At 35.1% G+C, this 72089-nt stretch overlaps 3 protein-coding genes across 9 annotated transcripts; 2 read left to right on the forward strand and 1 right to left on the reverse strand.

Moving 5' to 3' along the window:
* Positions 1-19897: 19897 nt before the first annotated feature.
* Positions 19898-33626, forward strand: LOC103495866 (uncharacterized). The gene is made up of 10 exons (XM_008457542.3): positions 19898-20110; positions 20333-20505; positions 20692-20794; positions 22002-22111; positions 22790-22858; positions 31409-31524; positions 31613-31667; positions 32268-32388; positions 32899-33041; positions 33138-33626. The coding sequence occupies exons 2-10, from the start codon at positions 20365-20367 to the stop codon at positions 33237-33239; spliced, it is 960 nt and encodes a 319-aa protein (XP_008455764.1). The 5' UTR covers positions 19898-20110; positions 20333-20364; the 3' UTR covers positions 33240-33626.
* Positions 33627-35126: 1500 nt separating this feature from the next.
* LOC103495867 (uncharacterized) lies at positions 35127-38691 on the reverse strand. 3 transcript variants are annotated; one of them, XR_538983.3, is made up of 4 exons: positions 38315-38664; positions 36873-37406; positions 35961-36160; positions 35480-35627 (listed from the first exon to the last, which is right to left on the reverse strand). XR_538983.3 is itself a non-coding variant. In XM_008457545.3 (3 exons), the coding sequence occupies exons 1-3, from the start codon at positions 38567-38569 to the stop codon at positions 35409-35411; spliced, it is 1008 nt and encodes a 335-aa protein (XP_008455767.1). In that variant the 5' UTR covers positions 38570-38691; the 3' UTR covers positions 35127-35408. The 3 variants fall into 3 exon arrangements, 2 of the variants coding, with proteins under 2 accessions (XP_008455767.1, XP_050945352.1); XM_008457545.3 differs by lacking the exon at positions 35961-36160 and having other exon boundaries at positions 35127-35627; positions 38315-38691; XM_051089395.1 differs by lacking the exon at positions 35480-35627 and having other exon boundaries at positions 35845-36160.
* A 17143-nt stretch (positions 38692-55834) lies between these two features.
* On the forward strand, positions 55835-61430 carry LOC103495868 (presenilin-like protein At1g08700). 5 transcript variants are annotated; one of them, XR_538987.3, is made up of 4 exons: positions 55835-57296; positions 58984-59194; positions 59680-59752; positions 60634-61430. XR_538987.3 is itself a non-coding variant. In XM_008457547.3 (1 exon), exon 1 carries the CDS (start codon positions 55981-55983, stop codon positions 57349-57351), a length of 1371 nt encoding a protein of 456 aa, XP_008455769.1. In that variant the 5' UTR covers positions 55835-55980; the 3' UTR covers positions 57352-57619. The 5 variants fall into 5 exon arrangements, 1 of the variants encoding a protein (XP_008455769.1); XR_538988.3 differs by having other exon boundaries at positions 59719-59752; XR_538985.3 differs by having other exon boundaries at positions 59719-61430.
* Positions 61431-72089: the final 10659 nt, after the last annotated feature.

Genomic DNA, 72089 nt, shown 5'->3' on the forward strand with positions numbered 1-72089 from the left:
TCTATAGCAAGGGGAGGGCAACTACGAGACTTTAGTGGAATGACCCGTTAGTTAACGAATGTTGATTAGCTCTGTCTAAAAGAGTTTGGCCATTTAATCTCGGATCATTGGAGCCCACGATCTATAGGTCCATTAGGTTCCTCTACTAGCTCATACGGAATTAACTTAGAACAATATGTTGGAATAATTTGAATTGTTCGAATTAGGTAGAGAGAGAAACCAACGAATATATGTAATATAGCCGTCGGTTATAAGGCTTTATGTTTAAATATGATTTAAATGTTAAAAATATGAATATGGATTCATATTCGGATGCTCGAAATTGATGGAAATGGTCAAAGTTGTGAAAAGTCAAAATGTTGACTTTTGACTTAGAAAAGTCAAACTTTGACCGACTTTATATTCAAATGTGATTTGAATTTCAAGAAAATGAATGTGGATTCATGCTTGGGAGGTCGAAATTAGTCAAGATGGACAAAATGGTAAAAAGTCAAAATGTTGACTTTTGACTTGAAAAGTCAAAGTTTGACTTTGACTAAAATTGTCATCCTTGACCTAAGTTAATGGGAAAATTCAACATTTTCTTGGGTAATTCCACTAATTTTTAGCGGGCTATGTGAAAGTGATGACACCAAGCCCACTAAGAGAAAATGGAATGGTGAATCAATCCACTAATGGATAGTGGATTGTAAGGTGTTGGTCTTTGGTGGTCCAAATACATGTAAATTTTGCATGTAATTTGTCTATTTAAGAGGCAATTTGCAAATGGAAGAGAATTTTTGACAATTTTGTAATTTTGAATTACAATATTAATCCTTATTTTCTCCCAAATCTCACCTCCAATTTCCATCTCTTTCTCTAATTCTTTCACTTAACATGTCTCACAACCCGATTCTTAGTCTGAAGAATAGTGGGTTAACATTAATGGTGGTCCCGGTTCGTGATCGTAAAGAGTTTTAGAGAAGTCGGGAGAAGCTACAAAGGTATTTTTTTCTAAACCCTAATTAGTGTAATTAGAGCTTTTTGTCTTAAGCATGTTAACATCTAAATTAGTTATGCATCTAGGGTAAAATTCCGATCCTTAATTCTGCTAGTTCGTATGCTAACCATCATGTGGCATCAGAGCATGCTAAATTTTACTAATTTGCATATGGTGGGTATTTCAGTTTATTTGATAAATTGTTGTGTGATGAACTAAAATGGATAAATTATGGTTTTGGCACTAAATTAGGTTTAAATTTGTAATAATTATTGTAATTAGCCCGGTTTGTGGCTTAATTAATTGTTTATGGGTCGGTATTTTTTTTTTTTTTTTTGAGTCATTAGAGTTAAAATTAGGCTGTATTTTCTTCAACCGGGAGAGAGAAAAGCTGGAAAATTGAAGTTTTTTGGAAGACAGACCCGGTTTTGGCTCAGACCCGACCGAATGACCCGTTAACCCGGCTGAAAACCCATCGTTTGGGTTTTTAAGCTTCAGACCCGACCCGCAACCTGGTTTACGAGCCCCCTTCATCCGCGCCCGCCACGCGTCATCTATGACGCAGCTGATCCCGGTTCCGCCTGCCCCGGCCCGTGCTCGCACGCGGCCGTTTGGTCTCGGCCCAGTTCTCCAGCGTCCGGCCCAGCGCCCGTCTCAGCCCACAAGCCTCTTCACGGCCCGCGTTCGTGACCCACCACCTGACGACCTGCGCACCGACCCGGTTTCAACCCGAGCCTCGTTTGGGCCCGGCCCTGTTCGCGCAAGTCTGGCCCAAGCTTCTCGCGAGGCGCACTTCGTCTGAAGGCCCTGCTCGCGTCCTCCTGCACTGACCCGGTTCACCCGACCCGCGCGCACCTGTCTAGTTGTCTCATGCCGGTTCGAGTGGCTTGGGAGCCGTTTATACTCCACCAAATTATTATTGTAATAATTCAGTAGTTAGCTTAATTTAGAAGTCAAAACCAGTCCATTTTAAGGATTTTAATTAATTATGCATATGATATATGTAAATTAATGTTTAAATGTGTGTGCATAATGTATGTCATATAAATTTAAAGTCTCACCATAGGTTAACATGTTCATGCATTGAAAATATGTTATAATGATTATAATGTATAATAAAAAATATGTTATAATGGTTATAATGTATAATATGCATGTTGATTAATTTATATGGAAACTAATTAACTTGATTAATTAATTGGTTAATTAATTAAGTTAAATTTGATTAAATATGATTTAGTGAAATTAATTAATTAATTGTTTAATTTAATTAAATATGATTTGATTAAAAGTTAAATAAATCTAAAATCCATATTAATTAATTTGTTTATATAATGATTATATATATTGTTAGATGAATGGTATAGGTTTGTCTAAGTTTTATAAGTGTTATAAAATGAGTTAGACGTTTAAAATTTATAACAAAGATAAGTTGCATGCTCACCTAGGTTAAAATCATATCTTTCAAATTTCATAGAATTAGGTCAATATCTTGTAAAACTGGTTACAAGAGGCTCACCTGATTTGATCTTGTCAACAAGTCAGATAAGATGACTGAGGTTGGAGATTCTTAAGTTTATGGTATATGGAACACCTCCTACCTGGAGATCTTATTCAGTTCTTGAGTCTAAATAACCTAGTTTTATGAGCATGCGTGAGAGATGTGATGTAATAAAATTGGTTTATCACCTATAGACATCATAGGTTAAAATCTAGTATAATTATTATGTTAGATGTTTCATCTAGACATTAGAATATGTTTAAATTAGCCTAAATATGATCCTTTCTTTTTTAGTACCCTTTAAAACCGTCTTAGAACACTTCAGCTAGAGAAAAGTAGTGCTCTTTTAGCTCCAGCATCCCTAAGAGTTCACACCGTGAGGTCCATGTAGGGCTTTAGGCCGTGCATAGGAGCGAACTCCCTTCGGAGAGTGTCTACATGGATTAATATCAAGGTGAATAGGGGAAGTAGTTCATAGTAAGTGGGTGAGGGATATGTGACAACGCATCCCACAGTCTCTTCCATTGGCTCTCACCGTGAGATTCCTATAATGCGCCTATTTGTCTGCCTTGGAGCGACGACGTTTCCTTCAGAGGGCTATTATAGGATTCGGAACACCGCGAACTCCATACATGGATAAGCTCTCTTAGATCAGTTTTCATATTGTCTTTCCACTTTCAAGAGTATAATGATTCTTATCTCTGAGATCTGAAAATGGAGAGTTACACTTACAAGAATTACTAAGTTGTTAGTATATTCTCGAACGAACTAGCGGTAACTAAGTGCTAAGTGAATATGAGATATTTAGAAGTTAGCATTTGGTCAAGATTGTCTTGGTTCACAGGAGGAGTAATCGACTACCCTTCGGTAGAGGTTATTCTGAACCTTTGAAATATCGTTGCAAAACATAATAATGATGGGTACGTTATTAATATTTGCTAAATTAATTGGTTCTTAAAGGATTATAGTTTTTCACTAAATAGAGTATGTTTTAGTTTTCTAGAATGAACAATTCAATAGTACAACTCTTAACTTCCCAGAAACTTGACGGTGATAATTATGCGACTTGGAAAACAAACTTAAATACAATACTAGTCCTAGATAATTTAAGGTTTGTCTTAACTGAGGAACGTCCTCAATCCCCTACCCCAAATGCTAATCGAAATGTTCGAGAAGCATATGATCGATGAGTTAAGGCCAATGAAAAGGCTCGTGTCTATATTCTTGCCAGTATGTCTGATGTTTTGGCAAAGAAGCATGAATCCTTAGCCACGACTAAAGAGATTAAGGATTCATTGAAGGAAATGTTTGGTTAGCCTTCATGGTCCCTCAAACACAAAGCAACTAAATGCATTTACACCAAGCAAATGAAGGAAGGGACCTCTGTTAGAGAACATGTCCTGGACACGATGATGCAATTCAATATTGCTGAACTAAATGGCGGTCCCATCAATGAGGCAAATCAGGTAAGCTTTATTTTACAATCTCTTCCAAAGTGTTTTGTACCGTTTTAGACGAATGCATCTTTAAATAAAATAGAGTTCACCTTGACCACTCTTCTAAATGAGCTCCAGTGATTCCAGAACCTTACCATGGGTAAAGGGAAGGAAATGGAAGCAAATGTTGCTACCACAGAGAAAAAGTTAGTGGGAGGATCGTCCTCTAAGACTAGAGTTGGAACTTTAAATATGAAGAAAAAGAGAAAGAGGAAGACTCCTAAGAATAGTGAGGGAAAGAAAGTTGCTAAAGGTAAATGTTACCATTGCCATGAAGACGGACATTGGTTGAGAAATTGCCCGAAGTACCTTGCTGAGAAGAAAGCACAAGGAAACTAGTTATAGAAAAGCTTGTAGAAGCTGAGATCATCCTCAAAGTTTGGAACAAAGGAAGTTGTCCTGGCTGAAGCAGCGGGAGATCTGAAGTTATTTAGATAGATATTTTATACTTAACGTTGTTTTTTATGCTTCTCAAGAAGTTGAGAAATTTAATATCTCCCTCTTGTATTTCAGAACAAATGTATAGAATATTTTTTAAATCAAATGAAATGTTCATCTTTCTATAAAAAGTATTCAGTTTTGTTCTATTGTACTTATAAACAACTTATATAAGTTAAGACCAATAGAAGCAAAATTTGTCTTTAATACTGAAATGTTTAGCATAAAAGACAAAAAGGTTTCTTCTAACGCCTAGCCTTTATAGTACTTAAGATTCGATCATATAAATCTCAATGCGATTGAAAGATTGGTTAAAGAGTAGACTTCTAAATTAGTTAGAAAATAACTCTTTACTTTCATGTGAGTCTTATCTTAAAATGGAAAATGACCAAAAAGATCTTTTACTAGAAAACGGTCTCAAAACCAAAATACGATCAGAGCTCATACATTTGGACCTCTTTAGACCATTGAATGTCAAAGTTCAAAGAGGGTATGATTCTTTCATCAATTTTATTGATTTTGATCAAGTTTATCTATTGTATCACAAGTTTAATTCTCTTGAAAAGTTTAGAGAATTTAAGACTAAAGTTAATTAGGTAAAACTATAAAGACATTTCGATCAGATCAAGGTGGAGAGTATGTGGACTTAAGATTCCAAGACTATTTGATAAATTAACATGGAATCCAGTCACAACTCTCTGCATCTAATACACCTAAGTAGAATGGTGTATCAAAAAGAAGAAACTAATCCTTGTTGGACATGGTTCGCTATATAATGAATCATCTAACTACATAGTAAATTAGTATTGAATAGGATTTCCAAATATGTTATAGATAAACCTAGTTCATCCACTAAAGTAGTTGATAAAACTAGGAAATCTGGCTAGTCACATCCTTCTCAAAAGTTGAGAGTGCCTCGAAGTAGTGGGAGGGTTGTTCATCAACCTGACCGTTACCTGGTTTTATCAAAAACCAAATCGTCATAGTCGATGATGGTTTAAGAGGATCTATTGACTTTATGAAAAAGCAATGAATGATGTAGATTATCTATCGGATGTCGAGAAATGACTAGCTATGCACTTTCAAATAAGAGATTTGGAAATGCATAATGTGTTCTAAAGTTTCAAATTGTATGGAACTACAAGAACACAATACTAGCTAGTCTCAAGCATCTTATATAGACAAAATGTTGTTTAGATATAAAATGCAGAATTTCAAAAGAGTTGGATTATCGTTAAGTATATTCTAAAATAGTTTAGAAATTTAAAAGACCAAGTGCTCGTGTATAGAACTAAGGATCTGATCCTTATTGGATACACTGATTTTGATTTCTAAAGATGCTAGAAAATCTACATCAAAATCGTTATTCAATCTAAATGGATGAGCAGTAGTATGAATGTAACGACCCAACTCTTTATACTAAGCTGAGGTCGTTACCAAAAGGGAACAATGACAAGAGACACTTTTTTGAAACGAGGGAAGAATAAATTTTCATTAAAAACGGAATATTAAAACACTGAAACATAAACGCGGAAGCAAAACTGAGTCCCCATATGGCATGCCACGAATCCTTCTCTGTCGCTCGCCAGCTTTCCTCTACCTTTACCTTCGCCTGAAATGTTAAACATAGAAAGAGTGAGTATACATATACTCAGTAAGGGACCTACTACTAGTCTCGCTAGGTGTCTGTTAACTTCCCATTAGAGTCCTGAAAATGGTACCCAATCTCTGGCACGTTCCCGAACACGTGCAACATGCGCTCCCGTAGGAACGAAAATCTGGTCTTCGGTGTCCCGAGGGAGCACCTAGGACATGCTGGTCTGTAGTGAACCCGGGGGTAACACTAAGACAATCGGGATGCGAGGACCCCGTCGAATCACTCGAATCATATCTATATCCATGCTAGACTGGCGTCCCGTCGGACCACACAGTCCTAAATAGGTGGTGATCCCGAAGGACACCCATGCAGGTATGACTCTAATAGACAAAGTTAACAGAACACCCTATCCATAGCATGTAGCATAACATAACATCATAACATGGCATGAGTATTAATCTTAACGTCCTTAATCATGTGATTAATATATCATGCATTATCAACAGTCATCAACAACATACTACCGGTCATTAACATAACATCAGTCATCATCATCAATCATCAACATAATAATCTCAGTCATCATCATCAACATCAACTATCATCATAATCTCGGTATAATCATTATCATCAAATTATGCATTTTAGCTACCATCAATGCATAATCATAATTACATGCGGTCTCTTGAATTCAGTTCGAAGGTCTAGTAGGAGAATCTCTTACCTGGAGATTTTAGCCAAACAAAGGTACTCCCTAGTCGACAGTAAAATTCTCCAATTAACTTGATCCTAATCATAAAAGGAACACTTAGTATCTTAACTAATGAAATTAGCAATTGGCTAACATCCAAAAATTCTCCCAAATTAATTAACTTTCTAAAAAAAAGGGGTTGAAACCAATTCAACCTTGATTGGGAAAAATCCAAGATTTAAATCTTAAAAAGTTTAGCCAATTGAACCTTTAAAGAAACCTCAAATAGATCCAAAATTAAATTAATAAAATATTAATTTAATTTCATTAGCTTACCAAGGTTACTCAGATGGAGGTTGGAAAATCCTCTTATCTTTGATGAAAAATTCATCACTTTAAATCCTCAAGCTTCCAAAGAGACCAATCTTAACTTCAACTAATGAGGCGGCTGCGACAACGGAGGGTTATCTTAGAGAAGAAGATAAAGAACCTTTTTCTTTTTCCTTTATTTCCATCTTAAGCATTCCAATGCTATTTATAGACTCACATAATAACAATAATAATAATAATTATTATTTCCTTTTCCTTTTCCTTTTAGGATATATATAATAACAATAATATTTATTATTATTATTTTCTTTTCCTTTTCCTTTTAGGATATATATATAATACCAAAAAATATACTTATATCTTTATTCCCATTATCTTTCCTAAATCAATGCCTTAATCTTAGGCATTTATAACTATTAGTAATAATAATAATACTTCTTTATTATTATTATTTTTCTCTCACCAAAATCTACAATAAATATATATTTATTTAAACCATTATTCTCTCTTGCAAATAAATATATATCTTTTTTTGTCCAATCAAATCAACCATCTCTCTCCTTATGGATTATCTTCTTTTCCAAACAAATATAATTATATTCCATCATATAATTAACTTCACTTTTCCATATTATTAATTAAATATATATATCCATATATATATACTCAATTAATTACAATTCCACAAAAACTAACTTTTCCCTCCAAAATCTCAAATTAACTTAAGTCCTCAATTAATTTAATCAATCAAATCTTTTCCAATAAATCACTTATAACTTCCACAACATGAATTGTCTTAAACCAACCATAACAACTTCACTCCATAATCAAGATTTATCTTTCTGCAGAATAATTAATTATCATCCACAATAATTAATTATTATTTACCTTTCTTCCAAAATAATTAATTATCTTCTACAATAATTAATTATTATTTATCTTTCTCCAAAATAATTAATTATCTTCCACAAAAAAAAATTAATTATTATTTATCTTTCTCCAAAATAATTAATTATCTTCCACCATAATTAATTGTTATTTATCTTTCTCCAAAATAATTAATTATCTTCCACAATAATTAATTATTGTTTATCTTTCTCCAAAGTAATTATCCTTTTACAAATAATTAATTATTGTTTATCTTTCTCCAAAGTAATTAATTATCCTTTTACAAATAATTATATTTTCCCAAAATATAATTATTTTACTTTTTCTCCTTTAATAAATATCCTTTCTCCAAAACACAACTATTTTTTTCTTAAATAATTATATTTCAACAAATATAATTATCGTTTCCTTTAACATAATAATTATATATATATTTCCACATATACATATAATTATTCAATCTCCAACAAACTTTCCACCCCACAATTTAATTAAATAACATCCATAATTATTTAATTAAATTCAACTTCAACAACACTAAAAATCCACAACTTTACTTAATTCTCTTAACCTACCATTTAAACAAAAACTTAACAAACACCACGTGCCAAAACCTCTAATTAATTAAATATTCATCCAAGAAATATTTAATTAATTTCAATTCCCACCTAAAACAAATAATTCTCATTAAATGGATTCAAAATAACGCCCAATAAATTATCTTAATTTTTGGGGCGTTACAATCTTCCCTCCTTTAACAACTTTCGTCCTCAAAAGTTCTAATCTTTGAACAGCTTGGGATACTTGGCTCTCACGTCTTAATTAATAACAAATTCTACCAAATTCCAAAATCTTTAATTAAATATACACACCCATGTATATATATTTAATTAATCCAACACAAAACAACCGAATACATTCCTTAACTTCTAATTCCACTTAATGTAACACCCATAATAAGTTCCTTAAATTTATGGGGTGTTACAATCTTCCCTCGCTAAGAAACTTTCGTCCTCGAAAGTTTTAGTCCTTGAACAATTTCGAGTATCGAGCTCCCTTGTCATACTCTTGTTCCTAAGTAGCCTTCTCAACTTGGTAACTTTGCCATAAACTTTTTCCTAAGTGCAACTCTCATGTTGCGCAAAGCTTCGCTTCTCTTGACAAAATATTACTTTTCTCAAATACTTTTCTTCTCTTTACACTTATTCAGGTAAAACTTAATTCATAAACCTTCAAAAACTACGTTCTATTTTCCAACTTCGAACTTCCAACCTTAATAAGGTATTCTCCACCATTTAGCAATCTTTAGAACTCACTAATTTCTCTTTTCTTGTTTGATAAAGTTCAAACTCATGTCCAACTATTGCTTTCTTTAATGCCATCAACTTAGCTAGTTATTCTAAAGGAATTCGTTATTTCATCACTTGTACTTTAAACTAGCTGTAACTTATCCTTCATGGTAAACTCAGAAACAGTTTCTTGAAGTCTCACCAAAATAACTATGCAATAAAGTTTGCTTTGTTCCTTCCCCAGTAACTCAATTCTAAACACAATCAAATGTGCTTGATATACTTGAACTTAACCATGCCTTTAGTTTCCTTTAAAACCACCAACATAACTAATGTCTTAGATATCCAGTCACAAAGTAGTTCATCAGGCTGAACACGTTCTACTCTTTTGCCTACTCAACCACCCCGTTGAGCACCTCTACGTGGCAACGTTTTTCTTAAACTTCAACACCAAAACCATCACCATTTAAATCATAACATTCATGCAGTTCTAGTTTAATACAGGCAAGGTCACGTGCATATTCATAATCATGTATCATAAAATACATACCTGGCGAGTGACGAAGGACCGTAATAGCCATAGGGACAAAATCAAAGACTCACATCGTAAGTTAGTCTACAGAACCTAAAAGCTGACGCTCTGATACCAACTGTAACGACCCAACTCTTTATACTAAGCTGAGGTCGTTACCAAAAGGGAACAATGACAAGAGACACTTTTTTGAAACGAGGGAAGAATAAATTTTCATTAAAAACGGAATATTAAAACACTGAAACATAAACGCGGAAGCAAAACTGAGTCCCCATATGGCATGCCACGAATCCTTCTCTGTCGCTCGCCAGCTTTCCTCTACCTTTACCTTCGCCTGAAATGTTAAACATAGAAAGAGTGAGTATACATATACTCAGTAAGGGACCTACTACTAGTCCCGCTAGGTGTCTGTTAACTTCCCATTAGAGTCCTGAAAATGGTACCCAATCTCTGACACGTTCCCGAACACGTGCAACATGCGCTCCCGTAGGAACGAAAATCTGGTCTTCGGTGTCCCGAGGGAGCACCTAGGACATGCTGGTCTGTAGTGAACCCGGGGGTAACACTAAGACAATCGGGATGCGAGGACCCCGTCGAATCACTCGAATCATATCTATATCCATGCTAGACTGGCGTCCCGTCGGACCACACAGTCCTAAATAGGTGGTGATCCCGAAGGACACCCATGCAGGTACGACTCTAATAGACAAAGTTAACAGAACACCCTATCCATAGCATGTAGCATAACATAACATCATAACATGGCATGAGTATTAATCTTAACGTCCTTAATCATGTGATTAATATATCATGCATTATCAACAGTCATCAACAACATACTACCGGTCATTAACATAACATCAGTCATCATCATCAATCATCAACATAATAATCTCAGTCATCATCATCAACATCAACTATCATCATAATCTCGGTATAATCATTATCATCAAATTATGCATTTTAGCTACCATCAATGCATAATCATAATTACATGCGGTCTCTTGAATTCAGTTCGAAGGTCTAGTAGGAGAATCTCTTACCTGGAGATTTTAGCCAAACAAAGGTACTCCCTAGTCGACAGTAAAATTCTCCAATTAACTTGATCCTAATCATAAAAGGAACACTTAGTATCTTAACTAATGAAATTAGCAATTGGCTAACATCCAAAAATTCTCCCAAATTAATTAACTTTCTAAAAAAAAGGGGTTGAAACCAATTCAACCTTGATTGGGAAAAATCCAAGATTTAAATCTTAAAAAGTTTAGCCAATTGAACCTTTAAAGAAACCTCAAATAGATCCAAAATTAAATTAATAAAATATTAATTTAATTTCATTAGCTTACCAAGGTTACTCAGATGGAGGTTGGAAAATCCTCTTATCTTTGATGAAAAATTCATCACTTTAAATCCTCAAGCTTCCAAAGAGACCAATCTTAACTTCAACTAATGAGGCGGCTGCGACAACGGAGGGTTATCTTAGAGAAGAAGATAAAGAACCTTTTTCTTTTTCCTTTATTTCCATCTTAAGCATTCCAATGCTATTTATAGACTCACATAATAACAATAATAATAATAATTATTATTTCCTTTTCCTTTTCCTTTTAGGATATATATAATAACAATAATATTTATTATTATTATTTTCTTTTCCTTTTCCTTTTAGGATATATATATAATACCAAAAAATATACTTATATCTTTATTCCCATTATCTTTCCTAAATCAATGCCTTAATCTTAGGCATTTATAACTATTAGTAATAATAATAATACTTCTTTATTATTATTATTTTTCTCTCACCAAAATCTACAATAAATATATATTTATTTAAACCATTATTCTCTCTTGCAAATAAATATATATCTTTTTTTGTCCAATCAAATCAACCATCTCTCTCCTTATGGATTATCTTCTTTTCCAAACAAATATAATTATATTCCATCATATAATTAACTTCACTTTTCCATATTATTAATTAAATATATATATCCATATATATATACTCAATTAATTACAATTCCACAAAAACTAACTTTTCCCTCCAAAATCTCAAATTAACTTAAGTCCTCAATTAATTTAATCAATCAAATCTTTTCCAATAAATCACTTATAACTTCCACAACATGAATTGTCTTAAACCAACCATAACAACTTCACTCCATAATCAAGATTTATCTTTCTGCAGAATAATTAATTATCATCCACAATAATTAATTATTATTTACCTTTCTTCCAAAATAATTAATTATCTTCTACAATAATTAATTATTATTTATCTTTCTCCAAAATAATTAATTATCTTCCACAAAAAAAAATTAATTATTATTTATCTTTCTCCAAAATAATTAATTATCTTCCACCATAATTAATTGTTATTTATCTTTCTCCAAAATAATTAATTATCTTCCACAATAATTAATTATTGTTTATCTTTCTCCAAAGTAATTATCCTTTTACAAATAATTAATTATTGTTTATCTTTCTCCAAAGTAATTAATTATCCTTTTACAAATAATTATATTTTCCCAAAATATAATTATTTTACTTTTTCTCCTTTAATAAATATCCTTTCTCCAAAACACAACTATTTTTTTCTTAAATAATTATATTTCAACAAATATAATTATCGTTTCCTTTAACATAATAATTATATATATATTTCCACATATACATATAATTATTCAATCTCCAACAAACTTTCCACCCCACAATTTAATTAAATAACATCCATAATTATTTAATTAAATTCAACTTCAACAACACTAAAAATCCACAACTTTACTTAATTCTCTTAACCTACCATTTAAACAAAAACTTAACAAACACCACGTGCCAAAACCTCTAATTAATTAAATATTCATCCAAGAAATATTTAATTAATTTCAATTCCCACCTAAAACAAATAATTCTCATTAAATGGATTCAAAATAACGCCCAATAAATTATCTTAATTTTTGGGGCGTTACAATCTTCCCTCCTTTAACAACTTTCGTCCTCAAAAGTTCTAATCTTTGAACAGCTTGGGATACTTGGCTCTCACGTCTTAATTAATAACAAATTCTACCAAATTCCAAAATCTTTAATTAAATATACACACCCATGTATATATATTTAATTAATCCAACACAAAACAACCGAATACATTCCTTAACTTCTAATTCCACTTAATGTAACACCCATAATAAGTTCCTTAAATTTATGGGGTGTTACAATGAAGAAGCGTAAAGTTGGAGTGTACTACTTTATCTGGGTAATTGTGCATCGTAGTAACGTTGTAGAAACCTCGATAATTGTTGAGCAAATTTGTGGCTGCTTAATTTACAAAGTCCTTCGCTGCTAAATTGTTTGAAGGTCACCTAAATAGTTTAGGTCTATGAAGTTTGCACGCAAGGACTAGTGGGAGAGTGTTTGGGTATATGCCCTAGTTTGTTGTACTCATATGAATAATTCTCTCACGATTAAATTCAACATTTTTTTCTCTCATTAGGAGTTTTAGTCCAAGTGGGAGTTTGTTGGAATTTATGTCCTAAAACTCGAAGTTTGTAGTTTAAAACTATATTCTACTCAATAAAGTGGTTATTGGGGACTTATTAGTAAAAATAGAATATTATAATCTTGAAGCCAATAAACTAAGATCCAGAGGTTATCTAGTGTAGACTTGAACTTTATGTAGATACATAAACTTGGATCAAGTTCGAGTATATAGCCCAAACGGTCTATAGTGAATGAATAAGGTTGGACGCCTTATTTTGGAAACATTATGGATGCGGTCCACTTTGTAGTTAGTACAAACAAAGTGATCCTAAATTGTTCATGTAAAGACATGGAAGTGGGAGCATCCTCTATAAAGAGTTTACATAAGACTGAAACCATGAAATAGTCACTTTTAAGTTATTACACCGTTGACTATATAAACTGACTATTTCGATTATGACCGCTAATTATGAACTTCTGTTCAAACGATATTATCCTTAGATCTGCATAGGTGAGGGCAGCTCAACGACGTTGGCCTAATAAGCCTAGCTCCCATTTCAAGGGTAAGATCGAATAGATAGCTAGGGACATAGGGTGCAAGACATAATTCATTCCTACCCGCTTTAGAGTTAGTAGATTGGTTGTTCTCTTAAGGATTGAATCCAAGTCTTGAACAAGGGACCCCGTCCTGTCATTGGCCCAAGAGGGATTCAGTTTATAGGTTGAACCTTAAACCAAATGTTCAATAGTGGATTAGTGGGACTTAAGGAACAAGATGTAGTCTCGGGGGTAAAACAGTATTTTGACCCAGTCGAGGTTATGAACAACATGTGAAGGATATCTTATTGATCATGGTAATATCAAATGGACACAATTATATCTATAGCAAGGGGAGTGCAACTACGGGACTTTAGTGGAATGATCCGTTAGTTAACGAATGTTGATTTACTCTGTCTAAAAGAGTTTAACCAGTTAATCTTGGATCATTGGAGCCCACGATCTATAGGTCCATTAGGTTCCCCTGCTAGCTCATACGGAATTAACTTAGAACAATATGTTGGAATAATTTGAATTGTTCGAATTAGCTAGAGAGAGAGAAACCGACAAATGTATGTGATATAGTCGTTGATTTATAGGGCTTTATGTTTAAATGTGATTTAAATGTTAAAAATATGGATATGAATTCATATTCAGAAGCTTGAAATTGATAAAAATGGTCAAAGTTGTGAAAAGTCAAAATGTTGACTTTTGACTTAGAAAAGTCAAACTTTGACCGACTTTATATTCAAATGTGATTTGAATTTAAAGAAAATGAATGTGGATTCATGCTCGAGAGGTCGAAATTAGTCAAGATGGACAAAATGGTAAAAAGTCAAAATGTTGACTTTTGACTTGAAAAGTCAAAGTTTGACTTTGACTAAAATGGTCAAATGACCATTTTTCCCTTTGACTTAAGTTAGTGGAAAAATCCAACATTTTGTTGGATAATTCCACTAACTCTTAGTGGGCTATGTAGAAGCTTATGGTGATGAAACCAAGCCCACTAAGAGAAAATGGAATGGTGAATCAATCCACTAATGGATAGTGGACTATGAGGTATTGGCCTTTGGTGGTCTAAATACATGTAAATTTTGCATGAAAATTGTTTATTTAAGAGGCAATTTGCAAATGGAAGAGAATTTTTGACAATTTTGTAAATTTGAATTACAAAATTAATCCATATTCTCTCTCAAATTTCACACCAAATCTCACCTCCAATTTCTATCTCTTTCTCTAATTCTTTCACTTAACGGATCCCACAACCCGGTTCTTAGTCTAGAGAATAGTGGGTTAACACTAATGGTGGCCCGGTTCGTGATCGTGAAGAGTTTTATAGAAGTCGGGAGAAGCTACAAAGGTATTTTTTCTAAACCCTAATTAGTGTAATTAGAGCTTTTTGTCTTAAGCATTTTAACATCTAAATTAGTTTAGATGCATTTAGGGTAAAATTCTGATCGTTAATTCCGCTGTGTTCGTATGCTAACCATCATAGAGGTGGTCACAATTTCAATTGCAACAAAGGTCGTGGTTGTGGAAATAACAATGAAGAGAAAGAATAAAGGAGCCAATAAAATTGGCGTGGACGAGGCCGACGTCATGGAAGAGGCGGTTGCTCAAATCGTCCAAATGTTGAGTGTTACAATTATGTAAAATATGGATACTATGCAAAGGATTTCTATGTCGAGAAGAAGGTGAAAGAAAACGCAAATTTAGTCATAAAAGTAGAGACAAAAAATGGCGACATTCTCATGATAACCCATGAAGGCACCACTCTAGATAGTGACATGGTGTGGTATCTTGACATCAGTGCAAGCAATCATATGTGTGGGCATGAACATTTTTTTTATTGATATGTAGGAGATAGAAGATGGACATGTATATTTTAGAGATGCATTAAAAGTTTAATGTCAAAGGCCGAGGAAAATACGTTTTTTTCAAAAAGATGGAAAATAAGGTACTATGGAGGATGTCTACTTTTTGCCTGACTTGATGAATAATATTCTAAGCATGAGCAGTTATTGGAGAAAGGATGTTCGGTCATTATGAAAGATCGAATGCTATATTTAAAGGACATAAATGACCGGTAACTCACACACGTTGAGATGACAAAAAATTAGATGTTCAAACTCAATTTAAAGAATATACAAGAAAAGTGTTTACAAGTCAACAGAGAGGACAAAGCACTCTTATGGCACTTACGGTTTGGACATTTACACTATGGTGGGCTAAAAGAGTTAGCAAAGAAGGAATGGTCCATGGACTACCAAAAATGATCTACACCAACAAGTTTTCCGAAGGTTGTGTACTTGGAAAGCAAGCAAGGACGACGTTCCAAAAGAAGGTTGAATATTATGCAAAGAGACCTCTCGAGCTGATATACACAAACATATGTGGCGTTATCATCCCAATGTCTTTTAGTGAGAAAATATATGTTATTACTTTTATTAATGACTATACAAGAAAGACTTGGGTTTATTTTCTACAAGAAAAGTCAGAAGCATTTGAAGTATTCAAGAAATTCAAGGTGATGGTAGAAAAGACAATCGATCTTTACATTAAGGCCTTACGATCAGATAGAGGTGGAGAATAGATGTCAATTGCTTTCACCAATTATTGTGAGGAATAAGGTATCAAAAAGATTTTTTACTGCACCATATTCATCTCAGTAGAATGGCATTGTAGAAAGAAAAAATTGAACAATCCTTGGTATGGTTCAATCAATGTTGAAGAGTAAAGACATGCCAAAGGAATTCTGGGTGGAAGCAGTACAATGTGCTGTATATGTGCAAAATCGATGTCCACATACAAAATTGACAAATCAAATACCTCAAGAGGCTTGGAGTGGTCATAAACCAACTGTACCGTACCTTAAAGTATTTGGTAGTGTAGCCTATGCACATGTACCAAACCAAAGAAGAACCAAACTCGATGATAAGTGTCAGAAGTATGTGTTCATTGAGTATGACGAGAAGACAAAGGTTTACAAGTTATTCAATCCAATTGAAAAGAAAGTGATTGTAAGTCGCGATGTTTAGGTGAATGAAGAGAGCACATGGGACTGGAAGCAACAAAAGGAGACACTACAAGAAAAATCATTGAGAATTGCACCAATAATCACTCCAATGACTTCTTAAATATCTAACGAAGAAGAAAGGCCGAATCAACCTAGGATGAAGAATCTACAAGATCTATACGACTCAACTGCTGAAGTGCACCTAATTTGTTTATTAACAGACTCGGAGAACATTACTTTTAAGGAAGCCATAAGAGATAAGAAGTGGAAAGCAGCAATGGATGAAGAAATAGAAGTAATCGAAAGAAACAAAACATGGGATCTAGTGGAACTACTTGATAAATGTAGACCCATTGGTGCGAAATGAGTATACAAGAAGAAGATGAATGCCAAAGGGGAGATTGAAAGGTACAAAACGCGTGTAGTCGCAAAAGGTTACAAACAAAAGGCAGGAATTGATTATGACGAAATTTTTGCTCTAATAGCAAGAATGAAAACAATTAGATTTCTCTTATCTCTAGCGACATAATTCAAATGGGCTATTTATCAAATGGATGTAAAATCAACATTTTTAAATGAAGTTCTTGAAGAATAAGTCTACGTGGAGCAACCCCCTGGATACATGAAACCTAGAAAAGAAAGTAAGGTGTTGAGACTGAAGAAGACACTCTATGGGTTAAAGCAAGCACCTCGAGCATGGAACACTCTATTTAATATTTACTTCAAAATGAATAAATTTATTCAGTGCCCTTATGAGTATGCATTATACATAAAGAAAGAAGAAGGTAATCTGCTTATCGTTACCCTTTAGGTTAATGATTTTATTTTCATTGGGAGCAATAAGAACTTAGTTCTGGATTTTAAAGATGTTTCACGCGAGAGTTTGAAATGATAGACTTAGGATTGATAAAATGCTTTCTTGGTCTTGAGATTAGACAAGAAAATTTTTGAAATTTGTTTTAGAGGAAGCAAATGACATAAACATTTTGAAGAAAAATAAGATGGAAAAATGCAAACCTATAGCAACACCAATAGAGCTTGGCACAAAACTCTTTAGATTTGAGGGAGGAGATTAAGTAAATGCACATGGATACCAAAGTCTGGTAAGGAGTCTGCGATATCTCACATGCACAAGACCAGATATTACATATAGTGTCGGTGTAGTGAGTCGATACATGGAGGATCCAAGGCACTCGCACCTCAAAGCCATTAAAAGAATTATTAGATACATTCGAGGGACAGGATCACTCGGGCTTCTCTACACAAAATCAAGTGAATACAAGTTGATAGAATACTCTGACAGTGATTGATGCATCGATATAAATGATAGAAAAAGTATGGGAGGATATGTTTTCTACATGGAGAATACAACATTCACATGTCTCTAAAAATAACAACCAATCGTAATTTTGTCAACATGTGAGGTAGAATATGTGGCAGCATCTTGGTGTGTGTGTCACACAATTTGGCTAAGAAAGTTATTGCATGAGTTAAAATTAGAACAATATGAGGCAACCGAAATACGAGTCGCCAATAAATCAGCCACTGAGTTGGCAAAGAATCTTGTCCATCATGAAAGAAGTAAGCATATCAACGCTCGGTTTCATTTCATTAGAGAACATGTAAAGAATGGGGAAGTGAAAATGATTAATGTCTCAAGTCATGATCAAGTAGATGACATTTTTACAAAATCTCTACCAAAAACTCTATTTAAAAATCTAAAGAAGATTAACGGAACGAAGGACTCGAAAGGTTTGAGTTTAAGGGAGGAATTTGTTGAGCATTAAACTTAAAATGTCAGTTTTTTGGACAGTTTTTCAGTAGGTATTTGAGAGATCAAACGACATTCAAATTAAATGTATGACCTATGGATTTTGATGCCCATGCGTATTTTCTAATGGTTTAAGTTTCAAGATGTTTGAAGTTATCTAGAAAAAGTTATAGTAGCTTGAGTAGTGAAAGGTCAAGAATTATGGCAACCTTTGAAATTCTATCTTAATTATTGTAATCTATTTAATTTTGCTTGATTTATTAAAGGAATTTAGAGAGACACATTGTGAGAGAATATATTATAGTGATATTATAACCTTTAAAAAAAGCAAATTGAGAAAGAAAATAAAAAAGATTAAACAATTTTTGTTAATAATTTCTGTGTTGAAAGGTCTTCTCCTTTGTCACTTCAGACACGAGTGGAGAGGTATGCTACTTCAGATGTGCTTGTTGCTTAATAACAAAGCTTCAGACCTGATGGAATTATATAATTAATTTCGTTGAAGATGTCAAAGGTTTGGGTACTAAGTGGAATATTAGTAGTTTTTACCACGTTTTGGCAACACAAGCGAAGATAACTCCAATGGCATGTGGAGTCTCTCTTTTCCCACTTGGATGACTACTCAATTGAATGATTCTGATGTGGGTTTTTTAATTTCAACAGGTAGGAATTTATATCCTAACAATGTTATTGTTATAATTGGGCATATGGTGTCTTCTTTTTCTTTTTCTTTTTCTTTTTTTAATTTTAATTCCGGTAAAGCATTTGTCTTATAAAAATAAAAAAAAAAAAAGAGAAATTATGAAGGAAACCAATAAGTATTACAAATTTTCAGATATTGAAACGGAAAGACTAATTTGGTCCAAAATTACAGTTAAAAAGTTTTAATTGAAATAAATGGATGTCTAAATTCAAAAGTTTTGCTCAACCTTGACCAAATTTAAACTCGTCACCCATCTGTAAAAACAAACAAGAACTCAAATAATCCAAATAATTGCAACATTCAAAGTTAGAAAACTTCAATTAATTAATCTTCAACTAATGAAATTGAACCAAATTGACTTTTACATTTCATGATTTCTTTTTCTAAAAAAAGTTGAATTAACCTGTAGTATCAAAATCAAATGGATCATAAGACCAGCTAAGCTGCAATTAAAGCCTCTCTAGGAAAAACAAATTTAACTTAAATAAAAATAAATAAAGAAACAAGAAAACAAAAAACAAATGTAACTAATAATCAATAATAATAATAAGTTAATAAGTTAATAATTTCTGTAAAAAAAAAAAAAAAACAAAAAATCAATAATAATAGTAATGAGAATAAATAAATAAAGTTGGAAGCAAAAGAGGAGCCGTTTCCTTCGAGGACAAGTTCGAGCGCGAGTCCGATGCAATTATCTCCCTTTCTTCTTTATTTAATTCCAATTCAATTGACTTCGACTCCCATGTTAAGCAACGCAATTTGGTATAAATTTGGGCGTTTCGGAGGATTTCTTTTTATCCTACATTCTCCGCTTTCCAATTTTTGATTGATTCGTTCAGTTTCTCCTCCTATCCCAACTTTTCAGGCAATAATACTTTCTCTCTTTCCCTGATTTCTAACTTTAGCTCAACATTCTGCCCTTTTTCTTCTGTTCAATTGTTAATCAATTGTATGTTTTAGTCATGAAATTCGTTCCGTTCTTCTTTCTGTACTAGACTTTCAATGCTTCCTTGGTGCTTGATGATGGGTATTTGGGGGGTTTTTTATGATTGTTTGATGAGGTGTTGAAGGTATTGTGGATTTATAGGTAGCACAGAGGTTGTTATAAGAAGTTATTTAATGACTTCAAAAACTTTGAGGAGGAGGCTCCATCATGGTGATGTTGATGGGAAAAGGAACGAAAAGTATGATACTTCTGGCTTTGAAGGTTTGAGTGAGCCTCTGCTTGGCAGCCATGAGTATAGTGATAGAAGCTCGGAGGTTAGAGCTTAATTCCTTAAAATTTATAGCCTTTCTACTCTTTTTTTCCCCTTTCGAATTATTCTTATCCTGTTCTTTATAAAGTGTCCTGGGTGCTTATGGTTTTGTGTTCTTTGTCTGTATTTTTTGTTTTTTCCTTTAGTAGTCTTTGGCAGTTGATTCCTTGGTTTTTTATTCTTATAAAAGGTACGCACGCTTGAAGAGATTTGGGACGATGAGCGCAAGAAGCAACAGTTACACTGGACACTTCTGTTTTCTCAGTTGATTGCACAATGGGCTCAGTGGATAGGTACAATTATTTTCTTTTAATGGATTCTGTTAATACAAGATAGAGCATTCAGATTAGTAGAACTAATTTGTAGTCTCTCATGGAATCTGATAGTTTGGCTGAAAGCTTTGTAAGGGACTTAAAGTTATTTTTTTACTTTCAATTATTTTCGTTGAATAGGAGGTCTTTATGTTGAAACAATCTCTTACAAATGCTCTTATTTTTATAATTCTTCATTATCTCATTATTCATGATGCTTGCTTCTTAAAAAACACCAGATATAGCTATATATCATAATTTATATGGTTCGACAATAGGATATGGATACATCATCTTTTAGATTTCTCTCCCAGCTATTTACAAAACATCCTGGTGTAACCTTCAGTTTGTGTAACTTCTCTAGATCAAGTAACATCTATATTTTTAGGTATTTTAGATTTGAAGTTATAGTGGTTGTTCACGTACAAGTCTATGAGGGCCAACACTACAACGGTTTGTTCTTTGTTATTAGGCACTTTAGTTCAATCAACTACTAGAATAAGGCTATATGTATTGGCTTTCTTCCTTCCGCAGATAATTTTATGTTGCACAACTGTTTTGAGTGGGTTGTGAGCTAATTGTCCTTTTTAGTTATGGATAAGAAGCATTGAAAATAGTTTTCTGTTAGTTATGGAAAATGCTTGATCGTGAAGTAGAGTAGGAAGCTTAAAATTTTTTGGAAAATACTTCTGCTAAGTTCAGCTTTCCATTGAGTTCCTATATTAGTTGATTTTAGTACATGTTATTTCTTTCAGTGATGATTCATTGGTATGATGAAATGGGGTACAAAAATGATCCTACCATGAGATAATTACAAAAAACACCTTAATTGATAGTAAGAGTGTTTAAGCTATAATTACGAAAAGGGGGAGACAACTTGCTCCATGAGATAGCTAAAAGAGAAGTTCATAAGTAATTGGCTACATTAAGAATGACATAATTGATCTTAAAAGGTGGGTAGAGGTGTGATTGGAAGCAAGGGGGCAAAGGAGCTCAAAGGAAAGTCTTTAATGTGGTTGTAAAGTACTGACTCTGCTGAAGAAGTTATTTGTCCCAACTAGCAGGTTTGATAGATAGAAATGCTTGTGAATCGATGTAGTGAGCTCAAGAAATGATGAGTATCGTGTGAAGTCCGGTACATGGTAGGCATGTTGATAACTGTTTGCTAACGCTATCTTAAATTTTGTAGCAAACATTGTCTTCGGCTCTGGAGCACTCTTTGGTCGACTTTTGCCATTTTCTTTGAGCATGCACAATGGACAAAACCATAGGGTGGCTCCACCTCTTAGTCTTTTACAGGTAAATGAAGATTTGATGCCTTATTCTCCTGAGTTGTCATTGTAATTAAATCAGAGTAATTATTTATTCAGAAGTTTACAAGCTGAGGTCTTAGTATGATTTACTAAAATGGTTATATTTGTTTTCTATGATGTCCTGTTATTAATTTGAATCATGTTTCTTGTTGAAATTCAGTTTGTTCTGTTAATCAAGATCAATAAAAGGTTAAATTACAAATTTGATCCCTGTGATTTAGAGAAAGTTAGAGTTCTATAATTTTTTAAGTTAGAATTTAGTCGTTATAATTTGATAAAATTTCATAAATTGTGCCTATGATTTGATAAAATCCCCATCAATTTATGAAGGTTTTTTATTAAACCATAGGAACTAGATTCTAGATATAAACCATGGGACTACATTTTCAATTTAACCATGGGACTCTACAGATAAGTCTTATAAATCCATTTCTAAATAAAGTTTTGATTGTGCTCACATCTGGGAATTGGAAAGCTTAAAAAGAGAGAACCTCTTTAGTATTGCAAAAGTCTTATGGAATTTCTATTGAATCAACTCACTTACGTTGGCTGTGTCAGTTTGTCATGTTTATAGGTTTGGATTTACACCCTTCATTTTTTATGTTGCAAAATTTTATAGGTAGAGTATCTGTTATCAAATGTAAAAATCTCCCCTGTTTCCTAGGAAGAAAGACTCAGGAACTTAAAGCAAAGGCTGGAAGTTCCCTTTGATGGATCTCGCATTGAACACCAAGTGAGTCCTTCAACATTTTTATGGGTTTCAAATTCTATGGATTTTGTTATATACGTTTTACTACCCTTGTTCTCTTTCAATGTCTGAAATTTAAGTATTTCCTGCAAGCTATACGTATGGAGTTCTTCTCAGATTTCATAACAAAGTGAATCCTTTTGCTGATAATTGAATGAACCAGTTTAGACATTTCCACTTCTTGTGCAAGTTTACTTAGCTATGACTCTCATGAAAATGACTTTCATGTTTGTTCATCTTTATTATGTCCTGTTCATATCAATATTTTTATGTCTGCTTGTATGTTTATTGAAAGATGTTTGTGCTTGTATGTTTGTTCCTAGATACCTACCAAAATTTTCTGTCCGTCAATATCCAAGTTAGTCAGACTTGCCGACTTGAAGTTATGCACTGGTCCTAAAAAAAGTACCGTTCTAGTATCATACATAACTTCCGTTGGTCACTGGACCAACAAGCGACTGGTTCACTTTAGGTAATCCAAGAAGGAAAAATGGTTCCGAGGAGAATTAGACTGGGAGTTCGGGAGAGGTGGGGACAAGGGTGCTTCAGTAAATTTATGTTATTCTTAGCAAGCCTATTCCATGTGTACCGATATCGTATATTTTTTATCATGGATCGATAGTAGATATAAGGTAATGATGTTAGATGGAATTTCATTATATTACTAGGTAAAATGTTTTAAATAACAAAACTAGTGAAACATTTACAAATATAACAAAATTTCAATGTCTATGTGTGTTACACATTGACACCTGATAGACATTATCATCTGTGACAGACAATGACGTTTTGCTATATTTTTAAATATTTTGGTTTATTTTGTTATATTTTAAAATAACCCCATATTACGTCCATTTTAAGGAAAAGAATGAGGGTATTGTTAGACCCCTTATTAAGCAAGTGTACAGTAGAAGGAAGAAATAGATTTTTTTAAAATAAAAAACACGTGGGATATAAGTAGGTCGGTGGGGGAAAGGTCAGTATAAGTAGTGTTTGTCTTTTGGGCGGGAAAGTCATGTATTTTGTTGTAAGAACATGTTTTTTTTTTCTGAAATCTTCTTGAGAGAGAGAGGATCAGAAATTGATAGTACAGAGAATTGAGATTTCCTCAATTCTTATCATTCTACGGAAATTGAATCAATAAAGAAGAAAATTCATCTTTGAAATTGGAGTTTCAACATTTGGTATCAGAGCAAAGATCCGTAGGGCAGAAGAATTATGGTTCAAACACGGATTGAAGAACGGTTGGAATTCATCGACCAAGAAATTGCCGGAATGAAAAAGGAACTGAGCAAAGTGTCGGCGATAGAAGTAAGTTTGAACGAAATTGCGAAGAGCATCGACTTGATGTGACTTCAATCGGAAAAGCAACAACAGTTGCTATTCACGATAATGGAGACGAGTTCGAGAGAGCGGTCGTCGATGAGTGGACAAGTGATGGAATCCGTCGCGAAAGATACTGAGAAAGCTAAGGGAAAGGAAAACGAAGCGACTTCCAATAAAATGGCAGAATCAGACCGAAATTTCGGATTTGACCGAAACGAGCGAAAAACGGACTCCGACGATGGTTTCCATGACCGAAACAAGTTCAAAAAGATCGAGATGCTGGTCTTCACTGGGGAGGATCCCGATTCTTGGTTATTTCGAGCCGAAAGGTATTTTCAAATTCATAAACTAACCGAGTCTGAAAAAATGCTAGTGTCCACAGTCAGTTTCGATGGTCCGGCGTTAAACTGGTATAGATCTCAAGAGGAGAGAGATAAATTCACCGGTTGGTCTAATATGAAAGAGAGATTATTAGTACGATTTCGTTCTAACAAGGATGGAACAATTTGCAGACAGTTTTTGAGAATTAAATAAGAAAGTACAGTAGAAGAATATATAAATCTGTTTGATAAAATGGTAGCACCATTATATGATCTGCCTGAGAGAGTAGTTGAAGATACTTTTATGAATGACCTTTTACCATGGGTAAGGTCTGAGGTAGTTTTTTGTAGACCGAAAGGGTTAGCGGAGATGATGGAAGTAGCACAGATGGTAGAAAACAGAGAGATTGTAAGAATTGAAGCCAAATTGAGTGGGTACTCGGGAGGGAAGTTGATTGGGCAGGTTAATGGAAATGGAAAAGCTGTTTCCAGTAGTGTAGCAGGGGAGAATAAAGGAAATACTTCATTTCCGATCTGCACCATTACTTTCAGGAGTTCCAGCCCAAATGAAAATCGAAGAGAAGGATCATATAAAAGGTTGCCCGATGCTGAGTTTCAGGCCAGAAAAGAGAAAGGATTGTGTTTCCGGTGCAATGAGAAGTATTCTGCAGACCACAAGTGCAAAATGAAAGAGCAACGAGAATTGAGGATGTTTGTGGTGACAAAAGATAAAGAAGAATACGAAATTGTAGAAGAAGAAAAAGAAGAAAAAAAGGAGTTGAGCCGCATAGAAATCAATGAGGATATCACTACTGTGGTTGAATTATCAATCAACTCAGTAGTTGGATTAAATGATCCCGGGACTATGAAAGTGAGGGGTAAATTGTTGGGAGAAGATGTGATTATATTGATCGACTGTGGAGCGACACACAACTTTGTGTCGGAAAAGTTAGTGAAGAAGCTTATTTTACCCATCAAAGAAACCTCACATTATGGGGTGATTTTAGGATTTGGGGCTGCAGTACAAGGCAAGGGAATTTGTGAAAAATTGGAAGTGCAGTTGAACAATTGGAAGATAGTAGAGGATTTCCTGCTCCTAGATCTTGGTGGTGTTGATGTAATTTTGGGTCTGCAATGGCTTTATTCTCTAGGAGTGACTACAGTAGATCGGAAGAATTTGTCATTGACCTTTTCTGTTGATGGAAAATCAGTGAATATTAAAGGAGATCCTAGTTTAACGAAAGCAAGGATCAGCCTTAAAAATATGATAAAAAACTGGGGTGATAAGGATGCCGGGTTCTTGATTGAATGTCGATCAATAGAAGTGAAAGCTGTAGAGAGTAATGCATGCTGTTTGCAGAGTGCAGAAGTCTTGAGCAGTGGCCCGATCAGTTCTGTCATTAATCAGTTCCAGGATGTTTTTGAGTGGCCGGAAAAATTACCACCACGAAGAGAAATAGAACATCATATACATATGAAGAAGGGAACCAATCCCATTAATGTACGTCCATATCGTTATGGTTTCCATCAAAAAGAAGAGATGGAGAAGTTGGTGAAAGAAATGTTGAATTCCGGGCTAATAAGACCGAGCACCAGTCCTTATTTCAGTCCTGTTTTATTGGTCAAGAAGGATGGTAGTTGGCGTTTTTGTGTAGATTATAGAGCAGTCAATAACGCCACGATTCCGGATAAGTTTCCTATTCCGGTAGTAGAATAATTATTTGATGAGCATTGTGGTGCAACTCTGTTTTCGAAGATTGATTTGAAGTCTGGATATCATCAAATTAGAATGGCCGATGAGGATGTAGAGAAAACGGCTTTCCGAACACACGAAGGTCATTATGAATTCTTGGTAATGCCTTTCGGGTTGACCAATGCACCGGCTACTTTTCAAGCTTCGATGAATACCATCTTCAAGCCATTTCTAAGAAAATTTGTATTGGTAGTCTTTTATGATATACTAATATACAGTAAAAATGAGGCTGATCATGTACTGCACATGGGAAAAGTGTTGTCAATTCTACAGCATTATGAATTATATGCCAATCAGAAGAAGTGTCATTTTGCACATAAAAGAATAGAGTATTTGGGTCATGTGATTTCTGGAGAAGGTGTGGCAGTGGACTCCAAAAAGATTAGAGCTATATCGGATTGGCCGCAACCCACGAATATAAAAGAAATTAGAGGATTTTTGGGTTTAACGGGATATTACCGTCGTTTTGTGCGCAATTATGGAGCTATTGCTGCTCCTTTAACTCAGTTATTAAAGAAGGGAGGGTTTAGATGGACTGATGAAGCAACCATAGCTTTTGACAAGTTGAAATCAGCAATGTTAACTTTGTCGGTATTAGCTCTTCCAGATTTCAATCAGCCGTTTGAAATAGAAACTAATGTGTCCGGTTTTGGTATTGGCGCGGTCTTAATTCAAGACAAGAGACCGATAGCATATTATAGCTATACGTTAGCTTTGAGAGACAGGGCCCGGCCAGTGTATGAAAGGGAGCTTATGGCTGTTGTATTGGCGGTACAAAGATGGCGACCTTACTTGTTGATAGGCAAATTTAAAGTGAAAACTAATCAGAAGGCACTGAAATTTTTGTTAGATCAGAGGATAATACAACCTCAATATCAAAAATGGATAGCCAAACTTTTGGGTTATTCATTTGAAGTTGTTTACAAACCGGGAGCTGAAAATAGAGCAGCTGATGCACTATCCAGAAAACCAGTTGAAGTACATTTGTTTGGGTTATCTGTACCAATAACTATCGATCTGGAAGTGATTAAAAAAGAGGTATTCCAAGACCCAAGGTATGTGAAGATTGTAGAGGAAATTAAGCAACTTGATGAACTGGCTGAGAGCAAATATTCATTGCAGAATGGGTTGCTGATGTACAAGAATCGACTGGTAATTCTAAAGCATTCTTCTTTAATACCAGCAATTTTAGACACTTTCCATAATTCTGTGATTGGGGGACACTCTGGATTTTTAAGAACTTATAAAAGAGTAGCTGGTGAACTGTATTGGGATGGGATGAACGCTGATATTAAAAAACACTGTGAAGAGTGTTTAACATGCCAGAGAAGTAAATCATTGGCTTTATCCCTAGCTGGGTTGTTGGTTCTGTTGGAAATTCCTCAATCCATATGGAGCGATATTTCAATGGATTTTGTGGAAGGTCTTTCAAAATCTAGTGGATTTGAAGTGATTTTGGTTGTGGTAGACAAATTGAGTAAATATGGGCATTTCCTGCCACTTTACTGCTAAGCTGGTGGCAGAGTTATTTGTGAAAGAAGTAGTGAGGTTGCATGGTTTTCCCTTGTCCATTGTGTCGGATAGAGACAAGATATTTCTTAGTCATTTCTGGACTGAGTTATTTCGATTATCAGGCACTAAACTGAATAAAAGTACAGTCTATCATCCTCAATCGGACGGCCAAACTGAGGTTGTCAACAGAGGAGTGGAGACTTACTTACAGTGCTTTTGTAATGAGAAACCTAAGGAGTGGGTTAAGTGGCTGCCATGGGCGGAATATTGGTATAATACCACTTTCCAACGGTCTATCGGCATGACTCCATTTCAGATTGTTTATGGACGACAGCCTCCTACTATTTTGTCTTATGGAAGCTCACTTTCTAAGAACTCAACTGTCGAAGAGATGTTGCAGGAAAGGGATACTGTTTTGATTTCTTTGCGTGAATATTTGCGCTTAGCACAAGAGCAAATGAAAGTGTATGCGGATCGTAAAAGGAGAAATGTAGAATTTTGTGTGGGTGATTATGTGTTTCTGCGTATCCGTCCTTATCGACAGGTTACTTTGCGTAGAAGACGAAATGAAAAGCTTTCTCCTTGGTTTTTTGGTCCGTATAAAATTGTAGAGAAGGTTGGGCCTGTTGCTTACCGCCTTCAGTTACCAGAAAGTTCAAAAATTCATCCTATTTTTTATGTATCACAGCTGAGAAAGTTAGTCGGACAGCATGAGGATTCACAGCCAACTATTCAGTTTGTTGATGAGAACTATGTGTGGAAATCTATTCCGGAAGAGGCTGTTGAATATCGAAAGACTGTGGCTGGACAATGGGAAGTTTTGGTATGCTAGGAAGGTTTACCTAAGCATGAAGCTACTTGGGAATCTTACGATGAAATGCAGTTAAAGTACCCAACTTTTTACCTTGTGAGGACAAGGTAAATTTGAAAGGGGGAAGTAATGTTAGACCCCTTATTAAGCAAGTGTACAGTAGAAGGAAGAAATAGATTTTTTAAATAAAAAACACATGGGATATAAGTAGGTCGGTGGGGGGAAAAGTCAGTATAAGTAGTGTTTATCTTTTGAGCAGGAAAGTCATGTATTTTGTTGTAAGAACATGTTTTTTCTGAAATCTTCTTGAGAGAGAGGATCAGATATTGATTGTACAGAGAAGTGAGATTTCCTCAACTCTTATTTTCCTCAACTCTTATCATTCTACAGAAATTGAATCAATAAAGAAGCAAATTCATCTTTGAAATTGGAGTTTCAACAGATATATTGGTAAGGGTAGGAGAACTCGGGCTATTTTACTTCAAATTTGATGGGTAGAATACTTTTATAACAATTAAAAATAATTTTAGCCAAACAATTCAACAAGGCCAATGTTTCTCCCCATTCTACGTCACTCAAAGCAAGTTCAAGAGGAAAAAGTATACTCCCTTACTCTATTCTCTCTCGACCCAGACAACTAAATCACATGAGCGTATACTGATTAATATTGTAATTGACTTCTCACTTCTCACTTGTATAAGCACTTCGTATCAGTTCAGTAAAAGATGATTGCTTTTGAAACATTTTTGTTGCTTGGTTCCAATAATTTAGAAGTGTTTTATCGAGTTAGAATTTATTTTTGAAGGATCAATTTTTACATATTTCCAATACCGAAAAAAGATAAAGATGAAAAAAATTGAAATTCTATGAATATTTTATTGAATTATGGTTGGAAAGGAACTTCTTGATAAATGGTTTATCTCTGAGGAAGAAGTTAAGATTCTATTGAACTGGGTAGCATGGGCACTTTTGTTGTGGTTTTTTTCCCCTTTTCTTTTTGGTAAGAATCCACAGCGCTTTCATGGAGAAAAATAAAAGAATATACCAGGGTTGCACAAAAGAAAAAATGAAGTTCCAACCAAAAAAGGGTGCCTGACCCCTAATTACAGAAGAAGACTCCAATCCAAAAGAATACGATCAAATGTAATCATAATTACAAAAAGGTCCATTGACCATACCCACAACAAGCGTTAAACCACCATCTCCGAAACTTCCTCGCCCGATCTCCCCACCTCTTTTAAAATTATATTATCCATCTTAAATTCTCAGTCCAAATGCCTCACAAAATTGCATAAGAAGTTATCCTGCCACAAAAGTGTAACCCACTCTGAATGGAGAATGGGAAAGTACCTTCTCTATTTGAGCTATGCCATCTCTATTCCAAACCCATAGACTCCAAATTCTCTCAACAAACAGCTCCAAAGGTTTATCCTCCAGTGCCCTTTGGCTGCTTTATTTTTTTTTCTTTGTGTCCTTAATATCTTTTTCCTCTAAGATGCATGATCATAGACCTGGGACATGGACACGGATATGATACAAAACGGCAATACACCAATTTTAAAAAAAAATAATAAATAAATAAATAATAAAAAACTAGGACACAGACACATTACAAATACACTATTTTCTGTCATTATTTTAGGACATATAAGTTTAACATAGAATACTAAATGTACACTAGAAAAACATAAAATGTTGAGTTAATTAACAATTGTACGTATTTTCAATGTATGTATGCATGCATATATATTGTTGGGTTTAACATAATAGGTAAGGTGGGAGATTCAAAGATCTGAACTCATAGACAAAAATACCTATTTTATGCAAGTTAAGCTAATGTTCATGTTGGCAAAATCTTTTATATTTACATTATAGCAGTAATTTGTATTAATTTGTCAGATTATTTCCTTTTCTGTAATTCGGTGGATATTCTTCTGCTTAAGAAACTCATCCATCCTTGTGAACGAGAAAATAAATGGGTATTCTCTTGATATTTTAGATGTCATGAGGGCAGAAGGTCCTTTGTTCAAATTCCTATAATGTTATTATTATTTTCTTTCCAATTACTTTACGTCCGCTTGTTTGATCTTATAAATTTTCAAGCCCGCAAGTGAGAGGAGTGTGGAAGTGTGTATTTAATTAAATTTATCGTAACCTATGAACTTAAACTTTTGGGTTGATTGGTAATTTAAGAAAAAGCTATTGAGGGAGTGATAGAGAATAATTGGAGGGAGGATTTGTGTGATGGAAGCTTAACGAAAGAATCTGTGAGACTAGAACTTAGTAAAGAGTATTTAGTAAAGTAATCCATTTTTCTACAAGAGATCAAGGGTGAAGTGTTTATATCAAAAGTTTTGATATACAACATAACAATTTGTTTTTTTTTTTTTTTTGAAAAAAAAAAATCTATCGAAATATGCTTCAGAATTGTAGCCAAACATAAGTATTTGCAGTGGGGAGTGTGTTTCTAGTTGTTGATGACGTAAAGGTACTTCATAACATACTATTTCTTCTTTCTGGATGTTAGACCTATTGACTTGTGCAGACTTCTCCTTGATTTGTATAACAAAACCCCTTGCACCTTCAGTGTTCTATACAATTCAAAGGGATGATTAGAAACCTTGAGTAATATCACTGGTTGTCCCATGAGATCCTGTAAGATTAGTTAGTGACATTGGTCGAGGTGTGTGTAAGCTGGTTCTGACACTTATGAATGTAAAAAAGATTAAAATACAATAAAGAATGTTTAACAAGAATTTGGCTATTCAGTCCATTTTTTGGGATGGAAAAATAAATGAATCCGTGCATTGTAGGATGCTCTGAAAAGGTTATGGAGGTTGGCATATCCAGACAGAGAGCTTCCACCTCCTAAATCTGAGCTCTGGAAGGACATGGGTTGGCAAGGTACCGATCCTTCAACAGATTTTAGGTGAGTACAATCTTTGATCTTTTGAAATGATCCCTCGTTTGTTTCATCCCCTTCTGTTAATATTTAGTATTCTTCTATATTTTTGTAGAGGTGGTGGATTTGTTTCACTGGAAAATCTCATATTCTTTGCCCAGACATATCCGGTTTGTTTCCTTTTCCTATGTTTTAATATTTTCTCTTCCTTTGTTTGATGCTCTATCTTTTCTATTATGTTCTATATATCTGATTCTTTGATCGGACATATAGTAATAAATGTAATTATCTTTGTTTGTATGGAAACACTAAGATTCCGATTGAAAACTACATAACTACTGTCATAATATAAGTAATAAACGAAAATATTTAGTGACTACCCTTACAGTACTTGATTCATGAACCACGGAATTGAATTACTTCACTAGTGGTTAAAAGCGCGATACTGAAAAGCATTGTGTTTTTTAAGTCATTTCAGTGAGGATTTATCAAGCTTTAGGGTTAAAAAATAGTTAAAAAGTATGCTATTTATCGTCCCTCCTATTGTGAATGACTGCCCCTTTTACTTGGCTCAAATTATTCAGGACTTGCTGAATGTGCTAGATGCACTAATTTTGTCTTGTTTTGGATGTGAGCATGCAAGTCGGTCCAGCTTTGCGAATAGTTCTAATTAGATCTCCAAGTGATATTATCTCTTTCCTTTTTGGCTAAATTGATTATATATCGTCGGTGATTAACCAATGTAAATAGTCGGTTGGATTCCTGTACAGGAGTCATTCCGCAGATTGTTGTATAAGAAGGATGGTAAGAGAGCAGAGTGGGAATATCCGTTTGCTGTTGCTGGCATTAACATTTCGTTTATGTTGGTGCAAATGTTAGATCTCCAATCAGGTAAGATGGATGTTTTGTTTTCGTTGAGTTTTCAAGTTTTTTCTCAAGACACCGATCTGGAAGAAATTTTCTAATTTTTCTATAAGCATCAATTTACATGTCGGAACCCCTTGTCTTTTAGTGAGTTTCTGTGAGTTTGTTTTTTGTTTTTGTTTTCTAATGACCTTGTTTCCTTTTATCTTTTTCCCAAAGAAAGTTGTTTATAAAAAAATTAATGCTCAATCCATCCTGGTTTGCCTAGTGGTAAATAAAGGACATAACTTTTATAAAACGGTAAGAGGTCATGGGTTCGATTCATGGTCATCTTCCTAGGTAATATCTCATGAATTTTCTTGACACTCAAATATTGTAAGATTATGTAGGTTGTCCCTTGAGATTAGTCAAGGTGAGCGTAACCTAGCTTGGACACTCACAAATATGAAAACAATATGTTTACATTGTCCGTCATTCAAACATTCTTGATCGAATCTTGAATCCTTAATAAATGATTGAAGTAATATTTTGTTGCAGGGAAGCCAAGTTCATTGGCAGGGATTCGTTTCTTAGAACTTCTAGAGCACGACGAGATGGCATTTGATAACCTCTTCTGTGTAGCCTTCCAATTGATGGACGCTCAATGGCTTGCAAAGCGCGCTTCCTATATGGATTTCAATGTAAATAATTTCTAGAAATATTTGACCTTTCAAGTTTATAAACAATGTTGAAATGAAGAATCATCATCATCTCTGACATGGAATCTTACTTTTCAGGATGTTTTGAAGTCTACCAGAAGTCAGTTAGAACGTGAGCTTGAACTTGAAGATACCTCGAGTGTGAAAGAATTGCCAGCCTACAATCTCTTGAGAAGATAATCTTCTTTCTCCCATCATTAACTTCTTCATTCAGCCATAGTTCTCTCTATCTGATCTTTCCTTATCTTCCAATTTTTGTGTTGTTTATCCAAAAATTGCATTTGTAATAAAATTTAAAAGGGGAAAAAAAGAAAAAAAAGAAGAAAAAGAAAAGTTAAAAACAACCACACATTTGCTCATGAAAATAGAGTAAAATTGTTACGAATTTCCTCTCTGGTATTAAGTCCAAAGCATTGTATATAATGGAAAGGAGAAGCTGTGAGCTATAAGATTATAACTGGATGTCCCCACTCTCTGTCTCTCAATTTATATATTTGTATAGGGTGAGGCATGGTGTTCGAAGATTTGACGTCAGAGCCCATGTCTTAACCATTTAAACTGTGTTCAGATATTCAGAGCACGTCTTAACACCATTTGCGCTAATGCTTTGGTTGGTTAGTGTATCTCTTATCAATATGTTTTTCACGCATCGGAAACTTTTATGTTTTGAAAATTAATTACATTCCGGGCTCATGGTTTTAGAAAGTGAATGTGACATTTCTTTTAAAGCCGAACATTTATCAAGTCTTTTTTCTCTCTATTCTTCATTTTCTTTGAGAGAATTCTTTGCACGTGGTCCTGGAATTGTTATATTTTAAAACTTAAGAACTAAATTTAAATCAAATTTAAAATTAAGATTATATGTATTATATCTTGAAATCTAGGAATGGAATGAAAACTAAATCCAAAATATGGAGACCAATTTTTTTTTTAAAAAAATAGAGTTCAATGGTAAATCAAACATAACAATTAGTTAGGGATGGCAACAGGCTGGGGACGTTAACAATTTTAGTATATAATATGTGACACGTGTGATATTTATATATTGTTTACTCATTTGAATAAATAATTAAATTAATGTGTACCTTTTTAATATAAAAATTAATTTTCTTATTTTAAATGGAGGAGGAAGGATGAGACGAATAATTAGGAATTTTTTCTTCATCATTGATCCCGTTTTCATCTTAAACGTGAGTTCTCAACTCCAAAGGGATGTTTAGAAGGTTGTAACGTAATCGGGTTGGGACGGGTTTGGATTCTAAGCTCATATTTGGTTTATCGGATTTGAGATGGTTTTGAATTCTCAATTCCTTAAGACTCGCATACATTACAAAGTGACCATCTATATGTGCAACTTTATGTAGGATGCAAGTTTCTACTACGATTTATAAAGAAAGAAAATATGTCATCGTCCAAATTAAAGTGTAAAATTGTACAAAATACTTTTGACCCAAGTAGTTGATCTGTTTTTTCTTTTTTTTCCTGAAAAAGAGGTTGAGGATTATTGGTTTTGATTAATTTTGATCTTTCCATTTCTAAATTGAGGGCTGAGTGATTCATAGCCATTGTTTTAAGTTGTTAATATCTATATAAACATGGAAGCATATACATACACACAAACACGTATAGATACACATGGAAAACAAGATTATAGGTTGGTTCTAAACTAAAGCTAACTTTTTTATTAATTTCAGCTGTTATACTTTTATAATGACTATGTAGTTATATGTTAATTAACATCCGTAAAAGCTGAAATTAAATTTTAATCTTTTGGTACTCTAAAGTGTCTCCAATCTATAAACACGTGATTAAAGATTTCATCTTTGCAACATTAGCAATATTTAAATTGCTGTGACAAAATTTCAAAACTAATTAAGAAGTATGCTTAAATCAATTGAACTATGTTGAGCTTATTTTTCCTGAAATTAACAATGAACAGAAATAAGAATGAGAAAGTGATTTCAATTTCCTTCAAATAAACACTACAATAGAGGCCCCTACCATGCCATTTTTACCTCAAGAATCAAGGCACATTAAACAAATTCTACAAAATTTACAATAGAAACGTTGGTAAATTCTCTCTTAACATGTTATAGCAAAAAAGTTTTTAGAAAGAGAATTATTCGTCTAAATCAGATACATCATTTCACCAAGTGATTATCTTCATGGTAACAACAATTTTTCATCATCAAAAGCTATCCCCTGAAATCAAATATCAAAATTCTCTGCTTTCAAAACCTTGATCACCAATAATAACAACAATAAAGTCCTATCTCCAGTCTCTTATCAGGCATAAAAAGGATTCAGACTACATTCAAAATTGGATTGTGGTCGAGAGGATTTGGAGTTTTAAGAAGACTCTGATTCCGAGTTCGCAAACTCTTCACTTGAATCAAGCTCTTCTGCTGGTGCTGTTTCATCTGACTTTTCAGGCCCGGGACCGGCTGAAACTTTCACCATTGATGGACGTAAGAGTCTGTCACCAAGCAAGAATCCTTTACGGAACTCGTCGAGTATGATACCGTCCTCAAACTCTGTGGAGTCCTCCCTCATAATTGCTTCATGAAGCTGTAGGAAGAAATTGATTAAACAAGTTTCAACTTACCAAACTTGGTCCCCAAAAAGTGAGATAAAAAAGCAGATCCCTGATTAGTTCCATGTTTGATCATGCCATGCTAGTTTTGAATGCATATCAAATAGAATTCAAAATTGAAAACACATAAACACATTACCTTAGAATTCGATGGGATTGAAGATAGTCGAAAACTTGAACAGATACAAGAGATTAGTCACAATATCAGATAGAACTAATAGCTTTGTCATTGATAATAACAATTTGAATAAGTTACAATATTTCAGGAGAAGGCCTCCTAGAAAGATAAATTGTCAAGGAAAAATCACCTATTGAATGAAATAGACTGATTGGCAGACTAGTAAAGTCTTCAACCTTTTTGCTCCAACAATGACACTATCAGATTCACTCTGAACCTGGTCTAGATCTTCAAATTTATCTTCAATAACTCTTTTATTGAGCTCCAACCATAAAACCGATAACGGATCCAAGATAGCACAGTTCCAAAGTAACTTTCTCTTCTTTGATCCTTTTCCATGAAAAATAACCCATATAAGACGCATTACTTCTTATGGATGGATCCAGGGAACTCCACCAATAATTTACATCACATACTTTTGTTTACAAAAATTATAAAAGAAATTTGATTCACACTCTCATCATTTTAAATGCAGAGCAAAAGTGATGGCTACTGAAATCATTCGGTCTTTGCATTAGCTGATCACATCTCTTGGTTTTTTTATGGTCAAAATAGACACAAATAAAGGAACCTTCAAGGGTTGGTTAGGTTTTAAACCATATTCATATTTGAGATTACAAGATCAGATATCAGAAAAAGTTCATCCAGTCATGATCGTAACTTTTCCAAGGGAAGGTCCTACAGTTCCACAAGTTCTAGAGTCTGACCTCAGTCTTACTGGAATAAATGGTATTAAATATATACCACCATTTTACTCATCAAGTTGATGGATAAATCCACCATGGGCATACTTTAAGAAGAGAACAATTTGTTAACGAAAACAGGTTCACCAATTATTAAGTTTTAAGAAGTAACCAATATGGGAAGTGTCAAGGAAAATGGATGGTCACGTTAAATAAAAGAGACTACAGGTTAACACATGGAATACAAGTTCACTTATTAAGCTCTACTGATTGATTAATAGTGAGAACTTTGATGAATAAGGGGAAAACGAGGCACATGAGACACAAGAATGATTACTTGACAAGAAGAAAAAACTCACCAGTGGGTCAAACGGTTTCCCAATTGTCTCAACAGGAACTACACCCAAGGAGCCCAAAATCTCGGTGAACTGCTTATAGATGCTCTGGTAACTCTGGTTGATCTTCTCTTCCCCCTCTGTCTCCACCTTGATCTGTGCCCTAGCTCTCTCAAAATTATCCAGGACACCTAATAAAGTCTCTACTACTTCTCCTTGAGCATTTTTTACCAATGAAAGACGTTCTCGCTCTGTTCTCTTCCGAAAATTATCAAAGTCAGCACTGATCCTCAAAACTCGATCCTTCTCTACAGAAAGTTCTTCAATTAAGGAATTCAACTTTCTTTCAACTGCGAGCTTTTCATCTTCAATTGACTTCAGAAAAGACTCTATTTCAACTATTTGAGCTCCATTGTTATCAGATAACGCCTGCTTATAGGACTGAAGTGCTGCTACAATGACTGACTGAGTGGAATCCTCAGCATTAACTTCTGAGTCATCACTTATGTCATTATCACTTGTCGCATCTTCTACACCGGTATAACTAACAGAAGAATCCTGTTACATAAATATATGAGCAACGAGGAAGTGCATGGGCACGATATCTGTACAAACTTAGTTAAAACAATCTAAATCCATGCCATTCGAATTAATTTTCCATAGTCAGAAGTTATTACATTCTCTAAACATTCAATATCCAAAAATCTTCCAATTTTAGCAAAAATCAAATCAATTATCTATATTTTTAGGTCTAAAAGACCACAATTTGTGTTTTATGAACCATGTTATTTCAACATCTAAATTTTAGTCTTGAACTGAATGGAGCTTATAGACCCAGCATTTGATTATATTATTGTAGTATATACAAAGTTGCATAGGACACACGAGGAATCAGAAACTATTCAGTATTAGACTTGGAGAAAAGCATTGATATCTTCTTTTTCACATAAACTTACTGAGAGCAATACGGCAAAAGGTGTCAACAAGAATGATTAAACCAAACTCGAATGATGGGCCCAGAACTACCAAGCTGCTTCGATACTCCATTTGTTTAGTTACCACAAAAAATTGAGATATTAAGTGGATATTCCAAAGGTGAGATTTGAGGAGGGTCTAAAACTCTTAATATATTTGTCTTCAAATCTCTTCCTAGACATCATTTGGTTGAGTAATTAAGAACCCAGAAATAGAAAATGAATTGAGATAATGTCAGAATGCCACATTCCCACTTACTAAAATGTTTCCATTTCCAAACAGCAAAGCAAGAAGCAGCCTCGCTCCACTCCAAAGTCCAGTTGATAACATTAGATAATAACAACGAGATCCTATTCCCATCAATTGCACAGCATAAAGTAATACCCACACCCACCAACAATATCTAACCTAACCAACTAAAGAGTCAAACTGCAAAAGTAGGGTAAAGAAACAGCAACTCCCAGAAGAAGAAAAAGAAGAATTAGGAGTACCTCAGCCTCAGAATCGCGAACTTCCTCTTCAAGCTCGCTAATTTCCGTTTCACCGGAGGAAGCAAAAGGCCGCTTGGGGAAGCGGAGAGAAGGAGGACGAGTTGAAAACTTGGAGGAATTGATAGAACAAATGAAAGAGTGAGAGGTTGTAAAGGATAAAGAAGAGGGTTTTAGGGTGGATTTGGATAAGGAAAAGGCGGAAACACTCGCCGGAGCGGTTGCCTGAAAAAATGGAGTTCTGAGGAGGGTCGCCATAGAGAATTTACAAAGCAAAGAGAGAAAGAGAGAGAGATAAGGGTAGAGAAGAGAGAAGAAGGAAGTGGTAGATGCCAGAAAGGTTGTGTTTTTGGATTAAATTATATTATTAATATTTTTCCAACTAAAATATTTTATTAAATTATAATGAGGAATTTGATTGCAATTGCAAAAGGTTTTCGTTAAATTGCAAATAATTCATTGACATGTTTTCTTAAATTTGATATTAACCTAAGAGATGTTTTCAATCTAAATGTCAGTGTGATATGTGATTTATTTAATATTTAATAGAAAATATTCCTTTACTAATTTCAATTTTGTACGATAAATTTTTATAAATATAACAAATCGTTTAAATATTTACGTAATAAAACTAAAAAACACATGAAGGTGACCATTTTTTTAAAAAATATTTTAGGTTTTTCTTCTTTTTTCATCGTCTTCTTTATCTTCCTCTTTGACATTTTTTTTCTTTTCATCTTCTTTTTCTCTTTCTCTTTTTTCTTTTAAACTATTATTTGGTTTAAAATCCTGTACCAAATATAAAATATCTAATTTTTTTCAAACTATTATTTAGTTATTCAAGATCAAATCTAAACGATCGTTTAGCTAAATCTAAACTTCGTGTAACCAAATTAAATGATCGTGTACAAAAAATCTTGAAAAAAAAATCATTTAGATCGTGTACTAAACAATAGCTAAATCTAAACAATTGTGTGTACCAAATATATTACACGTGTTGTTGATAACGTTGTTGACTAGGGCATTTTAGGTGTTTTCCATTATGGGCACGTGAGCTTTTTCCATTTTCAAAATTATTCTATACAATGTATTTTACCGCTTGGTATACTTTTAATAGATCCCTTTTATTTTAATTGATCTTTTATCGATATTTTAATCCTAATTTTAGATTTTTATATTTTTATCTATACTTTTTAAACTTCGTAAAACTATAATTTGATGCATACCTTTTGGTCATTAGCACATTCGTAGGTTAGTTGAACTATGCTCATTTTGACAAATAACAAATATAGTCGGAGGAACTTTCAAGTTTGCATTCAATTAAAATTTAAATTTTAAAATGTGTACATGGGTCAAGTTTGTATTCAATTGATCTTTAAACTTAAAAAAATGTAACTACTAAAATTTGTAGACTTTCATTTTTGTGTCAAATAAATATTCTTCAATTTCTAAGTGAAAATTTTTCATTTTTCACCCTAAATTTGATGATGAGGGGTAATAATTTAATTTTTTTTATCTTTGAAAATTAAGCTTATAAACTTTCGTTACAATTATAAATTTCTTCTTTTATTATTTTCTATTTTTTACTAATACTTAAAAAACTAAGTCAAATTTTAAAAATTGGAAAAAGTAGTTTTTTAAAACTGTGTTTGTTATTGGAATTTAGGTAAGAATTCAATTCTTGTGAATAATAGAATATGGATGGTGGATATAGAAAAGATACTGACACGAGGAATCTGAATCATGATGAAGGTTGTATATAGGTTATCAAGAAGGTTTAGTTTGATAATAAGACTCCAAATGCTTTTGACTTTTTATTATAAATTTGAGTCTTTTGAGAGAGTTATCAAAGGGTTCTGTTACAGGTGTCATTGTAGAAAATGAACAACAAATTAAGGATAGTGTTGAAAGACTACACCCAAACTAGAGTTCAAACATAATTCGAACATAAAGAGAATTGAAAAATTTGTCGTTTAAGAAGATATTTACTAGAAATAAAAATCTCAAGAGGATTGGACTATTTGAGGGACAAGAATATTAAGTTGTTTCATCAACGTGCTACACAACACTGAAGGGCCAAAAATTGCTAGGCCACAAGATTTTGATAAAGCCTAGGTGAATGATGAGAGGGTTATGACAAAGATGACTACTTAGTAATTTAAAAACTTTTTTGTTTAGCAACTCCCCAGGTTGAGTCTATTTATGAAATCCTAAATGTCATTCCTAATGCAATATCTGATGATGTTAATTAGAATTACATTCATCCTTTTATTAAGAATGAATGAAATAGGGAGAGTTCCAAGATGCATGCATCCGTTAAAATCCCCTGGGCCAGGATTAGCTAAGTACTTTAATTCTTCTAATGATATTGATCGAGGTGAGACCTCACACAATCAAAACTTCTCTTGAACACTTTGAACAGAAAGAACAAGATTGATGAGCTCAATCAATCTCAATTATACCTCTATTGTCCTCATCTTAAAACTACAAAAACGAAAGCAAATGACAGATGTTTGGTCGATTGGTCTCTACAACGCCTATATAAAATTTTGGTCATAGATAATTGTTTAAAGGGTGTGTTGGATCTAATCATTTCTCTTTCCCAATTTGTGTTCATTTTCAAGTATGTTGTCACTAACAATGTTATTTATTGGGTCTAAATTCACGTACACTAACTAATTAGTAAAATGGTAAGAATGTGATGGTTGTAAAGTTAGGCAAGGTGTATGATTAAGTGGATGAGAAATATTTGCATTTGGTCATGTGGAAGATGAGTTTTGTTCTCATTGGATTTAGTTGATTATAAATTGTGCTCGATTAGTACTTTCTTTTATCATTTCAACGGAAGTAAGCAAGGATAATTTTAACCTTCTAGAGGATTAGGTCATAATGATCCTCTATCATTGTATTTTTTTTCTTATCTGCTTTGAATGTCTTTCGATGTTGATCTTGTTGTTTTTTACGTTTGCGAACTAACCTTCATTATCTTTCTATTTCTCTTTTTATTATTATTTTTTTGTTTTGAAAATGACAATTTTCTTTTCTTTCGAGTCATAAAAGAAGTGATTAAAGTGATTAAGGAGGTTTTAGGTGTCACAGTCACAACTCTTCAAGTACGGGACTGGCAATTGTGCGACACTTGTGTCTAACTCAGTGAACAAGTCAGCCGTCTAAATTCTAAAAGTTGCAGACAAACTCACGGTATAATGTAGCCTCACTTTACATTTTGAGAGAAAATGGTGTTTATAAAACGTTAGAGAGAAAGACATTCATTGAAAATATCGTTAAAGAAAGCATTGAAGACTGTCAATTGCAAGGAAAACTTATATTGCAAAAGGTACAACAAAGCTTGGTTAGAGATTCAACTACTATGTCTTCCCTATAATACATTTTTAACAGTTTTAGCTTTGACAGGCTTGCATATGAAAATGCCAAAAGGTCACACTCTAGCTCGGTGAAAACTAAATGAAAGCAATAAGCTAAACTAAGTATAAAACATAAAGACAAGGTGGTTTGAGGATGTTCGGGCATGCGGCCATGGCAAACAATGCCTTGGACAAGCATGCTCGTGACATTTTTCCCCACTTAAACAATCAACGTCCTTGTCGACTGGCGAAGTTGGAGTTCTTCGATCTTCTACTTTCATGCTTCAAGGTCTTCGACATGTTTTCAACTTGTTTCTTCCACAGGGAGGTTGTAACGCCCAACAAATTCGATATTTTTTTGTTTTGTCCATTGTCATTAATATTAAATGTGGTTATGGGAATTTTAAATTTATTGGAAGAACCTTACCATTTTGATTTTCTCGAGTAATTAGGTTGGGAATCCTTATTTTGTTTGAGATAATAAGTATTATTTTTTTACTTTTATTTTTGTTGGAAATAATTGGGGAAGCCCTTATTAAACTAAAGTTGGTTTTTTTTAATTATTGAAGTTAGGGGTGAAATAATCTAATTAATGGATTAGCAAATTAATTATTTGCCTTGGAAAGGGTCAAGGGTGGCTTAATTGAAGAGAGAGAAAAGAGGGTAATTGAAGAGAGAGAAAAGAGGGTTTATTGATTTCTTTCATTATTTTAAATTCTTTTAAAAAGGAGGCATTGGGAGACGTGAGACTCCTCATCTCCCCAAAGAAGAAAAACCCTAGCCGCCGCCACTCTCCGCGCCGCCGCCGCACGCCGCCGCCAGCTTCAAGCACAAGCGCCGGAGCCGGCCGCAGTAGAAGCCGAACCACCCTCCCAGCCGCGCCGGAAATCCGTCCAAGCCGATCCGCGCACGCCGGGCATCCATCGCACAGCCGAACCCGCAGCCGCCACCCGAAGTCGATCCACCGCGCGTCTGCAAGCCGAACCCGCAGCCGCCAGCCGAAGCCGGAACTCGCCGCGCCGCTTCGATCTAAGGAGGACAGCCGACGCCGCGCCGCTTCGATCTAAGGAGGACAGCCGACGCCGCGCCGCTTTGATCTAAGGAGGATAGCCGAGCCGCGTCGCGCCGCTCCGATCAAGCCGAAAGGAGCCGCTTAGATCTGACGCAGCCGGAACGTCCGTCAGCCAGCCGTCGCGCCGACTGAAGCCCAGCAGCCAACGCCGAGCGTGCCTCCAGCCGTCGAACCCGAACCCGGAGCCGCTCCACATCCGCGCGCCCGAACCCGAAGCCGAATCCGCGTGTGAGCCGCGTCCGCGTGTGAAGCCGTGCCGCGCGCTTCTGCGTAGCCGAGCCGCATCTCCCTCCTGTTGCAAGCCGAGCCGCACGCGTAAATTCCTGTTGCAAGCTGAGCCGCACGCGTAAATCCCTGTACCGAGCCGAGCCGCGCCTGCGCCAAGCCGAGCCGGTCCCTGTCCTCTTCCAGCCGAGCCGCCAAGACTAATTTGGCTCCATCCACCTAAATTTTGGTAATTTAATTAATTATTGTGGCATTTCCCAGTAAGACTCCATGCTTCGGACGTTAATTAAATTAATTTGGGACTAAATTAAGTTATTTTCCTTAAGGGACGTCTTGGACCAAGTAATTGCTGCAGCGCGGGATTTCTTCAGTAAGGGCTCGAGCACTGCAACCTCTTTCTAGGGTAAGTTATTTCAAATGAGTCTTGAACCGTTTGTCGTTGGCGACCTAATTACGAATTTTGGCATATTAAACAGTTAGGACCTCGTCGCTTGGAAAGCGTGCTGCCTCGCGGTTAGGACTCGACAAGTAAATCTCCAGGTAAGAGATTCTACTACTAGCTCCATGCTTAGAATTATGAGACTATGTATGCTCCAATTTTGCATGTTGAGGATTAGACGGTACGATGCCTGAAATCAATGTTAGTATGATGCAAAGGACGATATGGTTATACTATAGCCTGTTATGTGTGGCGAGAGCTGTTATGGCTATACGACGAATGTCGAGACGGAGAGTGTAGAGATGATTTATGTGATATGTTATATGCTGATGCCATGTGTATGTATACTGCGATTAGGGTACCTGTTAGCTTAATCTGTTAGAGTCGTACCTGCATGGGTGTCATTCGGGATCACCACCTATTGAGGACTGTGTGGCCCGACGGGACACCAGTCTAGCATGGATATAGATATGACTCGAGTGACTCGACGGGGTCCTCGCATCCCGACTGTCCTAGGTGTCCCCCGGGGCACCGAAGACCAGAGTTACGTTCCTACGGGAGCGCATGTTGCACGTGTTCGGGAACGTGCCAGAGATTGGGTACCAGTTACAGGACTCTGACAGGAAGTTAACAGGCACCTAGTGGGACTAGTAGTGGGTCCCTTACTGAGTATTTTATACTCACTCTCTTCATTTTATGTTTTCAGGTAGAGGACGAGGCAAGGGCAAGGGCAAGCTGGCGAGCGACCCGAAGTGACCGTGGAGGGCCATAGGGACTACTGCTTCCGCTTATCCTTATTTTAGACTTTCATACTTGAGTTCTGAGTACTTTTCATTACTTATCATCTTTTATGTAGATAGGGCTCGAGTAGGACTTTAGAATGCATTACACCTTTTTGCATAACTACTTTGTTTAAATTTCATAAATAAAATTTCTCAAACCTTGTGGTTTTTAAACAATTTTGATGACTTAAACCGCTTGCTCTATATTTAGTAATGACTTCGACTCAGTATAAGGAGTTGGGTCGTTACAGAGGTTCTTCCATTAGACTAGGAATTCGTGGATTCTTCCCGTGGGTCTTCTACCTTTCCTTACTCTGTCAACAAGATCTCTTCGACTTCTTTCTTTTCCTTTTGTTTCAAGTCGACAGGTGGTCGAACACAGTTCTTGTGCTGCTTGTCATCGAGGTCATGATGGTAAAGTTTTAAGTTGCTTACATGAACTACTGGATGGATTTTCATCCATGCAGGCAATGCCACCCTATATAATGTGTTCCCTATCTTCTTGAGGACTTCCACAGGCCCCTCATATTTCCTAAGGAGGCGTTAGTCTTTATGTCCTCTAAATCGAATTTGTTCCACTTTTAGTTTGATGAGGACCTTATCTCTTGTACGAAACTCGAGAGGTCGTTGCTTCTAATTAGCCCACTTCTTCATACGCTTCAAGGCTTTCTTTAAGTAAGCTCGAGCAATATCTGTAGTCTGCTTCCATTCTTTCGTAAATTTGTGAGCTTGCAGATTTTTTCCTGCATAAGGATGGTCAACAATATGAGGTAGCAAGGGTTGTTTTCCACTCACAATTTCAAAGGGGCTCTTCCTTGTTGACAAGCTAGTTTGAGCATTAAAACAAAATTGAATCGTTATGTCTGGCCATCAGTCTGAGGTCACCCACTTTTGATCAATGATAACTAGGAGATGGCCTCAAGGTCACCCACTTTTGAAAGATGTGTAATAAAGTCCATAGAGACACTTTCCCACGATCTCGTCGAAATAGGCAAGGGTTCGAGAAGCCTAGTAACTTTCTCTTTCTCGATCTTATCCTATTGGTAGATGAGGCTCGTCTTTGTATACTGCATGATGTCCTCTTGCATGTTAGGCCAGAAGTAGCCTTTCTTCAATAGTACATACATCCTCTGCCATCTAGGATGGCTTGCCCACAATGTGTCATGGCACCTGTACAGTAACTTTTTCCTCAGGTCCCCTACTCTCAAAACATATAAAATATGTTTCCTTTTGTCAACAAGTCTTCTTCAACCCAAAACTTTCCAGTTTTGTCGACTTTGGCTAGAGCAACCACAGCTTGGCCAGAATGATCCTTCTGAATGAACTCCCTAATTATGTTGTGCATTGATGCATCAATTTTACTCGAATGCATTGGGGCTAGCATACATAGGGCCGCATGCTTGCCTTTACGACTGAGAGCGTTGGCAGCTTGATTGCTGGTTCCTTTTTTGTGCTTGAATTTGAAGTCAAATTCTACAAAAAAAAATCTTGTCATCTCACTTGTTTAAAAGTCAACTTAGGTTAGCTGAAGAAGTGACAAAAGGCGATATTGTCAGATTTCACCACGAATGGTGATCCTAGTAAATACTACCTCTAGACCCTCTGACAATAAACCACGACAAGCATTTTCCTCTTGGAGACAATGTACCTCCTCTAAGCGCTATTAAGCTTACGACTCTTCTAATGTATTAGAAATGAATTTTCAGTGGTTTTTTACCCTAGACAAATGTTCGCCACTTTTTGGAAGCATTGACCACCTTTTCAATCGTTTTAAGTTGTACCTCAATCTTCCCTCCAACGAACTCGCTTCCGAACCTATAGTTTGGCCAAATCTATAGGGGACGATACTAGCAATGTAGAGTGAACTCTTTCGAGTTTGAATTCATAATCTAGAAATGCTTATGACCAAGAGAAAACGAAGAAACCATTAATGGACCACTTTTGGCCCATCAATAAAAATTTGAGTCCTGGACATTGTCGTTGGCCTTTTCTTTGGATGAACACCAAAAGTTCTTCAAATTGACCCATTTTTTTTGCTGAAAATGTATTTTCAGTGGTTTTTGACCCTGGACAAATGTTCACCACTTTTTGGAAGCATTGACCACCTTTTCAACCGTTTTGGGTTGCACCTTAGTCCTTCCTCTTACGAACTCGCTTCTCGACCTATAGTTTGGCCAAATCTGTAGGGGATGATGCTAACAATGTAGAGTGAAGTCTTTCGACTTTGAATCCATATGGTAGAAATGCTTATGACCAAGAGAAAGCAAAGAAACCGTTGACGAACCAATTTTTGCCCCATCAACAAAAAACGGAGTCTCAGACATTGTTGTTGGCCTTTTCTTGGGATGAACACGAAAAGTTCTTCAACTTGGCCTGTTTTGTTTGTTAGAAATGTATTTTGAGTGGTTTTTAACCCATGACAAATGTTCACCACTTTTTGGAAGCATTGACCACATTTTCGACCGTTTTGGGTTGTACCTTAGTCCTCTCTCCAACGAACTCGCTTCCCAATTTATACTTTGGCCAAATCTATTTGAGGCGATTCTAGCAATGTAAAGCGAAGTCTTTCGAGTTTGAATCCATCAGCTAGAAATGCTTAGCACCAAGAGAAAATAAAGAAACCTTTGACGAACCAATTTTGGCCCATCAATAAAAACTGAGTCCTAGACATTATCGTTGGCCTTTTCTTGAGATGACCACCAAAAGTTCTTCAACTCGGCCTGTTTTGTTTGCTAGAAATGCATTTTTAGTGGTTTTGACCTTGGACAAAGGTTCACCACTTTTTGGAAGCATTGTTCACCTTTTCGACCAGTTTGGGTTACACATTAGTCCTTTTTCCAACGAACTTGCTTCCCGACCTATAGTTTTGTAAAATTTGTAGGGGACGATGCTAGCAATGTAGACTAAAATCTTTAGAGTTTGAATCCCTAAGCTAGAAATGCTTATGACCAAGATAAAACAAAAAACCCGTTGACGAGCCACTTTTGTCCCATGAAGAAAAAACTGAGTCCTGGACATTGTTGTTGACCTTTTCTTGGGATGAACACCAAATGTTCTTCAACCTGGATTGTTTTTTTTTTTTTGCTGTAAATGCATTTTTAGAGGTTTCTGACCCTGGACAAATGTTAATCACCTTTTGGAAGCATTGTCCACATTTTCGACTATTTTAGGTTGCATCTTAGTCCTTTTTCCAACGAACTCGCTTTCGACCTATAGTTTAGCCAAATCCGTAGGGGATGATGCTAGCAATGTAGACTAAAACCTTTAGAGTTTGAATCCCTAAGTTAGAAATGCTTATGACCCAGACAAAACAAAGAACTCGTTGACGAACCACTTTTAGCCTATTAATAAAAAATAGAGTCCTAGATATTGTCGTTGGACTTTTCTTGGGATGAACACTAAAGGTTCTTTAACTTGAGTCATTTTATTTGCTAAAAATGCATTTTGAGTGGTTTTTTAGACTGGATAAACGTTCGCCAACTTTTAGAAGCATTGTTCACCTTTTTTATTATTTTAGGTTGCACCTTAGTCCTTCCTCCAACGAACTCGCTTCCCGACCTATTGTTCAGCCAAATCTATAGGGGACAATGCTAGCAATGTAGACTGAAGTCTTTCAAGTTTTAATCCGTAACCTAGAAATGCTGATGACTAAGACAAAACATAGAACCCATTGACGGACCACTTTTGGCCCATCAATATAAAAGTGAGTCCCGGACATTGTCGTTGGCCTTTTCTTGGGATGAATAGAAAACGTTCTTCAACTTGGCCCATTTTGTTTGTTGAAAATGCATTTTCAGTGGGTTTTAGCCCTGGACAAACGTTTGCCACTTTTTGGAAGCATTGTCCACATTTTCGACCGTTTTGAGTTACATCTTAGTCCTCCCTCCAATGAACTCGCTTGCAGACCTATAGTTTGGATAAATTTATACAGGACGATGCTTGCAATGTAGACTGAAGTTTTTGGAGTTTAAATTACTAAGCTAGAAATGGTTATGACCAATACAAAATAAAGAACTCGTTGACGGACTACTTTAGGCACATTAATAAAAAACTGAGTCCAGGACATTGTCGTTGGCCTTTTCTTTGGATGAATAGAAAAAGTTCTTTATCATGGTCCGTTTTGTTTGCTGGGAATACACTTTCACTGGTTTTTGGCCCTAGACAAATCTTCGCAACTTATTAGAAGCATTGTCTACCTTTTCGACCGTTTTAGGTTGCACCTTAGTCCTCCCTCCAACGAACATACTTTTCGGCCTATAGTTTAGGGTCAAATATATAGGGATGATGCTTTCAATGTAGACTGAAGTCTTTTGAGTTTGAATCCGTAAGTTAGAAATTCTTATGACCAAGGCAAAACAAAGAACCCTTAAACGGACCACTTTTGGCCCATCAATAAAAAACTGAGTTCTGGACATTGTCGGTTGTCTTTTCTTTGGATGAATAGAAAAAATTCTTCAACTTGGCTTGTTTTGTTTGCTGGAAATGCATTTTCAGTGATTTTTAGCCTTGGACAAACGTTCGCATCTTTTTGGAAGCATTTTTCACATTTTCGACTGTTTTGAGTTGCACCTTAGTCCTCCCTCCAAGGAACTCGCTTCTCGACCTATAGTTTAGCTAAATATATAGGGAATGATGCTTTTAATGTAAATTGAGGTTTTTGAAGTTTGAATCCCTAAGCTAGAAATGCTTATGACGAAGATAAAACAAAAAACATGTTGACGGACCATATTTCGCCCATCAATAAAACACTTAGCCTTTGTTTGGGATGAATACCAAGAGTTCTTTAACTTGGCCCATTTTGTTTGCTGGAAACGTCTTTTCAAAGGTTTATGACCCTGGTCAAATGTTCGCCACTTTTTGGAAGTATTGACCAACTTTTGGACCGTTTTGGGTTGTATCTTAGTCCTCCCTCCAACGAACTTGCTTCCCGACCTATAGTTTAACCAAATCTGTAGGGGATGATGCTATCAATGTAGGCTAAAGTCTTTAGAGTTTGAATCCCTAAGTTAGAAATGATTATGACCAAGAAAAAATAAAGAACTCGTTGACGGACCACTTTTGGTCCATCAATAAAAAAGTGAGTCCCAGACATTGTCGTTGACCGTTTCTTTGAATGGACACCAAAAGTTATTCAACTTGGCCCATTTTATTTGTTGGAAATGCATTTTCAGTGGGTTTTGACCTTGGACAAACGTTTGCCACTTTTTGGAAGCATTGTCCACCTTTTCGATCGTTTTAGGTTGCACCTTAGTCCTTCCTCCAACGAACTCGCTTTCCGATCTATAATTTGGCAAAATCTGTAGGGGACAATGCTAGCAATGAAGACCAAAGTCCTTGGAGTTTGAATGCCTAAGCTAGAACTGCTTATGTCCAAGACAAACCAAAGAACCCGTTGACAAACTACTTTTGGCCCATCAATAAAAAACTTAGTCCCGAACTTTGTCATTGGCCTTTTCTTGGGATGGACACCAAAAGTTCTTCAACTTAGCCAATTTTGATTGCTGGAAATGCATTTTCAATGGGTTTTGACCATGAACATTGTCCACCTTTTCGACCGTTTTTGGTTGTACCTTAGTCCTCCCTTCAGCGAACTCGCTTCTAGACAAATAGTTTGGCCAAATCTGTAGAGGATGATGCTAGAAATGTAAACTGAAGTCTTTGGATTTTGAATTCTTAAGCTAGAAATGCTTATGACCAAGACAAAACAAAAAATCCGTTGACGGACCACTTTTGTTCCATTAATAAAAAAGTTAGTCCTAGACATTGTCGTTGCCTTTTCCATTGGATGAACAGAAAAAGTTCTTCAACATTGCCCCTTTTGTTTGCTGGAAATGCATTTTCAGTGGTTTTTGACCCTGGACAAACATTTGCCACTTTTTGGAAGCATCGTTCACCTTTTCGACTGTTTTGAGTTGCACCTTACTCCTTCCTCGAACAAACTCGCTTCCCGACCTATAGTTTATCCAAATCTGTAAGGGACGAACAGAAGTATTTGAATTTTGAATCCCTAAGCTAGAAATGCTTATGGCCAAGACAAAACAAAGAAACCTTTGACGGACCACTTTTGGCCCATCAATAAAAAACTGAGTCCTGTATATTGTTGTTGGTATTTTCTTGGGATAAACACCAAAAGTTCTTCAACTTGGCCTTTTTTTTCTTTCTAGAAATGCATTTTTAGTAGTTTTTGACCCAGGACAAACGTTGCCCACTTTTTGGAAACATTGACCTCCTTTTCCACCGTTTTGGGTTGTACCTTAGTCCTTCCTTCAACGAACTCGCCTCTCGACCTATAGTTTCACCAAATCTGTAGGGGACGATGCTAACAATGTAGACTAAAGTCTTTGGAGTTTGAATCCTTAAGTTAGAAATATTTATGACCAAGAAAAAACAATGAACACGTTGACAAACCACTTTTGCCCATCAATAAAAAAATGAATCTCGTACATTATTGTTGGTCTTTTCTTGGGATGAAAACAAAAGATTCATCAACTTGACCCGTTTTGTTTGCTGGAAGAGCATTTTCAGTGGTTTTTTATCTTGGACAAACGTTCGCCAGTTTTTAGAAGCATTGTCCACCTTTTTGACCGTTTTGGGTTGAACCTTAGTCCTCCCTCTAATGAACTAGCTTCCCAACCTATAGTATGACCAAATTTATAGGGGACGATGCTAGCTGAAGAAACGTTCGTCACTTTTTGGAAGCATTGTCCACCTTTTCGACTATTTTGGGTTGAACCTTAGTCCTCCCTCCAATGAGCTCGCTTCCCCACCTATAATATGGCCAAATATGTAGGGGACGATGCTAGCAATGAAGACTAAAGTCTTTCGAGTTTGAATTCATAAGCTAGAAATGCTTATGACCAAGACAAAACAAATATCGCTTGACGGGCCACTTTTGGTCCATCAATAAAAAACAGAGTCTCGGACATTGTCGTTGGCCTTTTCATGGGATGAACTCCAAAATTTCTTCAACTTGGCCCATTCTGTTTGCTGAAAATGCATTGTCAGCAATTTTTTATCCTGGAGAAACGTTCGTCATTTTTTAGAAGCATTGTTCATCTTGTCGACTGTTTTAGATTGAACCTTAGTCCTCCTTCCAACAAACTCGCTTCCCGACCTATAGTATGGCCAAATCTGTAGGGGACAATGCTAGTAATGTAGATCGAAGTCTTTCAAGTTTGAATACATAAGCTAGAAATGCTTATGACCAAGACAAAACAAACAACCTGTTACAGACCACTTTTGGGCCATTAATAATAAACTCAATCTCGAATATTGTCTTTGGCATTTTCTTAGGTTGAACACCAAAAGTTATTCCACTTGGCCACTTTTGTTTGCTGAAAATGCATTTTCAGTGGTTTTTGATCCTAGACAAATGTTCGTCACTTTTTCGACCATTTTGGGTTGCACCTTAATCCTCCCTCTAACGAACTCACTTCCCAACCTATAGTTTGGCCAAATCTGTTGGGAACGATGCTAATGTAGACTAAAGTCTTTGGAGTTTGAATCCTTAAGCTAAAAATGATTATGACCAAGAAAAAACAAATAACTCGTTGACGAACCATTTTTGGCCCATCAATAAAAAACTGAGCCCCGGACATTGTCGTTGGGCTTTTATTGGGATGAGCATAAAAAAGTTCTTTAACTTGGCCCATTTTGTTTGCTGGAAATGCATTTTCTGTGGTTTTTGACTTTGGACAAACGTTTGCTACTTTTTGGAAGCATTGTCTACCTTTTTGATCGTTTTGGATTGCACCTTAGTCCTCCCTTCAACGAACTCGAGTCCTGACTTATAGTTTGAACAAATCTATAGGAGACGATGCTGACAATGTAGACTGAAGCCTTTGGAGTTTATCCCTAAGCTAGAAATGATTATGACCAAGACAAAACAAAGAATCCATTGACAGACCACTTTTGGCCCAATCTTAGGTAAGGATGCCCCCAAGGGCAAAGTCTAACGCGTCGGTTTCAACTAAAATTGGCTTAGACACATCCACTAATCCGAGGATAGGACCCCTTGTCATTTTTACCTTTAAATTATCAAACGTAGTTTGACATTCGACTGGCCATCTTTAAGTTGTATCTTTCTTCAACAACTCGGTCAATGGTGTAGTCCTTTTTGAGAATCCTTCAATGAACTGGCAATAATAATTGGCGAATCCAAGGAAGGAACGTATTTCTGTCACAGAAGTGAGGGCTCTCCACTCCTTAATGGTTCACAGCTTGTCTTTGTCCATCTGAACCTTTCAAACATTCGATGACGTGACCCAAAAAATTAATACGCTGTTGAGCAAAAGCCATTTTTCTTTCTTGACATACAACTTACTCTATCGGAGCTTCTCAAAGACTAGCTGCAGATGGACCTAGTGTTCTTCAAGGCTAGAGCTGAAAACCACAATGTGATCAGGGATAAACCACCACAAATTGATCTAGATACTCGTGAAAAACCTTGTTCATTAAAGTGCCAAAGGTTGAGGAGGTACTGATTAAGCCAAAGGGCATTACAAGAAATTTGAAGGCCTCATACCTTGTAACACATGTAATCTTCAGTTCATCCCCTAACGCTATTCAAACTTCATAGTAGCAAGATCGGAGATCAAGCTTCATGAAGTACTGAGCTCCATTCAATTGGTCGAACAAATCAATTATGATCAGGAGAGGATATCTATTGTTTAGAGCTTGGTAGTCTATGCACAGTCGTAGTGTCCCATCTTTCTTCTTTTGAAACAGCACAGAAGCTCCATAAGGCGCTTTTACAGGCTTGATAAATTCGACGGCTAATAACTCGTTCAACTATTTTCTGAGCTTAGTTAACTCAAGTGGAGCCATCTGATAAGCATTATTTGCTGGATGCTTGATTGCTGGGACAAGTTCGATCTCATGATCAATCCCTCATCGAGGAGGCAGTGTCTTCGACAGTTCAGGTGGCATGATATCAACATATTCATTCAAAACTTTCTAGATCTCAGTTGGGACAATTCTCGTTTCTATCTGCTCATCCACCAACAGAACGGCCATGAAGGTTGGCTCTTCCCTACTGAGGTCTTTTTTCAGTTGTAGGACTGAAATCTTTCGCACCCCACTTAGTTGTTTGATTTTCACTTGGATCACTGGCCTCTTCTAACACTTTTCCTTTAGTTTTATGTAGTTTTAGTATTCGGTATGTACTTTTATGTTTAAGTTCAGTGTTAAAATAGAATGAAACTCATTGGAATTGGATGTGAGAATTTGTTTTTATTGAATTATTCATTGTTTTTCCTTGAATTTGTGAATTACGGTTTAAATTAATGGATGTCTTGCCAATTTTCATGATCTCATTATGAAGCTAAAGAATAAGATATGATGTGGCTAAATCATGTGTTAATTTTAAAGTAGAAATGGGAAAGAATGCTGTTGTGTTAGTAGATAAGTTGTTTAGAATAGCGTTGTAGCAACAAATTGGAAGATTGACTTATTTGAAGAATGATTCGGTTAATAACTTAGTCTAACCAATAAATTAATTGGCTTATCAAAATTTCCATAGTCTTATTGTGAATGTAGGTTTTATTTGGATGTTATCAAACATAATAGACCTAGCTTTTAGTTTAATTAAAAAATTAATTAATTAACCACGGCACTTAATGTGTTGGCTTCTTAGAAAGTAAGCTAAGAATAATATTTGCAACTAATTATGTTTCATATTCTATGAGTGGAATCCAATTCCTAACCTTGGTTTTTCTCTGTTACTACTCAAGGTTACATTCTGCCCCCCACCCCCCATTTAGTTACTCAATGAATTTCAAACATAATCAAAGAAGAACACAACCGCTCCTTGTGGATCCATCTAACCAACTATTCCTACCGTTTTAGTTTAGTTTGGAATTATTAATATTATTTAATTGTTGGGGGAGTAAGTATTTCAAAATTAGTCATTTTTTGGATGAAAGTTTGAGTCACACTTCTTTACATACTTTGTGGAACATTACGAGGCATCCATCTCTACTTGAAAATGACTTTCGATGAAGAGTTGTTAATGGATAGTTAATTCAACTCAATAGCCATCCTCGGCTTCTTAGAAAGGATAACTAAAAAAACACTTTGGTGCCCCTCACTTTCAAGACCGTAATGTGACATATTTTGTTTTAGACACAAGTTAATGAAAGGTGAAGATAATTCAAAAGATCTTTCTTCAAGATGATGCATACACAATTCTTCAAAATCCAGTTGTTGAGATGACATTGCAGTGATGAGATCATTTAGCACCTCAACAAGAAGGAAATTTTTAATGTTAAAAGCCATTTTTTGGGGTTTGAAATTAAATATACACGAAGCTGAATCGGTTAGATGAGGTCCAATGAGAAAAACATGATGGAGATTCGTCCGTCTACATTCACTACTACTTGATGGAGACCACTTAAGTTGACATTTTAGATGTTGAACACTCATGTTTCTTGGAGTCTTGTATTTAAGAAGGAAGATCTTGGGTAATTGCTTCGGGACTTTCTAGATCCTATTCGTCTTATGGTTCAAAATTCATTCCTAGATGCGATTAGATAAAGACATTTGAAATGATGGTGATTTGTCTTAAGATAGAGACCATTTGCCAAATTCTTCATTCAAACCTTTTGGTTGAATTTGATTGCTTATAGGTGATCAACTTGCTAAAAAACTCACTATAGATGATATCGAGATGTCTCTAACTTTATTGCAGAGGCAAAGACTCGAGGTTATGTTTCGGGAGCTTTCTCTTATGTTCAATGACTAAAAATGCACTAGAGCCTCTCTTGCATCGAAAGCAATTTTCTATACTTATGTTTCACGTGATGTAACCTTATAGTTTGTCTTTCGTTATGTTTTACTTGTATTCTATTAAAAATGGTATGGAAGGTAATTTTGTTACAATATATAGACCGAGAAAATCAAACGTCCAACTTCGGGATTGATAGTATAAGTATTGTATTGATAGAACTAAGGTCACATTTACCTTAAGTGAAAGGTAATCCATCAATTGTAAGGTAAAAATTGGACCCCATCACATTATGCAATCTAGTTGAGGAATTGAGGGTACTTAATCTAATTGTGGTTGAGAATTAGGAGGAGCCCATCACATTTTTTTTGTTGTCATTACAAATATTGTTATAGTATTAGAATTATAAAACTGCCACATTTATTGTTATATTTTCCTTTACTACCAACTTTAGGGTAAAATATAACAACGGTGCCACATTTATTGTTATCTTCTTTACTATCAACGTTAGAGTAGAAAATAACAATAACATTAAAATGTGAGTAAAGACAATAAAAAATAAGAGACATTTTTAAATATAGTAATAAACTAAAATACAAAATGTTAGATTTTATCAATGATAACATAGATAGACTTTTATTGCTGTCTATTAATATAACCGATAGAAACATATCAGTGTCTATCATTAATAAAAAGGTGAAATTTTGTTACATTTTATAAATATTTTATCAAATTTATCACTTTTGACCTTTTTTTTCAAAAATTAAACCAATTATATTTGCAATTAAGAAATAATAGGATTAGTCTCAATTATACTAATTTATAATCTCAATTATACTAATTTTTAATGAACATAGCATAATTTCATTTTGGAAGGTAGAAATGAAAGGTAGTTTAAAGAAAGAAAGAAAAAGAAACAATTTAACAAAGTCTACAGTGGTGACAGAGTAGAGACATAAATTTTCCTTTTCTTCCTCCCTCCTCGCTAGTCGTTGAAATGGCAATCCAAACTCTGAATCTCTAATTTTATCTCAACTGCTCGACGTCGCCGGAATCCACCGCCATGGAATCGAGCATACTGGAGACGATCGGCGTGGAGATTATCGGCGTCATGTCTCCGGTTTCAATCTGTATGCTTCTCGTCGTTTTATTGGTCTATTCCCTCTCCTCCGCCGACCCTCTCGCCTCCGCTCCGATTCGCACCGCCGCGAATCTTGTCTACCTCGAGAGCCCTTCTGATTCCGCTGGTCAGAAGCTCGAAGGTGCTCTTCTCAATGCCTTGGTCTTCGTTATTCTCATCGCCCTTGTTACTTTCCTTCTCTTTGTTCTTTATTACTACAACTTTACCAATTTCTTGAAGAATTACATGCGATTTTCTGCGTTTTTCGTCCTTGGTTCCATGGGAGGCTCCATCTTCTTGTCTATTATCCAGCATTTTTCTATACCGGTTGATTCCATTACTTGCTTGATTTTATTGTTCAACTTTACGGTGGTGGGTGTGCTGGCGGTGTTCTCAGGAGGAATCCCTATCATCATGAGGCAGTCGTATATGGTGTTTTTGGGGATAATTGTCGCTGCTTGGTTCACGAAGCTACCTGAGTGGACTACTTGGAGTTTGCTTGTAGCCTTGGCTCTTTATGATTTGGTGGCTGTTCTAGCTCCTGGTGGACCTCTTAAGCTGTTGGTAGAGTTGGCCTCGAGCAGGGACGAAGAGCTTCCAGCTCTCGTTTACGAGGCTCGGCCTACAGTGTCAAGGGGTCCTGAGAATCGAGGGGGATTGGGACTTTTGGTTGCTGGGGTCTCAGATTCTGGATCAATAGAGCTTCAGGCACATTCAGATAACAATTTCAACCGTAATGGGGATGAAAACCTTCATAATTCTGATCGCCCTGCTGCTGGCAATCAGAATTTTCGGAGGGAAGAGGTTGAAAGAAATGGAGATGAAGGGGAAAGGTCGCCATTAGTAAGTTACAGTCGAGAAAGACACTCATCAGATAGTGGATCATCTGGTTATTCAACCGGAGTTCTTACTCCAGAAATGCGACGACACTTGGGCAACAGAGAAACTGAAATCCATATAGATGGGGAATTGTCTCCTCTGGTTCAACTGCCAAGTTCGCAAACCCAGATAGAAGTGGAAAGGGTTGCCCAAACTGAGGTTACAAGTAGAGGTATTAGGCTTGGTCTTGGGGACTTTGTGTTCTACAGTGTCCTCGTTGGTAGAGCTGCAATGTATGATCTTATGACAGTTTATGCTTGTTATCTCGCTATCATCTCTGGACTTGGATGCACTCTCATTTTGTTATCAGTTTGTCATCGAGCTCTGCCTGCACTTCCCATATCTATCACTTTGGGTGTCATGTTTTACTTCTTGACTCGGTTAGTTATGGAGCCGTTTGTTGTTGGGACTGCCACAAATTTAATGATGTTCTGATTCTACTTGTTTTACTCAGAGTTTAGATCCCATTTTAGAGAAAGATGATGATTTTAAGGCACTGAATTTACTGACAGTGAAAAGGATACATTCATATAGTGTTCCTTTTCTCCTTGTGCACCTGTAAATGTTTTGATGGTAGTTCTTAAGCTCAGGAATGCTTAGAGATCACCATATCTAAACTGTTCAGAGAAACTATTATATGTCAACTGTCATCTTAGTGATTTCTTAAGTTCTCAATTAGATTTCAATTACACTTTCTTCAGTACTTGTATTCTTTGTACATTTGTGTTTCGTTCTCTGTTCGTACAAAATTAAGAGTCTGAGATGCTGCTTAATCTCAAATTCACATACTAGTTTTATGTTTGACTGAACAATAAGTGCAAGAGTAGAGCTAAGAGAATAATGGGATTAGTCCTTTGAAATTGTCTTTTGTTTTTGTTGTTTTTTTCTTAATTTTTCTTTTTATTTTGTCAATGAGAAATAAATTTGTCTTTGACGAAGAAATATACAAAAGGGGAGATTCCATAGTGGGAGAGTTAAAATATAACCCTCCAACTCATCAAAGGTCATGTAGACTGTCATTTGTACAAGGCCTGAAAAAATATTTACACCAAGATAAGGCCATAACCAAACATCATCAAGTAATTTGTGGAAAGCCTGGAATTTGTGGTTGAAAAACATGTTCTAAATACACCAAAGGGAGGCTCTAATGTGCAGGGCCAGAGAATTGCCTTTTCCTTATTGAAAGGATGCCCTGCCAATAACTCTTGAAGAAGGCCATTAACGTCCCTTTGAATGGAAATTTTCCATCCGAAAGGCTCCAGATTTTGCTAGCAAACTTGCATGAGATAATCAAGTGTTCATGTGTTTCTGCTTCTTTACTGCACATTTACACCAGATGTGAGAAATGGTTAGGTTAGGCTGCCTTCTTCAGATAGCTTCTTGAGTACTGTTGCTTGTCTAGCTGAGTGCCAAGATGAATTTTCTTTTTCTTGGGATCTTTCTCTTTCCTCATTCTATCATGAAAATAGCTAATATGAGGGTCAGTAGACTGTATGTGTATGTGCTCCTTGATCATGGATTTGAGAGAAAAAAACTGTTTATAAATTCATCAAGCCATGCCCATCTTTCTTCTGAGGAGGAGAGGAGACGTTGAGCAGCTTTGTGAAAAGATGTTCCATTAGGTAAATTCTTCCTGCTGGTTACTACTTCAGCCGAGTTATTATTGTCAACAAGTTGATATATCCTCCTTTTGTGTTATTCTTCTGTTCTCAGTAGGGCAGAGTTACTGGATTGAGCTGCCTTATAGATTGTTAGCTTGTTGTCTAGAATGGCTTTCTTTTTCTCAAGCCTAAAGATGCATTGAAATCATCATTTGTACACTATGATTTTCCATAGGAAAAGAGAAAAAACTCAGCTTGTAGAAAATTGTTTCATGTTTCCATTGAAATTATGTTTAATATACTCGCAAATAATCAACTTACAGCTAGACTGATTTTCTTGTAGGATAACAGGATTTGAGTTCGACCTTGTCCAAAGTTTAGGATTATTTGTCACTTTACATTATCTGTAAAATCTTCTATCGCACAACATGAAGTTCTTTTTTATTAATGACTCATTTTTCTGCAGTTTTCTTGGAGACTGGTCTATGTATAGACTACGGAATGTGCAAAACTTTGTTTTCTTCCTTGATCATGGATTGTAGTAGAAACCGAACACGAATGAGGATGTCCTTATCTTGTTCTTTCAAAAAACTATCAACTCATTCCACCTAGGGATACTCCTATATCCTTGTATGGATGGATGGAAGAAGATATTTGCAACGTGGGCTTATGTTCAGGTTGGTATAGCCTTTTTTTCTGATCCTTTTGTTCTTTTTATTGTTGAGTCCTTTTTCTTGCTGCACGGTGTTTAGATCCTTCTATGAGAAGTCACTGGTAAAATTATTGATTGACAAAAAAAAAAAAAAAAAAAAAAAAAAAAAAATACCAAAAGTCAATGGTTTGGTAAATTTGATTATCTAAATACTTCAACACTCTTATTCGCTAGTAAAAAGTCAATACTAAAAAGTCTGAAGGTAGAGTATATGATATTATAGGGGTTTGAACACAAAACCTTCCGTTGATACCTCGTTAAATTTATTGGTTGACCTAACAACTTAAATTAATGAGATACAATAAATTTAATTATATAAATACTTCAATTACAACTAGCATGATAAGCCATTCCCTGATTGTTTATACATTGTTGGTAATGTTTCTATTTGCTACTAGTTTCCTTCTAGAACTGCTGGTATACTTGTTACTTTATAAATAAATGTTACAGCTGAGGAAATCGCATTTGGGAAACTTCTTGTTACTGCAGGATTCTTCTACTTCTCAGAAATTCTCTGTATCAGGTTTGTTTAACCTTAGCTGCGTCTTGTAAACTTAAACGTCCAACTCTTCTAGGTCACTATAGATTATTGGAGCAAGTAAATCAGGGCAATATAATTGTAGTTTACTGGTGAAGTTAAGTACTAATAGTTGATTAGTTTAGGGTTAAAAGTATACTTCACGTCCATATATTTTACATTTTTTTCTTATGGAAGCATTATTACTTGATACGTTTTCTTATGGATAGCTATCTAAGTTGATGAATATGATCTATGACTTGATTTATGCATTATCACATGATATGTTTTCTGTTTAATGTCTTCCGTGATTATAGGATAGAAGTTCTATCTTTTCTCATTCGATGCCTGATGGATGTATACTTGGACGTGGCAACATCTAAAGGTTTAGGGGGTAATTAGTTATCGATAAAAACAAATAGTTGAGTTGGTAATAATTATAGAGAAGTTATTGAGGGAGTTGACACGAATAACAATGTGAGAAATGTGAGAAATTTGAGTTGATATGAATAACGAGATAGTAAACCTCTTTAATTATTGGTGAACCAAAGTGAAGGTTTTTTTTATCCAGTCAACCAAACTCTCCCAAATACTCAAGTTGTCAAACACCCATTAATGTATAAAAGGCAAGTTCACAGGACATTGATCCTACCATAAGGCTCTTCCTTCTTTTAATCTGTCCTTGGATGTTGAATTCCAGTTGCTTTTGGTCTCTAAGCTAATCTAACAATTTAGATCTTCTAGTTGGTCATGATATAGATCACCTTTTAATTCTCTAACAATTTAGTATATGTTGATCTTAATAACAGAGATTATGGTTTAGTCTATGGTCTCTCAATTTAAGATTTAATAATTTAAAAGTTTCTTTACCATTCCGCATGTTGCAGGATCTAGTGGTTTGTCCCATGAGTTAAGAAGCACGGATATGGATACAAGACACGGATACGATACAGGCTCAAGAACACCATATTTTGAAAATCTAGGACACGCAGGACAAGAAAACGTTTATTAATATATATATATATATATATATATTTTCTTTAGATAGGAAACGAACTTCATTTACATATGAAATTTACAAAATGGGGCCGAAGCCCAATCCAATGGAGTTACATAATTGGAGTCAAAAGGGAAGGAGTGCGAGTGCATTTACACCGGGACATAACATGAAAGATATTAAGATCAAAATGGCTACCAAAAGAGCTTTCCTTATCAGTGAAAAGAAGCTTGTTTCTCTCCTTGCATGTAATCCATAAGAAAGCACAAATCAGATGCATCCACATACTTTCTTCTGCTTGATAAATGGGTGGTCGTTGAGAGCATACGTGAGGAAGTCTTGTTATATCATTTGGAAGGGTAGTGTGCCAACCAAAGGTAAGGGAGAGTTCCCGAGATGGTTAGGTGTATCAACCAGATTTACACATATAACAATGAGGAGAAATGGCCATGTAGGGAGAGCGGATTTGCAATCTATCACTAGTATTGATGGCCTTGTGATTAACTTCTCAGAGGAAGAATTTGATATTTTCAGGGTAGTTGTCCTTCCATATAACATCGTAGATTTTTTAAAATATATATTATTGTTATAGTAAAAGAAACTTCATAGTAAATGAGTTGATGCATTTATATGCTTTAGAAAATTTGGCTTCATGTATCTTATGATTAAAAGTTATTTTTATTGTCATGTACGTGTGTTTTTAGTCTACTCAACAAGTGTTTTATGTATGTCTAATATATTTGTTGCACCAACAAATGTTCGATACGTATCCACCAAGTGTCAGAGTGTTCAAGTGTTTGATATGCGTGCTATTCAAAAGGAAATGTTTGTGTTTCTTAGCCCATGAGGTTAGTAAAAGTACGCCTAAGTTGGTCCAACACTAATAGATATAAAAATGCATAAAAATGCATAAGTAAAAACAATTTAGGGTATGAACTTTGCTAACAATTTGATTAATATTTTTTAAATGTGTAGCAATTAAGTCCATATTGTGAAAAGCATTGGAATTCAATGAGATTTCTTTACGTATGCCAATGCAAAAGTTGATTAGGAACCTGTGAGACCTGACTTTGGAATAGAAGGAATTTTGAAGAAGAAAGCATTTTTGGAAAATAGGCATTCTGATGATATTTCAAATTAGGCAACTCAATGAGGAAGTTGGCATTGATGATCAGCAACACGAAGAAGTAGGTGTTTTAGTGTTGTAACAAGAGATGAAGCCAGACGAGAAAAGTTAAGAATTTCGAGGAAATGTTTAATTTTGATTTGATAGCTAATTATGTGTTAGGTTTAGATTAAGCATGGTTTAGAAAGCTAAGTAAATTGACACGTGTAAAGTGCTAAGTAGGAGCTAGCAAGCTATGAGAAGCCTGAGGATGACTAATTCGACTTAGGATTCATATAAATAAGATTGAAGGATCTGAAGGAAGTGTTGATATTCTAAATTTACCAAGTGTTAACCTGCTGAGAAGCCACTAGGCGAGAAGAACAAATTTTCAGATTTTGAAGTTAGTCATTCAAAGAAGGAAGGAAACTAAGTGTTTTGTAAGTGATTTTCCAAAAGAAAGAATAGTGGTTAAGAGCATTCTTTATGAGTCTTTACGTTATTATGAAATGTTTGATGCGTACTGTAATGTTATTGATGTTTATATTTAATTATTGAAAAGAAAGTTTCTAAACTAATATTTCATGTTTGATGATTGTATGTTATGTACGCGAGTAAACGATTAACTTTATTCTTATCAATGAGCTAGCTATTATGTGTACATAATGAGTAAAGGCAACCATGGGGTGTAAGGATCACATGATGTTAAGGCTAATGCGTGACAAGTAATATATTGAGTTAGCAGCCTGAGCAACGGGAAGTGAACTGACACTAGTAAAAAAAAGGCCTACGATGACAATTAAGTGCTGTCATACAAAGATTTTGTGACAGTTATTTGCAGTCATTGATGCAGAAGTTATGGAAAGTATTTTATGACAGTTCTACAAAACTGTCACGAAATGTGTTTTTCTTGACAGATAATAAATGTCACTAATTGTTTATTTTATGACAGATTATAAATGTCATTATTTAGATTTTATAACAAATAACAACTGTCATTGTTTATATTTTATGACAGAGAATAACTGTCAATGTTTACATTTTAGGATAGAGAATAAGTGTCCTTATTAATCTTGTTTGACAGATATTAACTGTCATTATTTATCATTTATGACTTTTATTAATTGTCATCATTTCATCTACCATGACTTTAATTAACTGTCAAGAAAACATTTTCGATGACAATTTTTTTTGATTCAAATGTCATAATTGTATTTTTAGTTCCTGTTTTTCTTGCCGCCTTGCTAGTAAACACACCAATACAATCACAAAGTACTATACAATACACCCATATGGAAAGAAATGGTAAACGCTTTAATATATATACTTAAATATATGTACAATTGTTCGTAAAGTGTTTGTACAATGAAGCAATGAACAAGCTATTTAAATAAAGTTCATTTGAACCAAAATTTGTCTACCAAACCTACAAAAGGCCTATAAATCAAACAATTGCCGCAAATATGGTTTTGCTACTCTAGTGGATTCTTGCAAAACTTACTAAGAAAACAAAATAAAATTTTAGAGTATGACTCTACACATCAAGATAAGAATATACGAAAGGTTTATATTCAGTTCATTTAACTGCAACACATTCACATACACAACACATTCACATACACAACACATACACAACACATTCACTTCAGCAACACAACACATTTACTTCAACAACACAACATAGAACATACATAATACATACACAACACATCACATTCATATACACACCACCAGTCAGGAGGACGTATTGCATAATTTTTTTTAAAAAAGGGAAATCAATGAACTAAATAGATGTAATAAAATAAAATTTTAGTGGCAGTTAACCAGAAAACTACCCATAAAACTATGTAGCCCCCTCTTACACACTTTAAATTCAAACTTAAATTTACCCCTCAATATTAATAATCTCTTGCAATGACTCTTTGTATGTCAATGAAACATAACAATGCAAAACTTAAACAAATAAAAACAAACTTAACATTGATGTTTAGAGATTTCACACCCAAAGGTCAGGGTTGGCCCAAGGATATTAGTACTAAATATGTCTAAAGTTTAATTTCAAAAGTGAATAGACCTTACCACAAGGTAGGTGTACTAAAACTTTCCGGAGAGGATTGACGATATTTGCACAAAGCTTGTAATATAGATCACATCATGCATGTAGTTGCAAAAAACAAGAAAAACCATCAAGATGTTTCGATTAGTTATTGAAATGTCAAAAAATCGTTGACAGATGGAAGGCTAGCTATATTGGATTCCAACCTCTTTTTTAAAGTCAATCCATAATTTTTTTTGGCAAAAGAATAAGGAAGAGCCACGAACAGCAAAAGCTTGTTACATAAGAGATCACCAATTACTGACTAAAAAAGAAAGGTTGAAATGAGAGAAGAGATGCTTAGTTTTACACCAAAAAAAAGATGGCGACAGAACAAGGTTCATAAAACGATTAAAAGAAAAAAAAGAGACTGAAAAGTCATCTGTTCCTTTCAATTACTTCATCCATATTATAAACACTACCTTTGCCACTCAATGGAAAAATCCCACATAAAACCACTCAATATTATGTAGGCCAAAAACATTACCATGGAATTGTTCTGTCACATTGGTGATGATAAACACATCAATTGATCAAAACAACAAGTGGAGCAGAACCATTTCCCAGAAAACTTAAAAACCCAATAAGCCTATTCCTTTTGAAGCTGCAAGCTTACTTATATATCACTATCCAATTTGAAATAAGTTCAAGAAAGAAATTGAAAGATCCAGTAAGGCAAATGACTAAACAACCGTGATTTTTGTGTATATTGCCCTCATGGAGAGTTATTAAGCCAGTAGACAATTATACTAAATATCAATTTATAATTATGTAAATTAAAGTCAATTTAGTAATGAAATTCAGGCGAAAAGGAAATGATAACGACAGAGGAAACTGAAATAGAATAATATGCCACAATTTTAGGTTGATATGGCCAATATTTAAAATATGAAGGAAGAAGAAAAAAGCACCCAGAGATCGTAGAACCAAGGCCCAACAAAAGGGCTAACTTTAAAGATGCTGGGCTTTTGAAGAGTGGGAAGAAATGAGAGTTAGGCCAAGCAAATCATTAGTTTCTTCCATTTCAAGCATTTTAGACTGAATTTTAGAATGACGATCAAGAAAAATAGCTTCAGCTTCCTCATGAAATTTGATATTTGGTGAACAATTTCATACCAATTCTTAGCAAGTTTCAGAGCAACCGCTCATCTTAAACTTGGGTCACAGAACAATTAAATATGCCAGGTCTATACTCAACAATTATACTTTATGTAATGGAGATAAAAACATGCATGAAACTAACATGTAATGGTTATACATTAAGAAGAAAGAAGACATACCTACAAATTCCACCAGTACTCATATCAAATCCACCATCTAGAAGTTCACCGTCATCACCATAGGTTGGCGTTGCCATTTTTTCAAGTTGGTTGTAAGGAATAAAATAAGCTGCAGACATGACAATTAGACCAATCCAGTGTTTCCAGGTGAAACTTGAATGAAAAATTAGCATCCTAACAAATATATAGATAACCTAAATAAGCAACTCAAGTTACACAAAGTAAACAACATAAGCCACACTGCGCTCATAGGCTTAATGAATCGTGATTAGAGCAAAAATGACGAAGTTTCTGAATATGCTCAGAACGGTGCAAGTTATACGATTATACCTCTGACAAATCTTAAGAAAAAAGCTAGAAAACCTAACAAAGAATTTACAAACCAAAAACAAACTCTGAACTTACTGCATGAAACGTGAACAATCTAAATAATTCTCCATCTTCCAATTCTCAAGTCGTCTCATACTGCTCTGAAGAAATCACAAGAAATCTCCCTCGATCGTAGATTCCTACGTTTCTAGTCCACATTTGTTGATTTCAAGAACATGCATTTGGGGATTTTACAATTGGTATCTAACCTTCACTAAAAATAGAGCTATAAAGTATTTAATATAAATCAGTCATCTTTGGATATTAATAATCATGCAAGTGCTGTACATTTATATCTCACCGTCTTATCAAATGTATATCACCGTTGATAAAATGTGATCCATTTAAATACATAATTTAGAATCAACATCTCAAAAGATTTTGATGAGATTCTTTTAGATATGAAGTGTAAGATACCATGACAATAACTCTCAACAAGTATATATACTGCTTTTCTCCAAGGTTTTAGACTATACCTTTCGCTACCAACATTCCACTTCTCACTGAGTAGAGGATAAACCTAAAACACTAGACAAGTAGTAGAATACCTCAAATGATAAGCCCACAAACTTAGCTAAATTAATTACAGAACTTCACACAAAGTCCAACACCAACAACCAATAACAGAACTTAAAGCTAAAACAAGTACAAGCATGTCAATAGTTAAAAGCAAAAAAATTGATCAAACGATGCAGTAGCATAAAGTACAAAAGGAGAGAAAGACAACCTTTTGAATGAAAATGGATTTTGAAATGTGGGATTTGAAGTAGAAGGTTGAGAAGAACTTTTAGTGTCTGGCAAGTAAAACAGAGTGTCTCATCTCAGCAAATAATGTAATATAGAGGCAGAAAACCAAAAGAAAGAAATGGAATAAAGAAAATCTAAGAGTCACATAGTAAGGACAGATGGGAGGGGTAATAAAAGTATGATGTTAAAGCAAGAAACAGAAAAGTAGAAAAGGAATAATAAAAATATGATATTGGCAAAAGCGAAAGGGGCCGTTTGGATTAATTATAAAACCACCTTCGCAGCAAAACACAACACTAATACACAACACAAAAGGCATAAAAATAGTAAAAATTGTCATTTTTGTTGTAAATAGATAAAAAAAAAAAAGAAACAAAGGGACACTTAGACTGTCATGTAGATATCCTGCACCAATAAAGAAACAACAAACGTATAAACTAAAGTAATCACCAAAAGCAACTTATAATCAATCCATGAACAAAATTACAGAATCACAAATAAAAAAAAAAAAGCCCCATATTTTTTATTAAGTCTCACAATTAGTTTGATTCTTGAATTGTGGTTCAAAGTTCTACATATTCTCACACAAAGCAATTCTGGGTTGGAACGTAAACATTTATTAGCATTTGTTCAATCTTTTAATTTGCTCTAACTAATGTACATATTTCATGAGATTTAACAAACCAAGAATGTTGTGTAGTTGTGTTGAACTCCAACAAAAAATGTTGTCATTTCATGAGGTGGTTACAAAAAAACTATCTTATTAATCAATACTAAGATGAAAGGTGCAAAAAAAAAAAAAAAAAAAAAAAATCAGCGAAACAAAGTTGGTTACAAAAAAGCTATCTTATTAATCATGAGGTGGTTACAAATAAAGTTTTAACCTTTGTTAGAGACATATCTCGGGGACAATATATGGAGATGGGTAATCAATCACCTAAGGCAAGAAGCATAGCCTTGAGAATAGGTAAAGAGATGAGGAGAAAATGAGGCATTTAGCTATACTCACAAGAAAACTGATATGTTTGTTGTTCCACAAAATATTAACAACAACAGCAACCTTAACAACACGGGGGAAAGAGACAACCTTACACATATACTTTACAGAAAACTTTATTTTTCCTTTTCTTGATATAGTTTTTTTTTCCTTTTTCGCATGGGCTTCAATGGAACATAAGCCTTGATAATACTCTGTACTCAAAATACTACAAAAGAAGTTTAAGGAATAAGCAAGATCATCATTTTTCCACATGCCTCCTTTGCTGTAATTTTTTGCATCTGGTACTTTGGTCTTCATTCCAGTAATGGATACCCTTCAATTGGGCTTGCTCTGCATATAGGCCTTCATTAAAGGCATCACCAACAGTCTGAAGTGATTATATACATAACCCACTCTCAAGTGGAAATAAACTTGTTGAACGGTTAAAATTTCAATTTTTAATTTGTTAACTTACCTTAGACATCAGAAGTACAAGCATGATGAGAGGTAAAAATTTTAAATAGTTTGAAATTTCAACCATGACGATGCACATACCCATTTGAAATTTTTGGCAAACAAATCAATAATCATCCAAAACAATCAAAAACTAAAATTACGCCTTAGGCCCATTTCGTATCATCGAGCAAATTCAACTTGAAAGTACATACCAATCAACTACATTTTGCTTAATTCATCCTAAAAAAAGAATCAAAAGCTATAATTGTCACGACCACGTTTCAGATAATCAAACACGTCAAATTTGAAAGTAAATATCAACAACTACATTTTACTCAATCTTGAAAGTTCAACAGTAAAATCCTCGAAAACGAGCAAACATACATAACTCACTAGCTTGCAGTAATTTCAACACCGTGAACATAAATCCTATAGTTTCTTTGTATCTTCAATTCTTCAACATTAGAATCTCAGCTACATAACGAAAATTCGTGAAAACCAGAACATTTTCAACACATACACCAACAGAAAAGAAGACCCAATACATACACCAACACAGGACGTCCTTCCTGTTTCTAGTTAAAAGTTTCTCTAAGATAACGAGTACTGATCATAGGGTAACATTTTAAATAGATCCATGCAAAATCAAGTTCAAAATGGACAATATCATAGATATACGAAGAGCCTCATTTCTCTAAACACTATTAGCCCCAAATGTTTTTGAATCCAGAGGGGAAATGAGAAAGGAAAATCCATCTAACCTTGAATTTTGTTGGTGATATCCTTTGCCAAACTAGAGTTAAAAGGATAAAGAGTGTCATCTAGATCTGAAAGTAAATAAATAATTCTTCGTTATAAAAAACTTTCCAATCCAAATAATTTTCCATTCATTCAAAATTTATTACTTGAGAAACAATCCTAAATACATCCTAAGACTAAATATTCTTTTCAATAAGAGAGGAGATTGAAATTCCTGCACTACTAGAAATAAAACCTAACACTAAACATGTATGACCGTAACAACTGAACTCTAGAAAATACTTAAAGACCCTACACATCATCAAAGTTTAAAATCTAACCATGAAATTTTCCTTGGCCTTGATTTCCTAATTCAAACAAACAAAAATCAATTAAAAATCAACCAAAGGCTTCATTGAGATATTTCATCAAACACATTGTAAGCTACCAAAATACTTCATCACATAGCCAACAATATATTTCACAAAACAATCAATATACCTTTAAAGAATTAAAAATAGTTAAAATGCGTTTTTGAGTTATGGTACCTTAGGGAATGGACAAATGCATTGTTGAGTTAGGGAGAATAAGGGAGAGACAAAAAAGACAAGAAATCGGTGCTCTTTATATGTCTCTAAGAACCCTACTTCCTCTTGAATTTATCAAGGTAATTTGTGGGACTGTGCACAGGGGAAAAGATAAACAGAGGGAGAAGAAACAAAAAAAAGAAAGATCAAGAACTCACCGGCACCGATATGGGTCTCCTCGCTGTGGGTCTCTGTTGCCGAAAAGAAAGGAAGTGGAGATGAGAAGAATGTGGTTAAGGTTGGGGTTTTTGTCGTGCGTCGTTCGTCGTTCGTGAGGGGAGTGATTTTGAAGAAGGAAAGGGGAGTGTATGTGAAGAAGGAAAGGGAGGGATTTTGAAGAAGGAAAGTGAGAGATTTTACCTTTTCTTTAATTTTTTTATTTTAATAAAAAAATATTTAATTATTTTTTTAATCCCCTTACATATTATGACAACAAATAATTGTCATGTATTTGGGCATTATGAAATCACCGTCTTTTTCCGCCAAAAATCCGCTAACATTTGATGACAGCTATTTAATCCTTTCAATTTGAGATGGAACCAACTGTCATAATAGGGGGTCTTTCTTGTAGTGCGGGAAATTCTCTAAGAGATGCTGATGAAATGAATCCTAATAGTCTATGCGTGGGAATGATTCATGTTCTTGGCGAAAGGAATAAGTAAAGGCTAATGTGTGGTTTATATGATTTTGAAATGAGGCGTTGTGAGCTTGTTTAATGAAAATGAATTTATTGATTGATTTGTATTCCTCAAAATGATTTCTAAAATCTCACTCACTAAGTATTTGACTTACATTTTAAGTTTTTCTTTCCTAAGTTACCAAACGTTGCGGCCAAGTAAAAAGGGTACGACGAGCTAGTAAGTGCTAAGGTGTTAGCAAGATGCATTTAAGTGTGAAGCTGCACTAGGCGTTAGACGCTTTATTTTATAGTCCTTTGTAATTAAGAAATATTATATTATGTATTTGGAACGCATGTTGATAAGTAATAAAGAGAAGTTTGTATATTCTATCTTGCATTGTTAAGTTGCGTTAAGATGGATTGTTGAATTAAATATTCGCTTACTAGGTGTTCAACATATTATCTCATTAGGAGATATGTGTTGAGTGTCCAGGCGATCATGTCCCCACATGAAGTGATCTTGGGATGGGGTGTGATAGGACCAATGTGTGTCTATAAATTATAAAGACTAAATTATTACATATTGAAAATGAATTCTTAAGAGGTGTTTCGAGTGAGGGTGTGAGTTACTATGAGTTGAGATATGAACTCAACTTAGAGTTTAGGGGGTCAATTTTGTATGCCGTTGATATTTTATATCCATGTCTACCAACAATGTACTCAACCCTCATCACTACTATGCTTTCATTGCCATTTTGGCCACCATCTTCAGCGGCTAACTACGACAACTTCAATCGATAGTCTACTCTGACAACCGCCTCTATCGGTCAACTTCAACCACATCTTATCACAACTATCAACGGTCTACTTTCGCAACCACCTTTACCAATATTATTTTATTGTCATTCTTTATAGTTATTTAGTTCCTATTTGGATGTTTTTTTTGTAATATGTTATTTAGTCCCTATTTTGATGCATACTTTTTTGTTTTGTGCCATCACTCATTTATCAAATGCATAAGTTTGTACTTTGCAAATCCTTTAAATATTGCTTAAAGTCTTTCTTTCATCATTTTTGTTCTCTGATTTTTGTTCACAAATGTAAGAAAACATTCCCCTTAATAAGAAACACGACAACAACAAGGGTTTTCTTTCTTTAGGAGAATAGTGAGGAGGGAAGGTAAAAGGAATCAAAATGTTAATACATATATTGTTAGAACTAGTGGGCTTAGCCCATTGGGAGATTTGTCCTAAGTATTCTTTACTTTTAGTTTTGTTTTTATCTTTTTGTATTTTTCTATTTATTCCTCCCTTGTACCTATTGTATTATTATCAGAAAATAATAAGAAAAAAATTGTAGTTTTTCTTTCGGTACTCGAGTTTTCATGTAAATCAGTGTGTGTTATCTGTCTCTACTTTCAATATGGTATTAGAGCGGGACATTAAACACACCCTAGAAATTCTAGAAGATACAACTAGTGATAGAAATCAAATGGAGGAGATAGCTGCCAGTCTTAGCGTCACCGTCGTCGATGCTTGAACCAGTGTTGCCACGGACAAATGGTTTCGTCACTTTAGACAATGTCAATAAGTGCATTCTCGTCAATTCTGTAGTTTTCCACGCCATCAAACATGCCTCATGCATCGCCGCTGAAGCTTTACAATGCCAATCCTTCCTCTTCAGACAGTTTTGACCATCCCATCTGTGCAACCCTTTTCTTCATCTGCAGCCTATATTACTCCTTACTTCCTGATTCGTGTTCCATCACCTAATTTCGATCAGCCACCATCGCTCCTACCATCAAATATGTATGCCTTGCCACCCACTGACAACAGATTACGATAACATATTACAGTAGTTAAGGCTACCTTAGGGACAACATCCAACACTACTGTATTGATGTATTATGAGAATCGAGTAACCTCGTTCACTACTTTATCCTCTTCCTATGTGACTGAGAATGCTAGTCTAACCACACTTGGAGCAATTGTCTAGTCAAATATAGCTCAGTCCTTTAGTTTAATTAATATTGATGGTAAGAATCCTTAGATCCTAGACTCTAGTACTACAGACTGGTTTCTGTGAACACTTTGTGTCCTACATTCTGTGTCCTAGGAATGAGAAGATAAAAATTGCTAATGGCTCTTTGGCTTCCATTGTTGGGAAAGGGTAGATTTCTCTTTTTAACGGGTTCTCATTACACAATATGTTACATGTGCCACAAATTTCATTTAATCTTATGCCGTACTCGTGAATGTTAGAAAAACAACATTTTTACCTAGATTCTATTTCTTTTCGGGACTTGAGCTCGAAAAGGATGATTGACATTGGCAGAGACAATAGAGGTCTTTACTTGCTTGATGATGATACC

This window comes from Cucumis melo, chromosome 8 (assembly GCF_025177605.1).
Source record: "Cucumis melo cultivar AY chromosome 8, USDA_Cmelo_AY_1.0, whole genome shotgun sequence".
NCBI classification, from domain to species: Eukaryota; Viridiplantae; Streptophyta; class Magnoliopsida; order Cucurbitales; family Cucurbitaceae; genus Cucumis; species Cucumis melo.

Excerpts from the sequence above, each read along its gene's own strand:
- LOC103495866 (XM_008457542.3), top strand. The coding sequence starts at position 20,365 with ATGACTTCAAAAACTTTGAGGAGGAGGCTCCATCATGGTGATGTTGAT. Across the intron at positions 22,112-22,789 it reads CACCTCTTAGTCTTTTACAG|GAAGAAAGACTCAGGAACTT; the intron begins GTAAATGAAGAT and ends CCTGTTTCCTAG. Across the intron at positions 31,525-31,612 it reads GATCCTTCAACAGATTTTAG|AGGTGGTGGATTTGTTTCAC; the intron begins GTGAGTACAATC and ends ATATTTTTGTAG.
- LOC103495867 (XM_008457545.3), bottom strand. The coding sequence starts at position 38,569 with ATGGCGACCCTCCTCAGAACTCCATTTTTTCAGGCAACCGCTCCGGCG. Across the intron at positions 37,407-38,314 it reads TTCGCGATTCTGAGGCTGAG|GATTCTTCTGTTAGTTATAC; the intron begins GTACTCCTAATT and ends TTTATGTAACAG. Across the intron at positions 35,628-36,872 it reads GGAAACCGTTTGACCCACTG|CTTCATGAAGCAATTATGAG; the intron begins GTGAGTTTTTTC and ends TTCTTCCTACAG.
- LOC103495868 (XM_008457547.3), top strand. The coding sequence starts at position 55,981 with ATGGAATCGAGCATACTGGAGACGATCGGCGTGGAGATTATCGGCGTC.